The sequence below is a fragment of the Psittacula echo genome (genome assembly GCF_963264785.1).
Source record: "Psittacula echo genome assembly, chromosome: 8".
Classification (NCBI taxonomy): domain Eukaryota; kingdom Metazoa; phylum Chordata; class Aves; order Psittaciformes; family Psittacidae; genus Psittacula; species Psittacula echo.
Window position 1 is genome coordinate 9,195,267 of NC_137744.1, and position 71,760 is coordinate 9,267,026.

Consider the following 71,760-nt stretch of genomic DNA (forward strand, 5'->3'; position numbering starts at 1 on the left):
GCATACATGCACACAGCTTAATACATAAATAAGGATGCAGCAGATCAGAGTCTATATTATTATTATTTATAACTGAAAGAGCACTATAAATGTACTTTACTCTTCACAATTCAGGGAGAACCCAGCAGAGTCTTTTAAGCTGAGCTATCACAGGAGTCAGCAGGTGTTCCAGCAATGAAGGATTTGAAAGCTCAAGCCCCCATAGCTGTAAGTCTTCCTTAGTTTAAGGAATTTATAAAGGTAAATAGAAGCAAGGAATAATAACGGAAGATTCCACTTAATGAGGACAAAGGAAGGGTGGATTACATATGTTCTTAAGGGAACAAAGCTTGTCAGGGAGCTGACACACAAGCCAAAACCTTGATTCTTCTGGGTAGATAACTTTTCACTGCTGAATCCATCTATGGATTGTGCAGATGAGAGGAACAAAACTTGCCTTGCACCAAATCAAGTTAAACCCTTCTGTATCATACCTCTTCAGACTTGATACACCTTGACTTCCTTTCTATGCACCTCACCTGAGCCACAGGCCTGCAAGGCAGCCCCACACTCCTCTATTCAAAGAGTATTTGGATACTCTTTGAACAGAGGGTTACAACTCAGGAGATCCATTTGTGAGCAGGATGGATTTCCAAGCAAAGTTTGCCAGGCTTTCAAGTCCACAGTTCAAAATACACTTCAATGTGAAGACACTTAATCCAATTCTCATCTAGCTGTGGAGAGCTAAATAAAAAGGGAATTTAGCTGTCGAGAGCTAAATTCATGCAAGTTTAAAAGGAAACTAACAAAGACTACAAGTTTTCATAGCTCTCCAGCTTAAGTGTAGTTTTGGAAAGCATATGGAGTTGAGGTAACCAAAATAAAATGATACTTTAATGACACTTTGCCCATTAGGGTATTAAGATCAGTCCATTTGTTTCAGTTGCTTTTAATTATCTCCTGTGGAGTCATTCTGGTTTTATACTGGTGTAAACACATCCCATCCCATGCTGTTTAATTTCTTTAAAGATTTTGTTTCCCTGCTTCCAGTTTTATGAGGACTTTAACTGCCAGGTGTTTAAATCAGCAGCAAAAAAAAACCATAATTTCAGAATGAAATGGAATCAATTCAAACTATATTTTAACTTTATGAGTGTTCATTTTCTTATACTGGCAATTCCCAGACAGCAATCTCAGGCAGGATAGCCTGATACTTTTAACCACAGAAATCCTGTCATTTTGAAACAACCACAGGCTTCTTGTTCTTGCTTAAGATTCAACAGGGGATGCATCATAAAGGGGCCTTTAAGGGAACCAATTCTATTAGTCCTCATAGCTGGCACAATGACAAGCATTGTGAAAGTAATATTGCTGCTATTAAATCAAGAAACTAATTACAATCAGATCATCAAGTTCATTTTCTGCTGGAGACTTGCTCTACTGGCACGGGGGAGAATGATTTCCTCAGGAGTACATACAAGGCTGAGCCAGGTCCATTGCTTTGGTGTATTTCTGATTCTCAAGCTACCTGAAGGAAGCTCAGACGCTTAGGAAGATTCATGGGCACTTGTGATCACTAGATCTGGGCCAGCACCTCTCACAGAAATGAAGGTTGGGAACATGCAGACCTGGCAATCTGGCTCATGCACACCTATGGAGTCAAAAGGAATCTGACTTATCTTTCTCCACAATTCCAAGTGGACACGGAGCCTTCAGATGTCTGCATTGAAACGAAAGACACTATTTTTGCTTTTCCCTTTCTTTTTCATTATCAGGAGCTCCCCATCCCCAACTCCACCAGCAAAGACCACTGTGATATCACATGTAAAGGCTTAAGTTTGCCTATGTTGAAGCTTCTAAAATAGAGGGAGAATAAATCTCTCTAGCTCACATAACGAGACATTAACTGCATTTGACAGTACTTGTGAGACACTTCACACTAAAAATCCTCTTTCGTACACAGGCACTGGAAGTCCCCTGTGCATGTCAGCATTTAGCCTGTCTGTCAAAGTCAATGTCAGCTTCCTACTGTCTATTTTCTCCCTTTGTAGGTGGCTCAGCAACTCAAAAGGTGCATAACTACTTCATAAATACCCATCAGTGAGCTTATTAAACTTGGGGAAGAAGGACAGGACTTTGAAAGTTCTGATCTTGCACTTACTTAAGAATGTCATGATATGATGATTCACTCTAAATGGTAACATTACCAAGTAGACAACTCTGCATTATTAAAGGATAATAAAGAAAAACATCATGATAAGATGATACATCTTGTCACAGCAAGAAGTGCCACCATTAGAATCCAGGAATCTCTGCTGTCATTCTGTCTGACCTTCAAGGAGTCATTTACTCTTCATGCCTTTGATTTCCTACCTATAGTGTGGCAGCACTAACACTTATTTTACGTCTCTTTAGAGAGCAATTGATGTTTTGAATGTTTTTCAAAATTGTATGATGAGTCAGTGCAGAATGTGTTCCCATTTGTATACTTAGCTGTTTTTTAAGGATATTTCAGGCACATGCATGCTGATATGCTTCATATGAACTCTTATCAGCCTGAAATAATTGGAGACCAAAACCAAGTCCACCAAAATGTACCTACATGAGTCCATTCTGTTAATGGGACTTCAGAGGTAACAGTTTCACAGTTGTGTTTTCTTTATAAGCAGCATACACAGAAGGAAAGGACAAATTTCCTTAATAGCTGCAGCATTATTCAACATACAGTTTAGGGGAACGTTCCACAAAGCATCAAGTGGTTTGTGTGATCACCTCTAGCTGCCTGTCCCACAGGAGCTGAGAACAGCAGCCATGCTTCAAGTGAGCTACTGTTAAGAATCTGAGAGCTTCACCAATACTATGCAAATCACTATCTAAGATTATAGAGGCTGTATTTATTGAGAAGATCTCTCTTAGATTAAAGTTATCTCCACATATACAAGTGGCACAAACTGGTTGCCAGACTTCAGATTTGTGTCCACTTTCTGCGTTATCAAACAGTGCCAGAAAATGAAGTCAGAAGCTCTTGCTTCAAAAATACAACCACCTGAAACAACTCACCTCCTCACCAGTGACGAAAGGCTCAGAGCAACATTGATGTTCCTGCTTCCAGGACCACAAGATTCCTCAGAATTAAGCCTGCCTACAGAGGGGATTATGAAGATCTCGAAGCAGTGTCCTCTGAACAAACTAGTTCACCTTCTGCAGTAGAAATGATATTCCACCAATAAAGAATTAGAAAAGCAGAAAGAGCCTTGCTAATATGACTTACAGCATGTGTAGGACACTTCAATACCACAAAACTGATATCACAGAAGCTAGCTAAGGAATGAATAAATACTGTGTGTTTACAACAGATGGATCTATGATGGGTTAAACAGAGCAGCAACATGAAAAGCTGCAATTTCTCAATTAAGGCGTTTTCTGAACTGTCAAAACAACTCATCAGTCTGAAGCAAATTCTGAAAGATTCCCAAAAGAGCCAACCTATTACTGAAGGAAGATGATTAATAAGTCTAATATCGATCTGTTGAAAGTATCTGATGACTTTGCCTTTCCCTTCAAAAGCTCTTCCGACAGCAACTCACTGGGAATTCATCAGGATGGTCCACAGGGTAATCGTTAAGCAAAAATAGTAAAAGGAGAGCAGAAAATGAAGAAAATATTGAACATTTACTCTATGGGTTTCTAAGTTTTCTTTTTTCATGTGAATTAATGTCACGTGCAGGAAAAAAAACCCACCGTGCCTATCTATGGGAATGCATTACTACTCAGAAGCACTGAGGAATAATGCACAAGTACCCAACTTGGAAAGGACTCACAACGGTATCTGCAATCTACATCTGCAGTTTGTACTGAAATACACCCAGACATGTCAAGGTAGATATTTGCTATTTACCACCATGTCAGGACCCACAGTAAGCAAGAATATTTATCCAGCTGAAAGCCCAAAGCAAAATCAGATAGGTAGAGTGTAGTTATGCTAGTCCAGCCTGTGCACTGAGGTCATCACCAGCCTTGGAAATGCAGCTAATCACAAGCCTAAGTGGTGATTTCTGCTTTGCTTCATCCTAAGGACACCCCTTCCTCAGGTTATACCGGGGAGGGTGTACAATGCTCTCCAGCAACCCACAGGAGCAACACAGAGATTGGTATAAAAAGACACTTGTCACACTCCTCACAACCAGGATCTTCACTGGATATTTCTCTCAAGGGTGGTTACCAAGCCTGACCAAGGTGAAAGAGTACCTCCCTGCAGAGATACTACTGAGCCATAGGGCAACACAGTAAGAGATGGTTCACCTTTTTCCCACAAAAGATTTCTAGTCCTCTTTTCTCCACCTTGAAGCCTTGTGAAAATGCAGCTAATTGTGGTTTCCGGCTACTAACCAAAACATAATTAACAACAGCTACCTACAAGTACAGGTCTACATTTTTCCCTGCTGAAAATCAGTGGACCCTGTCAACATTTAATTTGTATGCACAATTCTGTCCTGCCATGGACACCAGCCAGTCTCCAGCAACTAGAAGCAAAGATAAATCCATTTCCTAATTAGAGATGTGAATTAATGGAAACCAAAATGACCATCTTAAATCTGGCAGGCCCTAAACAACTTCCTGAGATGCTGCATGCCCTCAAGTGTTTCCTTTGTAATGTTTCCAAACTATCCTCTCACAGCAATAATTCATGGCTCTGAGGTGCTACTTGGTGGTACTTTCAATGATGTGCTGATAAAGAAAACCTCTATTGTATGAGTTCTTGCATTTGTCCTTCATATTTCCAGAGTTCAAAACAACCCACCTCAAGCCACCTGCCTTTCCATATAGAATATTGCTTATGAGCATCTAATGACGATCTAATGAGTCACATTCATTTTCTCCACCATCAGAATACACTGAATTCCAGTGGCCTCATGCCATAATCCTCCAGCTGGCTCCTGAACCTTGTTGTGTCAGTCCAATTAGTTCTGCTGGCAGCATTCATGAGATTATGATTCTTTGAGAAATGTACCTAGCAAGTATGAGTTCTTATGCAGCCCTCTGGTTAAAAGGGATATTACAACTTTAATAGAAGGAGACATCAAAAAGCTTTTACCCACACAAAGGAATTCAACAATTGTGTTTAAATTTAATGTAGCATATGATAAAGAGATGAGTTGAAGCAAAAGCCTGTTGCTGCTTCTCACATAGTATTATTTATGGCTTTATACAGGACCAACTCCATGACATTAGCAGACAGAAATCTTAATGCCTTCTGACACAACTGGGTTGAACCATCTGTTATCACCCACAAATCCTTTAAAAACAAATACTGGTTCAAATAATTATGCTGTTAAACACATTAATTTCCTAGCCACAAACAAGGGGAACCACCATAATGAAATGATGGTTTAGAGCAGAACGATGAAAAGAATTAGCTGTACCCTGGGCTTCAAATCAAAAGCTTTTAATATTAGGATCACATCCTTCACTGAATAAATGTCAGAGAAATAAACTTGATAGAACAATGCATTTTCCATGCTCTGAAATTATGAATTTTAAAAAGGACCACATGAAACTACAAAATCTTTAACCTCTAGGAAAAAAATTCAAAGACCAACCAGGCCAGTAATAACCTAAAGTCCATAAAAACAAAGGACAGGTATAAATAATGAAGCATCAAGCTGCCAGGGAGGTATTCAGTGGAAGCTGTGAGGATCTCAGTTACTCTGTGTTACTACCTCGATTAGAACTTTAACAAAAAGCTAATGTTTCTCCCAACCCTATTTCACCATCATTTATAACCCAGAACATGAAAACTGTCAGCCTACCTCTGGGATTCTTCCTGATACTGATCTTACCCAGCTTGGGTGCTTGCTAGCTTGTTCACAACATTGCTTTCCTGGGAAGGAACACAACACAGAGCAATCAATGAAAGGTGAGTCTTTGGGCTGGAGAGGTTTAGTACACAATGCAGGGTTTGCTGATTTAAATGGCATCCACTTTCTTAATTTAATTTTCCTCCCTCCATCATGTTGACAGCCTGGGTCTCATTGCTATTCAGCTGACTCCCACTTCCTGCAGCATGGGTAATTGCCCCTTCCATTTGCAGTTGCACAGGTCCCTGATCACCACCATAATTTGTATGGATGGAAAATACAAAAGAAGTGTTCAGCATGTGTAAATGACTTTAATCTCTTGTAGCAAGCTAGATTAAATGAAAAGGACCAGCACCAGGCAGTCTGCTCTGCAGAAAGCAGGGAACAACTGAATCTTTAAACCTGTAGGCAGACCTGTTTGTTCCACTTCGCTTTACACTCTGCACCAGTGCATTTATCTACTCCTTTGCAACACTGTGGATCTATCTCATTATGCTGGCTAGGCTTTCTTTATATTACAGGTTTAGTTGCAGCACAGAGTCCTCTCTTTCAAGAGGGAAGAGATCACTTGAGCTGCTAACACCATGTGCTGTGCTCAGGGACACGAGAGAGGGTCCTGAGGATCCCAGCCAAGCGGAGACCTTGGGAAGTGAGTCCAAATACAGCACAAGCTGCTTATGAGAATAAAGCACCTCTGCAACTGACAGGCAACAGGTTGCATGCCAGGCAACACACTGCACACCCTAGAACTGAAGAATAAGCTTTTCTTGATGAAAAGAACAATTTCACCATAAGAAAAAAGTGGTGTTAGCTAACCTGAACCAGCAGCATCAAACCAATACCACAGTGTACAGAAAAGCTGCTTTTATCACGAGGTAACCTACTGAAGTCGCACCTCAAGCTACAGCTAGATTTTACACCCTGAAAGACAAACCTCTTGTACCTTATTTCCACGTCAAGGCCGCATCCAAGGCAGCAGCTATGCTGCAACGAGCACCCTAAGCCAACGCAGGGCTTTGCATTACCCACACCGGTCCCTGGCCTATCCTGGCTGCATCCGGCCGCGCTTCTAACATGAAAAGTATCAACCACATAAAAACATGACCTGTTTTAACTAAATACCTCCTCAGGCCCTGCCCGCCTCACGGGCACACATGAGGGAGGTGGCGGCACCGCCCTCACCGCGCCGGCCCCACCCGCTGCCCTCCAGGCCCTTCCCTCAGCTCCGCGGCCCGCCGGGGCGGAGCTGCGGGGTGGGAGCCGCCATTGCCGGTGTTTTAAGCGCACGGCGGAAGGTTTCGGGAATTCCGCGGACATTGCGCGGCCTCGGCTCGCAGTGGGGCCGCCTCTGTCAGTGCCGGGGCCCAGGGCTGCCGGTACCCTGTGACCGTGTGGGCCTGGGTAAGGAGCCCCTCCATGGCGGCGGTGTGAGGAGAGGAGGGCGCCTGGAGTCTGTGTGAGGCCGGAGGGAAAGGTGCTGGGTATCAAGGGGAGGAGGAGGGGGGCAGGCACAAATGGGGTCCACGCTGTGTGGCACGTTACCGGCCTGGCCAACAAAGCCCTCCCAGCTGGGCGAGTGGAGGTGCTGGGGCTCGTCCCTGAGGAGGTTTCAGGAAGGTCTGATGTCTGTGCTAGCCGTGTGGTGACAGATAGACTAAGGGTCTGGTTCCTGGCAGGGTTTTCTAAAGAGAATTTGTCAGCTAAAGTAAATGTTTAATAGTTTTGAAGAGTTCATACCTGTGATTAGGCTGCTTCAGCCTGGAGAAGAGAAGGCTCCTTACGGGGAGGTCTTATGAGCAGCTCCAGTGCCTGAAGGGACTACAGGAAACCTGGAGAGGGGCTTTGGACAAGGGCCTGTAGGGACAGGGCAAGGGGAATGGCTTTAACCTGCCAGAGGGGAGATTGAGATGAGCTCTTAGGCAGAAGTTCTTCCCTGTGAGGGTGCTGAGGCGCTGGCACAGGGTGCCCAGAGAAGCTGTGGCTGCCCCATCCCTGGCAGTGTTCAAGGCCAGGTTGGACACAGGGGCTTGGAGCACCCTGCTCTAGTGGAAGGTGTCCCTGCCTGTGGTAGGGGTTGGAACTGGATGAGCTTTAAGGTCCTTTCAACCCAAACCATTCTACGATCTAAAAACCCCAACAAACACCCTTTTACCTCTGATGCATTTGGGTTTTAAGTAGAAAGTGCAGAGAGAAGAGTTTTAATTGCCTGTTACTTGGTGAAAATGCCTTTTTCATGAGTAGTGTGCTGCAGTAACATTTTTCCCCTCAGGTTTACTTCTAGTGTTCTTTCTGGTTTTGGTGCCATATCAGCCTTGGTGGTCAAGGTTTTGTCACCGTGTCTGTAAGGCAAAAAGGTTCTAGGGAAAGCAGTTGAAACAGTTCTCTGGCTTCTATCTTTCAGAAGCTGTCCTGAAGCACTAAGCTTGCTTTCTGCCAGGCTGTTAGGGTAGATATTGCCTCAGCCTCATGAGGAATAAAAGCTGTGTGATAGCAGATGCAACTTTAAAGTTGCCTGTAAATATGTTTTATTTCCTATTTATAAGTGTACTTACGGCTTCTGAGTTATTTATTTGCTGATAATGTAGCCAACACCTATTTTTCACTTGTGAAAATCAGCTAATATCAGTCATATCTGATACTACAAAGCATTTCTAGTTTAGCCAGTCATGTTACTTGCTGGAATTCATCTTCTGACTCCTTCACCATCTGTACGCTGCTTGTGCAGCTACAACTTCTTAGGTCAGCTATGGGATGGAGAACTGATTGACTCTGCGTTTCCTATGGTTTCTTCCAGCAGACCTGGTCTTAATAACTAATTCCAGCCTGGATCAGTGGTGGTGTAATGAGCAAAATAATTACTTAGTATTGATTAATATTTAATGCAAGATCAGAACAACTCTTTAATTCTGAGGATTGTGTCAAACCTAAGAAGAAAACCTCTGGACCTTTACTCGCCTGACTTTATGAGAGTAGGGAAGAAATTAGAGCAGAATTTTTCTGGATAAAGTTATTTAGGTCCTTAAATTCAAAGGAAGAAGGGGTATTTCATCTTTCTAATAAAAGAGGGTAAAATAAGTAAGAGCAAAGCTTGAAAGTCAGTCTGTTACATGATAGGTAACTGTCTGAGGTTTGCTTTGTTGTTGGAGCTTGAATCTGGAGAACTTCATTTCTCTTTTTCACATTGGGAGTGTGACTCATTTGAGAACATCAACTGGCTGGTGCTTGTTATGTTTTCTTTTTTCTAGACTAATTGAAGCAGAACAAGGAAGCTTTGCTCTTTGAGTGGCGAGAGGCTTAATCTAAGAGCAAAAAATACAATTTTTTTTCAATTACTTTTTGCTTTAATGAGTGAATTTATCTGAGTGTTGCTGTAATTCACTACAGATTGGAAAGGAATGCTGTTCAGAATTCATTGCTGGTGTTTAGTGGTAATTGCTACTGGGTGCTTACCCAGCACATCTTACTGAGTGCTACTCCTATGAGCAGTAGAGCTTTGAAGGGTGTTGGTTGGACCCTGTGTGCTGATGAAGTAGAGATTTCACTCACCTGTTGGGGCAGCTAAATTGGGTGTGAGCTGAGCTGTAACAGTCCTCCACATGTCCCCTGTGCTATAAGTAATCCAGTCACACCTGCTATGTGCTTTTGTTTTATTTCCAGCGCTGCACCATGCTGACTGCCCCAGCAGATAGCTCTGGTGACTGCGAAAAGCAGCAGATGGAACGGAGCCAGAGTCATAGCAGCTCTGGTTTGCACTACTTGGAAGATACCTTTGAGTCCTTCAGTGAGGAGGAGGAAGCCCACTGGCAGAGAGAAAGTGACCCACCTGAATCGTGTTCCACAGAGGATTTGGAGGGCTCTGCTGTGTCAGGTATGTTGGAAAGCATGTCACAGTTGGCAGGCCAAAACCATGCAGGTATGCAGAGCTTGCCATGCTTGAGACCTCTCTAAATCTGTGCAGTGGGGATTCAAATCAGCAAAAATGTAAAAATTATAGACAAGTCCAGTAGAGAGATCGCTCATCCATCCAATGTTTGACTTGGGTGGGCTTTTTTTGCTCTGCAATAATAACCAGCACCATTATCATTAGGAATACTTCTGAAATATGGTTTAGGCATGAAATCCCAACAACGTGGGGCAGAATTTGCTGTCAGATGTGCATACATGAATATAAACCCTGTATAGTGTAGCACAGGATATAGATTTAGGTATCAGAGCTTCAAAAATCTGAATAGAAATGATCATTACCTTAGTGTCAATTCCTGTTACATTGATATAATTGAAGGGTCTAAGAGACTTAACAGTTTTGCTTAAAATTTTGGGGGTTTACAAATAGGTTTTAATAAACAAGGTTTAAGAGGGTTTTAATGAACCTTCTTTTCTGGAGCTATAACAGGTTATTTTAAACTATTTCACATCTAACACAGAAATCCTTATTTCTGGCATCAAGGAGTACATGCTGTGTGTGCAGAGAGCTTTTCTAATAAGTGTTATCACTTTTTATCTTTACAAGGTTAATGCTTCATAAAATTATGGAGTCTTCTGAATACTACCAGTTAAATGAGAAACTAGGGAATCATTCCAGGAGAATATTTTTGGAAATGTAATGCTTTTCGCAGTATATCTTGCTGCGAACAGCATATATAAATAATAAAAGCTACAGAAAACCTGTCATGGGCACATTATTTCCTTGTATAAGCCCACTGAATTTGAGATGAAAACCCTGAAAACAGAGTAGAGAAGTCAGGCACTTCCGTAGTGTGCTCAGTAGTTTGAACTGGGACCATGCCATATGCATCTTGCTGACATTATAGTGACTTTTTAGACCTATTGAGTCTTTTCCCAGGTACTCTGTTTCATGTCTTTGCTGTTTCCTCAGTTTCTGTGGAACTGGAGTTGTACTGGAACAAGCTAGAGAACAGGGAGCTGATAGAGATTCTTTATTTTCCCTGTCTCATGTTATTTTTCACCTGAATCCATTCCTCAAAACAGTTGACCTGCACTCCCAAGAGTACTTGTCCTGCCACACAGGAGGAGCCTGTGCAGGGCTGAAAAAAAGTGATGGGCTGAATGCGGGAGGAGGTAGACTGAGGTTAAGTTGGCATTACAGGTAAAGTGGCTGTGTCACAGACTCTAAGCAGTAGCCTCTGTTTTTTTCAGTGTATCCTATATTGTTATTCAGTGGAGCGATAAGAAGTGGGTGATATGAAACACTTCATGTGACAGCAGCTTGCTCAGCACCCCAGAATCACTGATCTTGCCTGTATAGTCCTGTGCCTTGGGGTTCCTTTTCCCTCACCAGGGAAATCTGTCTCATTCAAGTGGAGGATTATTTGCCTCCCACTTTGTTTTTCTGCAGTCCTGTTTTCTCTACAATGTATGTTCAAAGCTCCCTCATTTTCCTTGTAGATGAGCAGTCTGAAGTAGCAGATTCTGCAGCTGCAGAAAGAGATCTTGTGGAACGCTGGATTGGTCTAATAACTAAAAAATCTGACATTAAGCAAGACAGATTGGTCATCAAAACTCATGCTGGTGAGTTCAGTAACTTTAGTAGAGGTTGTAATTCTTGCTCCTTTTGAAAGGGGATGTAAACTTTTAACTAGACTTAATTTTTCTGTGCAAGCTGTTAAAGTTCAGCCAGGAATCAGCCTGGTTTCATTAGTTACGTAATGAAGTATGAAGTTTCTCTTTCATGCTTTCTCAGAAAGCACTTTGTGTCCTGTAACACACACATGGCTTTGCCTCTGAAGTGGTGACATTATTGTAGTGATGCATTGTCACAAGATCTGGATAAATACATTAAAAAGTGTATCCACATTTTAAATTCAACTGTAATCCTCAAAATCTTACTTGGCTATTTAGCTTTTCTCCTTTTCTCTCCAGGTACTTGGACTGTGGGGCTTTTCCCTCCAAAATAGACATGACTTCAGAATTAATTGTGTTATCAGTGATGCTAATTATTGAATTACTTCCTTGCCATGTTTTAGTTCCTTTCCCAAGCTGAGGGAGGCAGCAGGGCACCAATTTTGGCAAGAACAATAGAGCAGCTTTACCCAACACAATGATGTAGTGACTGGAGGAGGAGAGGGGAAGAGAGGAAGGAAGGATTCTGTTTGCATGTACTGGTTATGCAAGGAACTGTGAGAGCAGATGGTGGGATGCAAGTCCTGCTTAAGTCTTTCTAAAAAATGGGTCAGAGATACTATTTTTGATGAGAAAGAAAAAGAAAAAAGCAAATTTAAAAGAGCAAGAAAGCTGTAGTTGAGCAAATATAATTGAAGCAGGAGGGGAATCTTCCTCAGTCTGTATGTACATAAAAAGTGATCGAACTCTGAAGTGTTGCAGGTCACCTGTAGGACTGATGAACTGGGGAGATCCTCCTGCCTAGGTGCCTAATAGTACTGTATTTGTCCACAAGCATCGTCAAACCATCCACATGTATCATAGCAAAACATGACCTAAGATAATTTTTAGGCTATTCTTAATTGTGTGGCTCATTCACAGTAGTGGTGAGTCAGTGTGTGCGCTCCTGACTCATCTTCAGCATTTGTCTTTTCTATTACTGGATTTCCAAGAATGCCATGTAGTCAAGTGAGAAGACAGTTAATACAGAGCAGAGCATCTCTTCTATAGTAGAGTCTTTCTAAATTATTGTTACATCAGAATCTTGAGACTGTTTGATTCATAGGGAAATGGAAAGGACATGGTGAGCTCATTGAATGAGTGATAAATAATGGTATAATGTGGAGGAAGTTTTCCATCTCTGCAGAGCTTTCCTTTGAAAGATAACAGTTGGGAAGATCATCTCTTAATTTCAGATGTTTGTAGTTCTGCATGAGGGGATGTTCTTCCTTTGGTTTATGGGCTTTGATGGGTGAGGAGAGTCAGAGCAGTCAGTCTTGAGTAGCAAGCTCTGTTTCATTAGCTTGTGCTGATGTATAAGGGGCTGTGTTGTCTTCTGTCTGCTTGTCTTGTTGCTTGTCATTGTGGCAGCTAAGCACTTCTTAGGTGCATTGTCATGCTTTTCCCAACTGTTGTCAACATTAAGAGCTGAAAATAAGGTTCATGCTTATGCTTCTGTCATGTGATTGACAAGTTATCCCTAAACTCATCAGCATCAGTCATACTCAGCTAAGTACTACATTGTTTTTGTTGCGGAATATTAATATAGAAACAAAATCGGCACAGCAGCTTCTGGATACTAACATCTACAAATGCCTCCTGCTCTTTAACTTCATTCAGTACTTGGTAACCCCTAAGCTTCTTGTTATGTTATCAAATTGGAGATATTTTTTATTAAATAAAATAGAAGATGGGCTTACCATTATTCCCCTCAGTAAACTCAGCAAAATTAACTCTGTGTGCTGAGCATGCATGGTACTTCTGCATTTGTCTTAGGTAATAAAACAGAACTTCTTTTTATTATCTTACTACTGATAGGATTAAAGGGGGGGATTCCTGTTTTGCATATGGGAATGTCCTGGCAGGATATTCTTACTTGTCAGGGTTTTCTTGGTGGGGTGAAAGAGGAAAACCCTTTCTGCTGGCCTTGAGAGAAGTGAAGTTTTGTCACAGTTGCCTTTCTGTCTTCCTCGGCCCCTCTACCCCAGTGTTGTAGCAACAAGCTGTTATTAGATAAATGCATCGCAAAATGACTGTAAGTCCCTGTTTCCATTTGCATTATTCTAAAGACCATCAGCCACCTTTACTGCAGGAAACTGCATTTCTTTAGGAGTATGTAAAAGTCCAAGTGTGGCTTTTTAATGCTCTGACTTATGCTGTGTTCAGGGGTTTGCTCTCACTTTTGTAATATGTCTGCATTGAACGCTGCTCATTTATTTTTCTGCAGTGTTACCACTGCACTATTGCTAGCAAAAGAGAGAGTGCTTTAGTTGTTAATGTCACTTAGAGGCACAGAAATGCCTGAGCAGCATCAGACAGTTTTGTGGCTGAAATACAGTTCAGTCAATATCACCCATTAAGCCATTATTGTTACGATGATAGTAGTGTCGATGCTGGGAGATCTGTAAGTAAAAAAGGCCAGTGTAGATACAGGCACATAAATACCTGTGGTTTGTGGTGTTAAGGTGAAAGTTGCTGGCATTTGCACAAAGAGGGAAGTATAAGAATTTCTTTTTTTCCATCAGATTTTTTTCCAGCTTGTCCTGAGTATTTCAGAGTTGATCTATTTCATATTCACTTTGTGAACAGATTTCCCTATGTCCAAGTGTTTGGTTATTGATTTGCCAAGTAATAGTAGTAGCACTTTATTGAAAGTGTTCATTAAAAGTTGTAGTAGTCTATTTATGAGCATAGAGAAAGCATCTTATTGCTCTGTTTGGTGAAGGGAGCAGGTATCTAACAGCCTGTGCTGGTGCTTTCCCATTCCTGAGTTTTTCAGTACCAGAGGTTACTGCTTGATAACATGCACTGGTTATTGGATTCCTGCAGACCTAGTTAGGCCCTGAGACTTCAAACTTCAGTTATGATTCTGTAGTAGGATAATGTTAATGTAGGCTACACGGGGGAATTCCAACCAGAAACATCTAAATGGTAACCTCTGCTTGCAAAGAAAGTGAATCCAGTTCATGAATGTCTTTATGGAACTGGGAAAGAGGTTTTTTCCAAAAGATGTGGATTCTGCAGGCTTCTTGCTCTTCTCTTGTCTCACTAATGGTAGTGGAAACTGAGGGTGTCCTTCACCATGCTGGAGGAACTTTATTACAATTATTAATTTAAAGCCAGTAAATAGCCTGGTGTTTTCAACTGTATCAGTGGTGTGTTACCTGCACGAGTCTTTCAAACACTGTGTTTGCTGGAGGTGCTGCCTGCATGTTAATCTGAACTGCTGCCTCAATCGTACATCCTGAAATGCACAGTTAAAATGTTCCTGAAGACTAGTTACCAGTTCCTACCTTTCATAATTACTTCTTTAACTGTCTTACATTTTTTTCTTTTTAAAATAGAGTATTGGTAGCACATAATAATAACAAAGTGCCTGCCTATTTTCCTGTTAAATCAGTTAAACATCAAAGGAAAAGGAAGCTCAGTGAAGCTTTTCTTTACTTTTCACCCTCCACTCATACAGATTTAAAATGTCATACTTAAAGATGTAGTTGCATGCAGAAAGCAAAGTCTATGTAGGTCAGTTATGAACTGCACAGCAGGGTTTAGAACGTAGACATGGAAACAAGCTTATCTCTGTGGGTACACACTGAGTGCTGCTTTAATCACAGCAGCTTCTTGGTCCAGTTTGTTGGGCTTCACTTTCTCATACTCTGTGCTTTGTGACCTTACTGCTGTATGATACATGGCTCTGACTGGATGCCTGTTCTGGTGTCTGGTTTTGCTGCTCTGGTCACCTCTTACTGCCTTATTCCTCTCCAGCAAGGGGAATGTGGGAATGCAGGATGCAGGGCAGCCAAGCAGCAGCAAAATCTACTTCTGGAACAGTAATTGACCCTGACAGGGGTTCTCTGTGGGCAGACGTGCAGTGACATTTAAGTCTGCCACACAAATGGAGATGGAGCGTTCAAGCATGTCTAGTTTGGAGATGGAAAGGAGGGAAGATGTGAAAAGCACAAGAAATAAATCCAAGCACCACAGCAAGTACTGAGATCCTCTTTTCCTTCAGCTGAAGGACAGGTGAACCTTGCACAACCAGGAGAAAATCTGAAAGTATCAACAGTTGTGCACTCAGAGACTTAACTTTTAACTGTGTCCTGACTATTCTCATAATTTTTTTTGTTGTTCCAGTAAAATGACAGTCCTTGATCCTTGATTGTTTTTATTCATTGAGCTTATTTACTGTTAAGCATGAATTAATATTAAACAAGTAACCTTTTGAAATTGGTTGTGCAATCAGGTTTAAAATGCTGTTCTCTTTGCTGCTGTTTCTTCTCAAGTCTGTAGGTGCAAATGGAGCAGGTGAGTGGGTGTATGGCAGCTCCCAATTCGTGCACTATTAGAAACCAATTCTGAATTAAATGGGCTTCTGGATGTCAGGAGGAACTTAAGTGAATGAATTAGGATGGTATTAAACTGTCACAAATGTTCAGCAGAGCCCATATGCAAGATTCCTGCTTTGCTTAGGCTTAACTAGAGATCCCCTTATCCTTTATAGAGATTGACTGCATTTCTGAAGAGATGCTTGGATCCCTTGCATGATTCCACAGCTCTGTCTTGTGTACTTGAGACTAAACTCATTGCAACACATTTAGGCAAAGTTCTGCGTTCATGTTGTTCGGTGTTTTAAGGATTTGTTGTGGTTATGCCAGGGAACCCCACAAGACTGGAATACCAATGCACTGATTGCAGGCAAACACTGTGAAATAGGCAGTGTTTGTCTAGAAAAAGTAAAACTGAATTCAAGCACTGAAATGGAGGGGTTTTTTTAAGTTTTCCAGTGGAAAAATCCTTTTTCCTATTCTTTTCCAGCTGAATGGGCAGTATAATCCATTTCTGAAGACTTTGAGTGAAAACAAACTGACTCTTTTGGTTGTCAGAGTGGAGCCCTGAGATGGGAACAGTGTGTTAGCATTAGCTACATGCAAACGTATTCATGAGACTTTAGTAATGCTTACAGCAGTGTTTTGTCTTCTCATTTCTCCTTTAATTACACACCTTAAAGTGTTTAGTTGGGCCTCAGTAGTTGCATAAAAGCAAAACCTGTGTAATAAAGGTAGAGAGGTACTCTCCTTGTTTATGTAATTGAAAGCAGTGGTATCTTAGGGCAGCGTGGTACTACTCAGCATTGTTACATGATGCTCATGAAACACTCTACTGATTGGCTGTGTTTAAGCCTGTGGAAAATCTCCCACTAAGCATTGAATGAAGCTGTAATTCCATCCTTGCCTGCTCATCTGAAGTATAAGCTCTCTTTTTATTTGTAATTATGTGCCACTGGGAAGGATAAGAGAAAATGAAATATGTTGTTTAAGCAAGGTCATAGAGTTTAGGAAATGATCATTGAAGCTTTAGAGGGAAGTATTTTCTAGTATAATTTTTAAAAAGCCTAACTATAGGTTGCACGATATATTTGAGGTGTTTTCCAGAGTTACTCCAATAGGTGCTGCCCTGATTTTTCAGTGTCTTATGAGTTACTCCTCAGAGTTACTAGGTGAGTAGCTCTCTTTAAATATAAAGTAATTTTGGTTTAGCAAGTTGCAGTTTTATGTAGGAAGAAGCTGAATCTGTATTAGACAGTAATGGAAACTCTGTTTAACATCACAGTACTTAAGTACTTGCTTTACTAATGTATATGTGCTGTATCATTAAGTAGTCTAATTCTTCAGGGTTCTTATCCCCTCCTTTCTTTGGAAGACCACTCATACAGATGTTTATTCCTACAGTTATCATCCAGGTTTGTATTTAAACTTTGCACTGCTGTTATTACGGTTGTTGACTTTAGATTTAGCATTGGGCTTGGGTTTTTATTGGATTGCAGGGATAGAAGACCAGTAATTCTTCTCTTTAATACAGTGATTAACACTTTTGTTTTGTTGATTTATGCCTGAAAGAAATGAGTGAACTCTCAGATGAAGAACTGGATGCTCTCAGGTCCTTTTGCACTAAGAAGATAAGTGGGATGCATCAGCAGCTGATCTCCAAGCAGACAAATGGTGACAAGCCGAGAAAGCTGCAGCTGGGATTGACAGCAAAGAAACTAGACACAAGTGACTTGAGCTGCGTTGTTCCTGATGGGCTGATGAACAGAATCCGCCTGAAAAATATCAGGGAGACTATTAAACAGGTACTGCAAGGAAGAAACAATATGGATTTTTGGGAGAACCACTGCTTGAGAAAGCTGTAAAATAAGGATCAGATCAGGCAGCCCTTATGGCACACTCAGGCCTCAGAGAGATTTTTGCTCTGTATCTCAAGATTTACCTTTCTCATTTACTTGACGCTGCTGCAGAACTGTTGCTGGTAAACAACCCATCATTACAAAACACTGTCTGGTGATAAAGTCCTGATTTGTGGGGTTGAGCCAGGCTGGGTGGGCAGTTACTGCAGTCCACAATAAACCCTGGATCAGCTGAAGAAAACAGCTTGCTTTGATGGTTATGTTTGCAACTGTTATTTATGGAAGCATTCTGCATGTTGTTTGCTTATGACTCCAGTATTAGAAGTATTCCAAAAACAAAGCCTCCCCCTGCTTCTAGCTTAGACATTAGGTCATGTTAAGAATTAAAACATGCCCAATAGGATCTTGGTGACATCAGTTCCTTTATTAAGAAGCATCCGTCATTTTTACACAGTTCAAAGTGCTTTTCTTTTTCACCAGCCCGGTGCTTTTTCCCTCCTGTAAAACAGACATTCTGACATGGCTCTTCCTTTCAGCTCTGCATCTGAGAGCCTTAAGATAAGTCATTTGCTGGCTTTATTGTTATAGCAGAGCAAAAGTGATAACATACTCCCCTGCAAAAGCCTGTGCCAGGTGAGCAGCAGTGATACTTTTAAAGTCAGTTTTTCAGGCTTCCTCTTTGTTAAAATTGCTCTGATGCTTCAGCTATCTGCATTCTTTCACTGTATTAATGGTAATCAACCCACCATCCGAATTTTGTAGAATTTTTATTGCCTCTTATTTGTCTTACAATGTGGTAACACATTTTCTAAGAGCCGTAGCTGACTGCTGTGTCTATTTGCTTCTGGCTTTACCTCAATGTAATAACATTTTTATGCAGAGGAGAAGTCGTCAAGGAAGAAGACGAAGAGGTTTGGGACTTGACATTTTAGGATTGATTCCATTGCTTTTGTAGTAGCTTGTTTGGTTTATGTAACCAGGTGGAATCTGTGTAAATTACATAAGAGAATATTATTGCTATTTCATAAATGCACAAATGCTGGGATTTGTGTAATGCTTAAGACTTTGTGGTGGGTAAACTGACCAAGGAATTAAGTAGTACTGTAGGAGCAGTACTGTATTATTATGAAATAATTTACAACTTCCTACCAAAGTAAATCTTTGTCTTTAGACTGTATCTGTAGTTTTATTGCTGCTTCTTAATGGGGTGATCATATTTTACTGGGGCAGACTTTGCTCATTGCATCGAAGTCTTTTTTTTCAGGTCACAGAAGCTCAGATCCACGATCCCTCGGTGTGTCCTGACTGTCAGGAGAAGGAGGCAGAGCTAGCCAAGATCACCTTCTGCAGAAGAAAGAAGGTTCTTATGGAAAGTGCTTTAATCCAAGAGAAATTGGAAGAACAGATTTACTTCAGAGTAAGCAAATGTTGTTAAAGAAAGGTTGTGGTACATCTTACCCATACAGTAACTAAAGAAATCTGTAAGCCAGGTTTCCCTCTGACTTTGGGCAGTGGGATTAGATTGACCTTGATGCGGTGCAAGTCAAAATAGAATTTGGCTCCGTTTCATTAATAAAATGCTTGGGACTAACATACTGATCAAGTCATTTGAGCTTCCTTATTTATATTAGCCGAAGGTCTTTCCCAGGATGTCCTGTAATTGTTGTGGGTATGTCTGGATTATTTCTCCACAGCTTGTTTTCTGATGGACTGTCCAAGACAAAATATAAGTAACAAAATAATGTGATAGTAGGTGATTGTGCCCCTACTTTCTTACTCATCTTTTGGTGTTGGAAGTCTCAGGATAGGACACTGCAACATTTTATGGTGGGTAAGGCCTCTCGCATAGACTGTTACTGCTTCTTGGAAGAACTGCCTTCTCTGTGTCTACTGTCACAAAGGGTCCAGCTTTCTTGTTAGCAGATAAATCTGGAGCAGATGGTAGGCAATGTAAGCTGCAACTCATAGAATGCCTTGGGTCTTCTGAGTCTTCTCAGGATGATCTTCCTTCAGGAAGAGCTCTTCTCTCCTTTCTTGAAAGGAAATCAGATTGAAAGGAGGTCTTTTCTGAGCAATGAACAAGTAGTGCTTCCTGAAGCCCTGAGATTGATCTCTGTATTTGTGAGCAGGGTGGAAGTTTGGTTTTTTGTTATTTAATAATGCCCACTCCTGACTCCATTCACTCCAAACCCAAATAATCCCTATTTCCTTTTTATTTCAGGATACGCTTACGCTTCTAGGAGAAGCACTTGGAAGCTTACCCAAACCTTCGGCGGATCTCAGGAACCTAAGGCAAAGGCTGAAAGGTCAGGAAATGTTCAGGCCTGAAAGCAGTAAACATAACTCAGGGACATGAAGAACGGGGGTAGTTTTCTGTAGGCAGTCCCATCTGAATGCCAAGGGCTGTGGATATGACATGTTTTGTCAGTGATGAATTGGGTGATGCTTTAATATTCGTGCAGGTGGAACCGGCTGTGCCCAGCATGCTGGTGTCTGGGTTGTGATTCAGCTCTTTATTCATCCAAATGCAAATGTTGCAATATATTGTGATCCAGCTATATACATTTTTCACATGATGGGAGCCAACACTTTCTATTATTAAGCTGACAAGTAGTAAGGATTGTTTTTTGTGGGATTGCTTGTGGGATTTCAGAGCAGCTCACAGCTGCTTCCATCCATAAGAAAAATAAATGATTCCCTTTTCCAGGGTAGGGAGGTGTAATTACTGAATCTCAACTCAATCTTTGCCCACTGTCTCATGGTAGATGGAGAGCAGCAGGTGGAGGAGGGAAAGAAGGTTGCAAAGTGACTACAGAAAGGAATAAAATGAAATGTTCTATTTATAGAACTCAAATAGTGAGACTATAACAGAAATTGATCAGGAGTCTGTGGATGCCAACAGGACAAGAAATGATAATAAATGAATCATGTGACCTATGTAGCATAGGTGTTTAAGAAGAGAAAAAGCAACATAAAATGGGAATGAATAACATAAATTCAAGTGGGATTAAGATGCCAAATAATATTTTTGACTGTTTTTTTTAATACACTTTGAAACTTATTGTAATCCTTTGTCATTTGTTTTCTTGATGGCAAAGTCACTGGCTTCTCAAGAATATAGGTGGATGAGGGATTGGTGTATAGCACACATCCAAATAAAATGGTTTTATGCTGGGGATCTCAGTAGGTTAGACAATGAAGTCAACTTCTCCAGAGCCTCAGGTGTCTCCTGGTCTGTGGGTATGAGTGCAGCCCACCTTTGTGAGCGCTGCTGACAGGAAGAGCTCATTGCATTGTTGTTGCAGTGACCCTGTGACTGTTGGGCTTGTGTGGGTCATGAAGTTACTGTTTCCTCAGTCTCCAGTTTCTTGACTTCTGTGTGTTTAGATCTCTGAAAGCTGTGGGAACCTTGGAGGAATATCCTATTGATGAACTCTTCCTGAATAGAATTAAGTCTTATTGTTGCATTTTATTTTCCCATTTTGGGACAAGTATATAGTGTTGGATTTGGTTTTATATTTTATACCTATGTAGTTATTTTCTTCTATTGTTTAAGAGTGAGGGCTGTTTAGCCTCTTGTTTTCACTTCTCACAGATCAATAGAATACCTGGAAAGAAAGGCTTGGATATAGTTAGCTAAGCTGACATATGTCAGTGAGTATCTGCCTTTTGGTGCTTAAAAACCTGCCTTGAGTGATTTCACTGGGAATTGATCCTGAGTAGGTCAAGCCTCAAGTGAAAATATAACAGCCCTAAGCTGTTCAGGGCTAGCTGTCCTTACAGCTTCGTGGGCAGCTCATTCTGGTTTCTTGCAAGCAGCAAGTTTAGTATTCCAACAAAAATATTCCCCTAAGCTTGGTCTTAACTTTGGAGTTGTCACTGAAGTTTACATAGCTACTGTCTCTTCCCATCACTCTGTAATCCTTAGAAATGTTTAAATCCTTTAAATTTTCTACCTTCCAATCTTACAAACCTGTTCTTTTGAGCTATTCCCTCCCTGTTCCTTGCTTTGGGCTGTACTTCCTGTTTCTCTCTAGTCTTTCAAAGCCTCCAGCAATCAGCTCAACACTGGGCAAAGGATACCTGTTATTCATGAGAAGTCTCATAGAGGCTGTCAGGTACAGAAGTGATGTCAGGAGTCAGATCCTTTGTAACTGTAATTTTGTTGTTATTGGCAGTGAGTGCACCTTTCAGCCCTTACAACAACCACAGAAAGTGACTTCCAGGACTCTAAATACAGATTAATTATTTCCATAAGTAAAAGATAGCACATTGATTTTCTGCTTTCAGTACAGAGATGCTTTCTGGACACACTGAAATACTTCTTCACAACTCTTGTCAAGCTTTTATGTAAATACACTGAACTATGAGCTATTTGGGGTAGGCACCTGACTATTTGTCTGCAAAATAGCATTCCTGCTCGCAGCACAGCAGCTATATGGCTCCTGTTTGCATAAATTTTACAAAGAATTCAGATAGCTCCTTTGAAAAATCAAAATGTGTTTTGCTCATGTCTTTTGCATGTGTTTTCCTATTGCTTACTACAGTTGTCATTTATTTTGCTTATCGAAAATGTCTGTGAGATCTGAGTGTTTGCCTTCTGCTTTCTTGTAGCAGCTATTAGGGATGTATAATGGCATGAGTGATCTTAATCTCTCAATTTATTGTACATTCCTGCAGTGGTTGAGCTTTGAGGTCCCAAAACTCTGCCATGGAGGACGCAGGAGAAGCAAAACCAAACAGTGGATCATGTCTCTTCCTTTTCCCCTCACAGGAGCTACCCCCTCCCAACTTCCTCAGCAGTAGGTTTTTCTTTTGATCCACAGAAACACTCTAAAACTGTGATCAAGAAATATTGATTCATGGGCTCCTTTGTGCTTGCTGGGGCATAAAAGGAGTGAGGTGGATCAGGGCTGATTCATGTGGTAAGCAGCTCTAGGACTGAAACAAATCAATCTGCCCATTAAAAGTACTTTGGAGCTTTGCTTTCTAGCTTAGTGCTGCACATGGTTGCATTATTTAATCTTCTCAATGATTTGTGATGTGGTGGAGTTCATTGCTCTGAACTTTGTATGAATGCAGAAGGGTTTACCGTATATATCTTGGTTTAGGTGTATGCAATATTATCGGTCATAACTGACTCTTTGGATAAATCTATATTCCTCAGATTATCATTCAGATCAGTTTCCTGAGGACAGCAGCAATGTAATTTCCACATTCATCTGCCCTCGCTTTCTCTATAAAAAACCCAGCCTGATTCCAGGCTCAGTCATTCCTCAGCCTTGTTTCTAACCATCTGCTGGGCCACGGGGCTTTGTATTTGTCATTTGTAAGAGTCACTTTAGTGTTCTATCTACTTTTTTAGCATAGCCAGTTTGATCAGCTTCCAAGGAGAGGAGCTGAGCTCGCTTATTTGTACTGGGAGCCTGACAAAACTCCTGAGCTGGTGCACTGAGGACAAGGTTTTGCTGCTGGAAGGGATCATGTTCCCTGGGAAATTGGTAGTGCCCGGATTCTTCTTCAGTGAGAAACCTGAATTGTAGCTTTCAGTTATTGCAAATCCTACACACACACTCCAGCAAGAGCTGGAGTACTTCCAGCTATGTATTTTTAAATCATTTGAAACATACTTGCCTTCTTCCATTTGTGATTTTTATCACCATTCAGTATGATTTTCAGAGAAGGACTTTGTATTGTCTCTGCTCAGTGAGACCTAATGTAAAGGCTACATGCACATTCTCACTGCCTGCAACAGGGTTGATCTTCTGAATGCCACCATACTTAAAATGTGGTTTGATTCTGTAAATACGTACATTAATGTTACAAATACTACAGTTGCATTGCTTTGCAGCTAGCTAACTGCTCCCTTTCCCTCCACAAGGATTCTATGGATCTTTGCACTGACAGCAGCATGATCTGTACAAGGGGAGGCTGGGAAGTGAGGGGGAGCATATACCTTCTGTCAGTAAGGTACTGGGGCCTTTGTCTTTCAAATTACTTATAGAATTTATTAGAGTACCTTAAAAAAGAAACATTTTCCAGCTTCTGGGCATGGATATTCACTGCTTATTTATTCATTTATTTTGTAATAAAATAGTACTGTTTGTTCTCACATAGACTAGTGTGTATGATCCATAAATAGGTTTGTAAAATAGATCTGTAGCGTGTAACAGAATCCTTTAGAATCTTCTGTGAAAATTCATATCTTTAGTTGATAGCACTTTAAGAACATTTACATCCTTCATCTTGACATTTTTAACTAGAACATTTTTTGCCTACAGAAGTAAGTTTACAGCATCACAGTATTATAGCTTGTTAAAAAATACATACAGCATTACTGGCAAGTGCAGGCAAGCTAGCTACTTGAGCAGGGCTTCTTGTAATTGTACATGGTTCCTACTTTTTAAAACAATGAAGTATATTAATATTACATCCATCACTTTGTTAGAAAATGTGACTTAGAGATGCTACTCACAACAGAGCTGCCATTTCCCCATGACATAATATTACAGGCTATGAAAATAAAAACACACCATCGTATGGTTGGTTAAAAAAGAAGTACAAGCCTAGTTTAAAAAGGGTGCTAAGTTGGTAAATTGGGTTCCAGGAATACTGGAGGTCCTTAATCCACTTGTGGTTGGGATGCCACTGCCACCCCATGTCACTGAACCTCACCTGAAAGAAATACTGACTTACCACCTGCAAATGCACATAGGGCTGGGTCCTGCATGCCCTCTGCCTGGAGCTGCTGCTGAAGATGTGGAAGGTTCTTCAGCTGAGAGCTTTCAGGACCAGGCTGCTACTGCTGAGTGTCTGTGAACCTGATTTACTTTAAGACTTCAATTGGATTTCACAGTCTTCAGCCAGATGATTAGATTGGTGCAAAACAACACAACTCCACTGAGCTTTACTGAGCTGCTGTGTTGCTTTGCCATAACCAGACCTGACCTTCTGCCTTCCACAGGCCAGTGGGTTTCTGAAAGAGTGTGAGCAACACATTTAAATGCACTGGTTTAGTAGTACAACAGAGATCAAAAATACGTGATTGCCTTGGGTTTACTTTGCACAAATGAGACTATATAAATATATGTGTATCATAAAGCTGTAGGAAATCTCCAAACTGCCAACAACTCTTACAAATGAGATAAAACAAGGATAGGTTTGCTTAGAAATGTCATAGTTGCCATTCTTTTATTATTTCCATGTTCAGGTAATGCAAGAGCATTTCATGGTGGATCCTTTGGAGTCTTTTTATGAAACAAGTCCAGGCGTGCTTTGAAAAGTGCTCTTTTCTTGGTCTTTCTGATACTCCTCTTGTGCTTTCTGGAGTCTTTTACCTCTCAGTTTCCACTTGTGAAAGCAGTAGGTTACTAGGGATGTTGTTAATAAAGAGAAGATGATAACCAGCACTATTACCAGTGCGATGGTGGATGAGAGGGACCCTTCTAGCTGCGTGGTTTCAGTGTCTCTTGTGGTGTTCAGGTTAGCAAAGCTTTCATAGTCTGTCGAGGCCAGAAGTGCAGGTACATGGACTTCTTTGAACTTGGGCCTCATTGGGATGCAGTGGTTGCTCTCCCTTGGTCAGGATTTCTGAAGAAGCAAGAACTATGGTTCCCTTGTCACCTGTGGCATCCGTGATGCAAGTTTCTCCTCAGGATCCCCAGGCATAGATGGGGCTCAGAGGCTTTGCTGGTTGGTGGAGCCAAGCAGTGCAGCGGATGTCACAGAGTTTGCAGTGCAGGTCATCTATATCTGAAGTTGTGCAAGTCAGATATGTGATGCTGCCTCTGTCATGGGGCAGGGAAGGCTGTTCTCAGCTGGCTGCAGTTTAGGGCTCTTTTTCTTGAAGAGATAACCAGAGAAAATCAATTTTCCAGTAACATTGTGGTGGTAGGGCTTATCCACAGGCGCAAAAGGAAAACAAGGACTGCAACAAGTGTAGTTTATGCCTTAGGGGGTTTCTTTACTGAGAGGTTTCTTCTTCCCTCAAGTACTCCCCATAGAGTGAAATCAAAGGTGTATTTTCTTACTGAGGGGCAGCTTGGTTTTGCTGACATCAGGCATTAACAAAATCAGCTGACACAGTAGCTCTCAGGTTAATACAGGGGAGTTATTTTCCCCTCTTCTTCGATATTTGCTCTCAGACTTGCCTTGTCTGAAGGGGATTTGGATTTGGGGTTTTTGTCCTTGTTACACTGGAGTTCAGGAGATGTCCTCACTGATTGTAGATCTGGAACGTAGAAAAATGACCTGGGTGAGAAATGGCATAGTATTGAAGAGGTGAGCTCTCCTTAAAGGCAGGAAGCTGTAGCCTAGAATTAAAACCCTTACTCTTTCATAATTCTGATAGAATTTCAAGTATACCCAAGTCATTTGGTTCTGATACATGCTGTGTGTAACAAGTCCTAACAAACTTATTTATCTGAGCAGTTCTGAAGTCAAGAACTGCTCTGGAGAAGGCAAGGAGCTGCTCTTCCCTGTTCCAAATCTCATGTTAGAGTTAACTGTGATGAGGAGCAAGGCCGCTCTGCTTTTTGCCTGTTTCTGCTGCCACTCAGGACAGGAGGATTTGGCCCCAGGATATTGTACTTTGAGGAGCTGTAAGCACTTTCAGAGCTATTTATTTCAAATAACAGCTTGCTCTAAACCCCCTCCACCCCACTCCCAAATGCTTTGAGGCCAAAATTAGGCTTCAGAGCTCTTGCAACAGAACTGTTTGCTCAGAGGTGCTCTGACAGGATGCAATTGTAATTCATGCTCTTCATAGAAATCTGTGGTTCATCCCACTCAGGCTTGCAGAGCACTGAGGGTCTCTTTTTCTAATTAACAGCATGCTCTGGTTTGTAATAAAGACTGTTTACTATAGCTTAGCATTCTGTTGGTGTTAAAAGATGTAAATGAGCAGCTCTTGCCAGTTTGGAACAATATGTTCACGTAGGCAAAAATAAACGTTGGTTTTAAAGTTGAAAAGCCAGATTTTGCTGTAGTTTAGGACAAAAGAATCTGTGCTTGCAAAGCTCATTGAAAGTTCACTTCACGTAGGGGAGCAAGTGCAACATACCACATCTTTGATGAATGCCTGCATGGTGCACTACTGGCAAGTCGTATATCAGGAAGTTATGACAATAGAATATTTCAGTGCTACTTGGCTATGTATTTAACATCCTTCTCAAGAGCCTGAAGAAAGAAACTGCACTAAAAGAACTTAAGGAACTGAGAAATGCACTTCTGATTTATGGAGTAGCTAAGTGTCCACCACCCACATGAAAGTCTAGGAAGGTGGAATTGTCTCAGTGCTAATGAAAATCAAATCTTGTCATACTTGCCTGAACCTGTATCTCATCTCATCTGTATCCACTGCTATTAGATTCCTATGGGGAACAGAAAATAGAAAAGATAGAAAAATAATTAGATATCTGGTACTGTTCCAAGAAGGTGAGTGAATGTTATTTGTAACTTCATTTCACCATCATCAGTTCAGGTATGAGTGCTTTAAAAAGCAGAACAGGAATGCTATTAAGAGTTTGCAAAATGCTGCTTGTGCTTCAGCTGCATTTTGGGAGGAGGCTACTTTTATAGGCATTAAAGTGCTGTCAGTGAGTTAAGGGAAGTGATTATTCACCTCTACTGAGCAGTGGTGAGACCATGGTAGTAGTAGAGGTAAATGTCTTGGCTCATATTGCAGGATCCTACTGAGAAAGGGTTGGACTTCTGGTGCTCTGCTTAGACTTTGAGACGGTTCACGTTCTTTGTAGTCCTTGTATGGAGTACACTCTTGTGCACACGCACAGAGCACGCATTTCAACTTGAGTCAAGTTCCATCTGCTGCAGTTTCAATGTCAACGCATTCTCATCAGAAAACTTTCCGTTAAACCCCGCAAAACTTCCCTTCCTGTCCATGTTTTAAGTGAATTCAAGCGGTAGAGAATAAATTATTCTTACAAGCTCGGTTTGGTTTGTGAGTCGTAAGTATTCGGTGTATTTTGTTTGAGCATTGAACATGCAGACTAGTGTCTCAGTGCACGTTTAATCCCCACCACCATTTAATAACATAGAGGAGAAAGGTTCAGGTATTTACAAGAATAATTTGAGGGATTTTTTGGTTTTGGTCTTAAAATAGTGATTTGCTGGAGGAAACTGCTTGAAAGTGTATTAGGATATCTGTAAGCTAAATACATACTAAACCTTCTCATGAAATAGTGATGTTTTACTTTGGTACTTACACAAGCATAGGCTACAAGTCCTTGCCTAGAGATGGACTTTGCTACTGTGGCTTGTGTTTTTGTATCTTTCTGTTTTAGCAAGCAAACGTTCAAAGTACAGCTTCATATAAAATGGGGGGAACCAAATCTGCTCCTTGCTTTCTAATATCGTTAGGAGAGGCATTGTCTTTTGTTCTCCAAGTTGAACCTCTGTACCTCCGAGTACTCCAGCAAAGTAGAGACAAATCTGTTCTTGAGGCTTCGTGTAGCTGTTTGAGAGTGGAAAGGAAGAGCAGCTTGGAAGCTATTTGTATGAGAGGAACAAAGCAAATTACAGTAACAAAATGAGTCTCAAGTGTTAATTAATGTTGTGGGCATCTGTCAAATCTGAAGTACTGAAGAGAGAGAAGAATGTTGATTTCACTAACACTCCTTTTATAAGGGCAAAACTTGCCTCTATTTGCTAGTGATGACCTTACCAGTGTTCTATTAAAAAGAATAATGATGATTTGCATTGAATCCTTAAAAACTAACCAACCAAACAGTCAAAATGCCCAGTGGGAGACCAGCCTTGGAGGAGGTTTTAATGGGCTCTGGTTTGTTGGGATTTTAATTCTTAGGATAACTCTGTTTTCTGATTCTCTGTTTCAGATAAAGGATGCATCGAGTTTGGTGGCTGTCTGAAATCAAAATGATGAAGGCCAGAAATCAGACCTAAGCTACTGCAGTTGTGTTGTTTTAATAGGAAGCTGGTTGTACATAGCTGACCGTTAGGCTAACTCAAACCTCCTTTGACTTCCTGATAATACTAAGACTGTTTGTTAAGACACATAAACCAGCAGCAAGTGAGAAAAATGTATAATACTGTTCTCAAGTGGACACAAAACCATCTTTCTAAAGTAAGGACGACTGACTTCAAACTATAAACCTGCTCCTTGTGAAGTAGCATTAAAAAACCCTCTTTGATTTCAGTAGCAGGAGAATCTTTGGTTCCTATCTTTGTGTGTGTCTCGTGCTCCTCCAGACTGCATTTTCAAGCGCTGAATTACTTCTGGCTTTTATACCATCTTAAATATATATTGGCTTTTTAATAGAGTTTCAGGCTTGCTTGCTTTCTGCTTTCAGCTTGCTTGTAAATGTCCCTGCTGCCTTTCAAATTGTCTCTTCTATTTTTATTGCATTACGGAAGAATGTGCCTCCTGCCTCTAAATTTGCATCTTTTTGATGTAGAAAACATTTGTATGAAATGTATCCATCATGTTGCAAACCTGCTATGTAAATGATGCTTTTCTCCTCCTCCAGAGCTAGTGTAGCAAGACACCTACTAATACCCTTGTGCCCAAAACTGCAGGTGAAAGCCACAGGGGGAGTGAGAGCAAATGAAATCAGGGACAAGGAGGGGAGGGGAAGGAGGAAGGAATGGGAGAAGGAGAGAAGGAAGGAAAGGCTTCAGAAAGCTTGTAGTGAGATGTTTTAGCCTTGCTACTTATTTTTCCGTGCATCTCTGATAAACTCACGTGTAAGAGCAAAGGGCCAGATTTTAGGAATGTCTTAAATATGTACATAAGTCCGCCCTTGCCATTTGGGTTTTGAAAATGGCAAGGGTGAACTTACGTACACCTTATAAGTTGTTGCACAACTTATGTCCGACATCTTTGGATGCTTAAAATACTTTTGGAAATCATAAGGTTTCAGGTCTACAAAGTGCTGATGAGCCTTCAGCTGAGAGCCCGTTGGGATTCCTGCTTCCCAGCAGGTTCTGGGGGTGTGGGCTAAAATGGTAAATGTTGTGTTGTTACAGAACAGCACTTCAGGTATGTTTGTAGTGTCGTGGGGTTTGTAGGTGTTAAACACCATGGGCTTATCTGAGAAGTCCTAAAATCAAACCACCTCTTTATGCCTCTGATTTCTGTATTGTTAATCTCAGAACAGAAAATATGCTCTGTATTAGGTTTTTACACATAGTCATCCTTAGAAACATGTCTTGCATAAACCCCTTGTGGTTTATATCCAGTGATATAAGTGACAACGTAGATAAAGATTTAAGCAAGTTGATTAATCTTTTAATTAAGTGTATAAAGTTCTAGCCCTGGTCTCTCAGAATGCTGAACACTGTTTTTATGCCAGTGTGCAAGAAAACTCTGCTTCTGGCAGTTATTCTACTTGTTCTGTCTTCACTAGACCTGAGGCTTTGTCGTTCTTTATGTCAGAAGAGAAGCGTGAGTTTTAAAATCATTTGCAATAACTCATTACCACATTGGTCAGATCCATAAACCAGCAGAAAGTTCCTATAAAAGGAACAGTGGGATCCTGCTTTTCCTTAGAGCTGCAGTGGGCTTGGCTAACTTGAAGGGACAGCCTGTGTATGACAAAGGTTGTTTCTGAGCAGAACCTGGTACCATCTTACCTCTGCATAGAACAGGAGCTGTTTTGCTCAGCATCTTTGATGCAGATCTAAGTTGCAGTGACTGCTCAGGCTCATGTGGGTATGGACCATAAGTGTAACATGCTGCTTCCCTGGGCATTTAATTGATAGAGAACCCTCACAGAACTAATTCTGGGTTATAAGATTTTTAGTTAAGTAATGCCTGAAGTGTGGAGCAATTGAAGCACCAGGCCTGTTGTGTTGGAGATTTAGACTCTCTCTGAAGTTCATGTTCACCCCACTGATTTTATTGGTGACTTCTCATGATAGCAGAACATGTTAATTTAGTATAACTGTGATTTGATAAACACCAGCAGCTTTTTTAGGTGTGATTACAGTCTTGTAACTGCATGCTTTGGAAAATGCTCTCTTTTGTTTGCACAAAGCCCAAATCCTTCTGGAAGATGATGTCTGTTACCAGGAACAAACTACATGTAAGTCATGTTACCAACTAAGCACTTGATGAATTTCCTCCTTAAAACAGTGTTTCTAAACTGTACTTGTGGTAGATACTTTAGACCTTGTCTGTATGATGGTGAGAGCGAAGTTTATCATTCTGATCAATGAAATCCTTGTATGACATTTTGAGGGTAGCTTTGAAACTACATTAAATGCTCCCTATAGGCGTGCTGACAGGCTGAGCCACACTGCGATAAACGTGTCAGGAAGAGACATTGAGTGTTACTCCTTTCAGTGCTCATACCTAGGGAAGGGTTTGAATCTTTTTCCCTTTTATATTTGGGAAACAGCACTGTATCGAAGTGTCTGTTCCTTCATGCTGATCACTTTGAAATAGGCTTTAGTGCATCTTAAAAGCACTTTAAAAAAAAACTTAAAAGTTGTCTTTCTCACAACAGCACAAACTAGTCCTTGTTTTGGAGAGTGGATTTTCCTGCTAAGCCATTCTTCACTTTTCCTGCTAAAGGCACAGTCTTATATCATCAGCTAAAAGAGGTACCCTGTAGAATGGGGAGTCTTTTTTCCCTTCAGAATTGTCTTTCATGCTTAACTTTTTGCTAATTCAGTTCCTACTCATTTCTTTTGCACAACATTCTCTGCTCTTCCCACACACCTTTCAAATCAGGGGTGATTACAGAGGCAGCCTCTCAATTCTTCCCTTACTCTGTATTTTAAATGTTGCTTCAACTTGCTCAGCGATTTTTGTTCCCCCCTTCCCAATTTGCCTGTTTCTGGGATCAATTTATCCTACTCCTCTGTGGCACTGGGTTCTTTGGAGTCAGAACAAGTACTTACCAGTCCAAGGTACAAGTGGATGTTTAATTGTTCTCTGGAGTTACAGGATATATGAAACCTGAAAGCTGTTCAGAGCTGAATTCAAATGAACAAACCCCAAACCTAAGAACCTTCATAAAATAAGATCTGAAGGCCTTTCCATTCAATTCTCTTCTAGTTTATGGGTGAAGAAGTGTATCTCTGGGCTAACTGATCGTGAAAGGGAGATGAACAAATGAGATCTGTTTCATATCCCCCTCCCTCTTCTCATCTCTCTCCTTTTTTTATTCCTTCCCTGCTGCTAGCAAGGAAAGGAATTACAAATGGGATGTTTGCAGCCTTTCTCTTGGATCTAAAATCTGCCAGGATTGGAGCTCCCGCAGGGATAACATTTTGTCTTTAAATGTGCCAAAGAGCAAAAGACTATTTGAACATTCAGGTCTTCATCCAACTCATTTGAAAAGAAAACTCTTCTCCTTCCAGCCAGTGTGCCTATTTGTGACGAATAGTTACAGCCCAGGACTACAATATATTCCATACTCATATTCACCTTTAAAACTGTGCAAGGAAAATAAGTTGTTAAAGGGTGGGAGGGAGCAGGGGGCTGAGAGGGGGAGTGATGAATGTCACTTTAAATGCAGCTACTTTGTGCTGTTTTTGGAATAAGAGCACGTTTCTTTTCCCGCAGCATGGGCTGGGGACAGGCTGTGTAATTTGAGGGCTGTAGGTAGCGGAAAGCGCCTTGTTCCTCCTCACTGCCCCCCTCTCTGGTCTGAAAGCCCAGGTAGCATGTCCCTGGGGTGGGTAGAGCTCATGTGCACTGTGGCTAAAGGAGTAGGCAAGAGGGGAGAAGGGAATAAAGATTTTAAGGATTCAGTGCGTTCTGGTCAGTGTTGACTTTCCTTTTAGCTCCAAATCACATTTCAGATGGGAAAAGTTATGTGAAATAACTGCGTTTGAGATCAGTTAAAGTGTCAGCAGTGGGTTACATGGCAGGTGCCTGTGCATTGCTTTAGCTGAGGCTGGAAGGGACTGAAGGACATGTCACTATCCCCTTTGGGGGTTGAGGGGCTCAGCCTGCACGCGTAGGTAGTGAGACAAGGCTTGTATGTGTGTGGAGAAGCAGGGGCATGAGGAATGGCAAAGGGTGAGGGGTCCCTGGAGCCCTGGTGGGGATAGCGAAGAAGATGCACGTTGGGTGAGCAGAGGAGGGTGTGTTCGCAGGAGCGCTTTGCACACCTTGGTGCTATAAGAGAGGATGTTACAAGCGTCTCTGTGAAGTGTGGGTGGATGCGTGCATAGAAAGCTGCTGGTACCCAGGGGAGCACGGTCGCACCTCTGACTAGAGCAGGGTAAGTCCCAGTGGGGGCCGCGAGTGGCCCCGGGCAAGGCTGGGGGGCAGCGGGGTGAGCGGTGCAGCCCTGGGTGCTGCTCTGCTCCGTGCTGTGCCGTGCCAGCGCGCGGGTGCCGCGCAGGGCTGTGCCGTGCCAGCCCCGTGTGCCAGGTACCGCACCGCGCCGTGGTGCCCCGGTTGGGAGGCTGCGGAGGCGGGAGCAGGATGCAGCCCAGCAGGAGCAGCCCTTGCTCGGTGAGGCACCCGCCGGACCAGCAGCGCGTCTGCAGCAGGCGCTTCGCCCTGCTTGGGCTTTTTGCTGCTGCGCTCTGCACCCCGCGCCAGAAAAACGAGCTGTGTTGGGAGATCAGCTCCTGGGGTAGCTTCCCACTGAAAGGGGCACACGTGCCCTTCGCCAACGGGGAAGGGAGGGACGCTTTTCCCTGCGTCCATTTGGAAAATCGCGACCGCTGGCCCCCTCGCTCCTCCACTTTGTTTCTGAAGGAGCCTCCTGTTCCGCACAAAGGATTCATCATAGCCATGCAGCACTCACCTCCTCCGGCCACATCTTCCGACACTCGCTGGGCTACTTTCGGAAGGGGAGAGTGGTCAGGGGGTGGCAAGCTGGGAGCCCGTGCTGTAGCCTCACCACGGAGGTAGCTCCAGACCTTGCTATCTGGCCGGTCTTGTCCCCTCCTTGGTCTTCAAACCCGCGGCAGATAGTGCTGAACAAGCGCCTTGTTGGTGCTGCAGATGCAGGGAGGTGGAAGAGCTCCACTCACCCGCCACCTCAGCGGCACTCACTGATCCCAGCCAAATTCTTCAACTTTATTTAGGGGGAAGAAGAGATCACATGGGGAGCCTCACCAAACTGGGAGGAGCTTGTTAGTGCAGAATCAGGTCACTAACACAAAACCCGGGAGTTAGTCACAGACAAAGATTAATAGTGTTAGCATAATCCAGGCATGAAAAACAGGCTGAGACAAAGACAAGGGTTGCTTGTGGGAATTAAATGCTTCTGTTTTCCTCTCTTATCTGTGTCATTAAGCAGGGTAATTTCTTGCTCCTTTTATCAGGTGTGTTTTCCTAATTGAGGAAGAAATAGACTGTAAAAGAAATGCTTTCAGCTTCCAAGTGCTTCTGAGCACATCCTTCCTGGCTTTCAGTGTGGCATTTCTACAGGCTTTTTGGATGTCTTTAAACACTTCTGAAAAGCTGTCTGTGTCTGTCCTGCTGTGTTGTGTCCATTCAGTCCTACAGAAATAGATGCTACAGACCCCTTCCAAAACATACACATGGCCACGTCAGATGATCTAGGTTGGAACAGCCCGTGACTCCAGTCTTGAATTTGCATCTCAGACAAGGCAGGGGCTCATTGTCCCACCAGCTTAGAAATCATTGTGGAATCAAGTTTGTACAGCACCTTGTTCTAATCTTGGTCTTTCATTCATTAGCCGATGGCAAAGCTCCCACCAGGAGCACAGGTAATACAGAAGCTGTCTCTAAGTGCTGAAGAGCTGATTGCTGCCAGGACCGCAGCAGGATCCTTATGGCTTTTCATATCTTTGTTTGTTTAATCAACTGCACGTTCCCAAAAACCTGTGATGGATTTAGATTACTGAGAGGCCAAGCCTACAAAAAGCAGATGCCTAAATACATACACAACTTGTGGAGGAGTGGGCCTGACTTTTATAGGTGTTAAGCAACTGTTCTTCTGCATTTCCATCTGCTTTGAAGTCACATCCCACCTTCTGCCACCTTCCCCATGTCCATGCTCTTAAAAAGAAATCAGCTTTGAAAAGTAGGCTGTTTGGTCCTTTGCTTACAGAGGCATCTTGCCCAAAAGAAGCTCCATCCTAAAACATGACAGATGAAGGGGAAGTCAGTGACCAGGTGGATTCCCACAACAAAGTTAAGAAGCCTGATGTGTCTGGTTAGTACAAAACTACAGGAGAGCTTGTCTGCTGCACACCCAAAACTGACTCGAAGCGGTCATCAAACAAGTTGTACTTGCCTACAGAGTGACTTGTCCTTCCTTCAGCTTGAGCAAAATTAACCAGCTTTGGCAGTTAAAGGCTGAAACAGACAAAATGTTGATTCTTGGCATCTTCTTAATGAAGCGCCTTTGCGTTACAGATGCCATCAGTCAAGGTATCACATCAAGAAAAGCACCTTCATGCTGGCGTAGATCAGAATGTGTGAGTAGCTCTGAGTCCCTTGGTGTGCAGTGCACTTCTCTGCTGCTTGTCTGTGGAGTGTAATTTCATGCTTCTTGCTTTCATTTCTCCAGCCTAGGGTGCCCAGGGGTGACTGGTGCCTCTTCCATGCTCCCTGCTTCCTGGGTGTCTCCTGAAGGAGGCAGAGGAGGGCAGGAGGAGCTGGAGGGGAGATGATTTGCAATTGCAATTGGTTCTTTTGTAGGGCAAATCAATGGAGTGGAAAAACCCCACTGTACATCTTTACTACAATACAGGTATGCTGCAAACATAGCTGGAATCTGTCCCTGTGCTTTGAACTCGAAAATGGTGTATTTCTCAGCTAGCTGTGATGAGAACCTGGCTTTTATTACCTGGAGACTGACCTTAATGTGTAACTTTCATTTCAAGTGTGCAGAGGCCTGGTTTTCAACAGAGATGCCATCTGTTGTTCTGTGAGTTATCTTCTTTGGTTTTATTTCTCTGTGTCACCAGCTAGAAAGGGAAGAGAAGATAGCAAAGCTTAGCAAAGGCTTTTGCAGGTCTAGTTAGCCCTTACTTTATCACCCCCAAGTTCTTTGTTTCTGACTGACTGAAGTTTTCTGTCTTCTGCATTTCATAAAACTTCCTTTTATATTTCTTTTTAGACATAACTTCTTACTGAAGAATCTTATGTCAGCTTCTTAGCGAAGTATGTCAACTGAAAAAGCTATATATAATGTGTGCATCCATACATATTTATATATGTGCATACTTTTGCATATGCATAGACCTGCAATACAAACTTCTACCAGTTTGCAGTAGTGCAAGCGTAGTTCTTCCTCCATTTATATTTAACTCTCCCCAGCATTTTGCCTGTGAACTCATAAGTTAAACCAATAAGGAAACGTCTGAAAATGTTCTAATATATTTTTATGCTAAATTGAATCTTTTTCCCAAATACTTGTGCATAATCCAGCATGACTAATACGCTGTGAGCTCTCACACTATCACATTCGCCACTTCCTGCATCTTTTCTATTTCAAGTCTTGTCACTGGACAGAAACTTTTATCAGGCACCTTGAAGGTTATGGCTGTGTAAGAGAACCATTGACCAGCTACAGGAGCAGTATTTATAAGGTACAGCTCTGTCTTCTCCAGGAAAACTCACACTTCCCAGAAAACCAGTGCTTCGGGAGATACTTGATGTCATGGCTAAGCCCACATCTCCCAGTCAGCACTGGCATACAAATGCCCAACTGCATTGCTTTCCTTAGAACTTAGACCAAAGTATCTTTGTGCTTATGACCTCCTGACAAAGAATGCTATTCCAAGTTCATGGGAGCTATTAGAAAGACCACAGCATGTTCTGACAGTAATTGAAGGGCTTGGAAGAAAAATGAACATTGGGACTCCTTGAGATGTTCTTCAAGCTTTGAAAAATGGCCCAAAGCGCCTCTCCCAGTCTGCAGTGAAATGTTCCTTATTCATCACTGCAGAAACCTCTGATGTCCCAGTCACATTGTTGACATTTCCATTGCTGCTTCTATTTTAAATACGATAATTAGTAATTTTTCATGCTTCCAGATTGTCCTTTCCCTTAGAAATTTAAACTACAACCAGTGACAAATGAAAGCACACCAGCTACCGCTATAGCATAGCAGTGTGATACAGAGATATTACTTTCAGGGCAGTGTTTTCTCCTACCTTCAATGCTTATATTGTTGTCAAGGTGCTTGTCTTATGATGTAGAGGTTGAAACCAGTCCATTATGTGTAATGGGCCACCATCTCGGTGCAGTGAGAAGGGGGATATGGCTTTCCTCATTTAGACCTGAGCAGGCATGCATTCAGAAAGCAGAGTTCCTCAGCAAGGCCAAGCCATCAAATTCCCCTTCATTTGATAAAGTTACAGATGTTGACTGCGGGGAAAGAGCACATTTGTAGCCAAACATAATGAAATGAAATCCTATTATGCAGAAAGTTTCAGTCCTTGTGTTGGTGGTGTTGTTCTCTTCAATCCTAACCAGAAGGTTTGATCTTATTAGGAGAGATAAAATTGACTTAATAAACCCCTCAGTTAACTGTCCATTCCTCGATGAGTGCACAGTGTGAGAATGGCTTTCCCTGATACATCTGTCAGTATCACTGACTTTAACAGAATGCAGATCGATCATAAAACATGGAATGAGTTGTGAGACTTCAGAGGCAAGACTGGTGGGAAATCTGAGTGTTCCACATGCACTGTGCATGGGGATCTGTGAGATGGCTCCTGAAGAACGCTGCCAGCCCCTGAGTTCTTTATTCCAGAACGAAGGCAGGCACGAGCAGGGGTGGTTGGAATGCACAAAAGAAATGAAACTGAGGAGTTGTTAGGAATTCTGAATCAATCTCTGCTATTTTTTGAGAGTAAAGAGGAATTTAGTGCAGTTAAAAGGCATCCCAGCTAATACTGATGGAAGGAACTGCTGCTGCACACAGCACAGTGTTATCCTGCAGGATTCATTTCTGCAAGTGTGCAGGTTGAAAGCCTTGAGGGATTTCTGTAAAGGTGTCAGTGTTCATGTGGGAATTGCCCATCATTATGAGCCTGCAGTTGTGCAACACATGCTGCTTACACGTGCAAAGAGGAAATTCCCTTTGGGGCACATTTCCTGTATTCCTTTTTCTAAGTGGAAAATCGTTTAAAAACATCTTTATTCAAAAGCATCTGGTCCTGACCAGTGTCAGAGTCCTGGGCTACACAGACAGCATGTTTGATCTTGAAGAGTAACTTTTGTTTTCTTCCCATGAAACAGTTCTGGTTTCATGTCTGCTGGGTGAGGAATAAATCCTAGTTCAGAACAGTAATAGGAATCTAGATTTTTCCACTGAGGTCAACTCCTTCTGTGTCTATCTACAGAACTGCCTGGTCCTAGCACGAGTGGCTAGAGGGCTGATGTATTTCTTTTATCAGATCGAAAGACTCGTCGGACCACCTTGAATCAAACAATGAACATTCCGGAAATGTAAATTCCAGTAAGAGCATTCTAAAGCACGCAGCACAGGTACATCTGATTTTATGCTGCTGCACTGCAAAGGTCAGGGCTATTAAAGAAGCTGACATGTTCTTTACAATGACCTCAAGTAAGCCCAGAATAGATTTGTGCCAGCACCAGTCTTGTCATTCCTTGGATTTTCTTTTGTTGCCTCTCCTGCCTCATGTTGAGCACTGGTTAAATTTAAACACCATCGTGCCTCTGACAGTCTCTCCCATTCATGAAGTAGATGGGAGACCTTGGAATCGTCTTCCATTACCTAAAGGGGCTGATGAGATCTGGAGAGGGGCTTCTGACGAGGGCCTGTAGGGACAGGGCAAGGGGAATGGCTTTAACCTGCCAGAGGGGAGACTGAGATGAGCCCTTAGGCAGAAGCTCTTCCCTGTGAGGGTGCTGAGGCGCTGGCCCAGGGTGCCCAGAGAAGCTGTGGCTGCCCCATCCCTGGCAGTGTTCAAGGCCAGGTTGGACACGGGCTTGGAGCAACCTGCTCTAGTGGAAGGTGTCCCTGCCCGTGGCAGGGGGTTGGAACTGGATGAGCTTTGAGGTCCCTTCCAACCCAAAGCAGTCTGGGATTCTACGATATGTACCCTTGTGAGGGCACTTTCCTGCGCTACATGTACCCTCCTGTGCTTTGTGTTTGGGCTCCTGTGCTCCCACCTCTGATTTTCATCTAAAATGGAAATAGAGCAGTTTCCATAGCGTAAGGCAGCCCTTTTCCACAGCTGGCAGACCCAAGGTGAACAGGACCTCTCATTTTCTTTCAATAGGGAAACAGCATCAGCTGCCTCCCTTCCCTTGGAGATTCCTGGAAGCCCAGCCAGGAGGCACTGGAGCTGGGCTCTTCTGTGAAAGCTGAGTTCTGGGATGTGACTATTGGAAAAGGGAAGGAGCTGGGTCCAGGAGCTGACAGGGGAGTGACTGCAGAGACTAGAATGCTAATGCGGACACTGGTGGTGCCTGGTGAGGAAAATGGGGGAATAGGATGAAGAATCAGATGTGAAGACAGGACAGGAACAGAGACGGTTTGGCAGTGATGGAAAAGAGGGAGACCTGAATGAAATAAGAAACAGGCTCTGAACGTAGTGCAGGAAGAAAGGAGGTGGTCTCAACAGGGTCACTGATGTACAAGAGTATGTCTGACACTGGTTGTAGTGAAAGGAGAGTGGTGAGTCCCCTTATCCTGATAACTGTGGGTGCTTCTCTTTCTCTTCCCCCTTTCTTTCTGGTCCTGGATATTTTGGGTCTGTGGACCTGGGTGCATTTCACTGCTGCTTCTGTCTGATAACCACATCGGTAGCTCTCACTGTTAACTCAGCTAAACACAGCCTTGGAAAACATGATTCAATTTCTGTCTTTCCTACTGAGATTCTAAGGCCAAGTTGCTGCAAAGGAAACCTTTTTGAAGTGTTCATTAACTGAATGTTCCTTATTTTCCCCATACTCAGTTTGAAGCAATATCTGATCTGCAGCAGCACCATATACTTAGAGCTGCAGCTGGACCTGAGTTCTCAGTGTTTAAAGCACCATATGATGCCAAGCACTCTACAGAAGCATACTCTCATTTTCTAAATGGGAGATTCCAAATTAAGGAATACTTTTATAACACACAAACTTTCTAATAATTTTTTCATCAGCTTAGAGAAAATGGAAATGTTGGGACAATAAGTTCCTAAAAATGTATTAGTAATGTGAACCTTAGGAAAGCCATGGATACATTAATCATATGTGCTTAGAGTAGGGTCTGAGTTTGGTGAAGTCAAGTGGGTTAAACTAACCAGAGAGGAAGTGATGTGTAATAAAGCCCTCAACAAGGGTTCAGTTGTTTCTGAGGAGCCCCCTATGGAGGCAAGCCATCAGTATTGGGCTGCACACTAAACAACAAGGAGAAAACAAAGGCTGAGTAGCTGCTCATTAATTGAGAACCATCCAGCCTATCCACTGAGTAGGGGTCCTGCAGGAGCAATAGCACGTGACTGTGTGAGTGAAGTCAGTAGCACACAGCATAACAGAGATTCACATTGAGATTGCGTAGGGGATCTGACTTCTGGGGTCTGGATGCTTGACTTAGCATTGTCCACAATGTTCTTTTAGCTTGGAATATTGTGTGTAATATATAGAAATGTTTTTAAATAAACCTGGTTTGTGTCCAAGTCCTGTCGTTTTCACACTGCTGCTGTCACCGCTTCTGAAGGAGAAGCAGCTGGTGTGCTAAAAGAAGTTATGGACTTTGAAATCCCGCAGGGTTAGGAACTGAGTGGTTGGAGGCAGATATTTACACAAATGTCATCTTTTTGGGCCTGCTAGATTCCTCCCACTGTTTTCCCCACTGGATTTTATGGAGCAAAGTGTAAACATTAGCTCTGAGGTGTTTTGTGGCTCTGGTCTGCGTGTGATCCTGACAGTAACTTGGTGGGGCTCCATGGTTGTAGTTTCTCAGTGCCTTCTCTTCCTGGTTTTCTCACTTCCTAACTAGGAAGTTGGAGTTCTTTGTAGTCACCATCGGCAGTGCAGTGTGGGACCTGGGAGTCAAACTGAGCCCAAGTGTTGCCAGCAAGGAGACATGCCATGATCAGAACTGGGTTAACTGCTCTGTTCGTCATCTTTGGGCCAGAGCAGAAACCAGCTCCCACCCTCTGATAGCTGTGTAGGCCCATGCTATGTAAAGACAAATCACCAACACTGGGTTTAATCGTTAAAGTGAGCAGGTGTGTGTTTGACTGCAGGGGGCAGGTCTGGTAAATAGGAACTTGTGGAGTTTGCTCATTTACTTAGAAACAAATGAAATATGAAGACATCTCTGTAAGTAAGAAAATTGTCATCTAAAAGTAGTTCTGTTTTGTTTATTCATAGTTCCATAAGTGTAAATGAAAACTGATTAGTTTCTCTTAATCTCATCATCTTGGCACAAAAGAAAGGGCTCCTTGTTTAACTCCTTGAGAAAGAACATGAGATGTTTGAATCCTTTGAGTATGTGCGTGTCTCAGTCTGTATTCACCTCATCCTTGGTGGGGGCAAAATAACTTCCCAACTGTGTAGTGGTGTTAACTCGTGAACAGCTCTGTTGGCTCCTTTCTGTATCAATCCCTATATCTATCTGTGTCACAGACCCCAGCATTTCTCCCCCTTGCAGTTTTATTCTGCACTCTTTGTTCCTCCTGCTCCACACACCCGCTGCTCCTGTGTTGGCTGGGTGCCTGAACTCTCCATTCAAAACCTGCCCATGTCTTTTGTGTAGCTACCACGTGTGACTAACTCGAAGTGGTATTTATGTACCATGTCACTCCATGGTGTGCTTTCTTAGTCTTTGAATTTTGCTGGTATGAACTCTTAAGGCAGTTGTGTTTGTGCTGGAAAAACCAGTGTTTTCACTGGTGCAGCTACAATCAGAGCGGTGCAGTAGAGTTCTGATAACTGTGTCATTCAAGAACAGGAGATATGCGATGCCAAAGCCCATGTGTCAGCGAGTCTCATCTTCCTGTGGTGCGTGTTTTCCTCCAGCAGAGAGTTTTATTATATTTGTACAAAGTACAGCGTTCCTGGTGCATTTCATTTGCCTTGGAGCTCTTTGCCAGCAAGGGAGGCTCTAATCCTATCTCAGCAAAGTGGTGCTGGGATAGGGCTGACCTTAGGAGGATTCCCTAGTGCATGCATTTTAAACCTGGAAAATGAATCTATGCTGGAGAGTTTTGCTGACTTTAATATCACCAAGCTGCATGGTTCCACTAAAGGTGGAATTGGTACCAGCTAAAGGAGCCTTGGGAGAGTCGGAAAATCAGGTTAAGATCACCACAGGACACAGCTGGCTGGTAGATCTGTCACCTGCCTGAAAGGGTGTAGGTATAACTACCAGAGAGCTGTTAATACGTAATATACGACATAATTATTATCAGCAGAAGTAATAGTAATAAGGGTATGTATATTATATATATAAATATAATATATGAATGTAATAGCTAAGACTGGAGTAAAGCCTTTCCAAAGGCTTTATCTGTTACGTGCCAGGAGTACATCCCTGGAGCAGACAATCCTGTAAACCTGGTTTTTTGAAACAGTGACACTGAGAAATTCCATATGAAACCAGAGTGTGCTGGGATGCAGATCCAGTACTTCAAGGGAAGCTGTTTTCCCAACCTTCTGTTGCAATGGCTTTAAGTTTCATTAGAAGCTGTCTCAGGCTTCATCATGACAGAGCTGCTTAAGCCGGTATTTCCCATGCACAGTTCATGCCTCAGCATCTGCTGAGCACCGTATATAAATGATCCATTTAAATCCACATCAGTGGTCCAGGAGTACACCTCTGTGAGCAGACATGGGCAGGCTTTCAGAGCAGAGCTGGTTCTCTTCCTCCTCACTATCAAAAGCCTTTAAGCGGTTGAAACTCCTGCTTCCTACTGCCCCCCTCAAATTGAATCACTTGACACAGTAATTGGCACAGACTCATTGCCTGGAGCCTTAATGCTTTTAATGATGTCCAGACAAATTCACTATTAAACAAGTTCCAAAGCAGCTCAGTGGGAAGTGACTTGGGGAAGCAGAGGATCGAAGCACAAAGCTGAGAAATGACTCCTGAAGTGCTAATAACTTCTGATAACTTCTTAAAGGGAGAGCATTCAACTATGGAAAGAGCAGCTCTGATTCTTTAAAGAGAAGCATGGTTGGGCTCTACAGCTGTTTGCGTTTTGACTGGAGAAAGCCTGGAACTAGCTTGGATGGTTGGAGGAAGTTCTAGACTGAGAATGAAAGAGAAGAACCAGGTAGGATGGATCTGTCTTCTGGGCACGGCTCAGGTGTGTGTGGCTTGCCAAGAGACAGCAAATGTGTTGGTGCTTTCTTCTGCTCCCACTTGCCCTCAAGACGCTGCACCATGGGAATGAGCTGGAACCTGCCTTTTCCTGGGTAAGGCCATCCCCAGTAACATGCTTACCTGGCTGTGAGGGAGGACTCAGTGTGACCTGAAGAACCTGAATCCTGAGCATATCCAAGATGAGAATCCAGCTGCTCCCTTCCTGCTGGACACACTTAGAAGGGACCATCCTTTTGCTTCTATGCTCAGTAAATTTGATCCAATGCTTGAGGCACAACAAACACAAACCCTTCCTTTTCCCTCCTCTCCTTTTCAGAGCTATCTCAGACACTGGTGTGGCTCTTCCTCTCCTGCCTTCATCCCTCTTCATCTCTTTCTTGTCTTTGCTCCCTCTAGTGTTGCCATGTCGGTGCTGTCTTTCTCTCCCGCTCTAGGCAGGGAGATGGTTAAAGTATTCACTTTTATTTCTCTGCATTTCACATAAGGTGGGAGTGACATCAGCCTACCTGTCAGAGCCTTCTAAGAGAAAACAACCTTCCTTCTCCTCCTTACCTCATCCCAGCAGCGCTACCCCCTGCCTGTCACAGACCTTGAGGCCACCTTAAATATACCTGCATCTTTTTGATGCTCTCCAAGTCTTTATTTCATTCTTAGTTCGTGGTTTGGGGATTTGTTTTAAAACCATTAAAACTTCCTTCTAATTCAGGGAGTTGGGGTAATACAGGATATCACACTTGGCATTAGAGCCACAAGATTCTGGTGGCGCTGCAAGAACATCCATTGCACCTAGACACTGTGCTAGTTCACTCTTGGCTCTCAGGTTTACTCTGGCTACAAAAGCTTCCTCAGCCATGGGATGTGCTGTCTGGCTTATTAGCTGCAAATCAGAAAACCATAAGGGACTGGAGAGCTGTGTGTGTCTGAATCACTGGTGCAGAGAGAATGTTTAATTAGAAATGGGGACTCTTGCACCACATAACAAAAGTCTTGCCAGAGTTTTTGCTGAAACTTAACTGTTTATTGTGCTCCAAACCAATGTGTTACCTCCATAGACTGTTTGCATGAGAGTATCAGCGTAATTGTACGTGGGTATTTCAAAGATGAGAAAATACTCTGAAGCCTCCCTTTTAAACTGGGAATCCAGATCTAAACTGTAGGCACCAGTCTGTCATGTTTGGGCATTACTTGTTTGTGTTTAACAAATCAGTTTGGAAGGTTTCAAAGAGCCCTCTTCAAAACCACACAGTTTCCTATCACCCCTGAAGGTGAACTGGCACTTCTCATGTTAGGAAAGATGACTACAGCTAAATAAGAGCAAACACTGGGCTTCCTGCTTTAGTTTGAGGAATCACAGCATCACAGACTGGTTTGGGTTGGAAGTGACCTTAAGGCTCATCCGGTCCCAACCCCTTGACAGCTGAACATGGAGCCCATGGTGAGTGTGTTCACTCTCTAACTGCCACCCTCCTCCACTCACCCTTCCAACAAGCAGCTTCCTGAAATGTGGAGCAGGGACGTTTGTGTTATTGTTACCCTGCACTAGGCTGCAGCACAGCTTGTCGCTTTGTCTTACATGTGATGATGGCTGGAATCAGACCCAACCTAGTGGAAAATGATGTGGTTATCAGAGGATCTAACTTATCAGGTTTTCTTGCAGTGTGTCTTTGTGCGATCAGTCAGCTGCAAAGCTGGGTGTTGGGTGCCTGTTGCATCACAGGGGAATAGAACAAGTGATATAATACTCCATCTAGACCAATATGTTTATGCTTCAGGAATACCTGGACCTGTTGCTTCCAGCTCAATGGAGTGATGTTTCTTGGTGGTGGTAGACACTTCCTCACACACATTAAACAAGTAGAAAACCGACGCTTTCTTGAGAAGCCCAAAATATTACTGGATAGCATATGGTACCCAAGATACGAGTAAACTTGCAACATCCACTTCTGTCTGTCTTCCTGTGGTATGCTGAAGGTGTTGCTTGGGGATTTTTAGTGTAGAAATGGAGTTGGTGCATGGCAAAGCAAGTGTTTTATACCCTGTCATCTGTGAAGAAGAAAGCAGATACTCTGTTAACTCCTTAGAGACTGTATTGCGTGAGCATCCTGTGAGTAAGAGGATAGGATAGGGTGATCTATAGAGAGTCTTGATTCCTAATCACCCCTGGCAGATAATGCAGCTCCCTCCTGGTGACCTTGGGGCTTGGGGGTGTCTGCACCTTGCTGCAGGCTGGAAGGTGCTAGAAACCTTCTCCCATCAGAGCATACTAGAGCAGCAGCACTGGTCCAGAGCCCTTCCTACGTCCGTGCCTGGGGAGCTGAGGAAGGAGAGCAGCTGAGAACAAGCTGCTGTGAATGTCTTCAGTGTTAGTGAATGTGTGATGAGCTTTAAGGTCCCTTCCAACCCAAGCCAGTCTGGGATTCTATATCTGAGATCATTAGTGGCATTCAGGTTCTGAAGCATGTGTAATTTGTGTGACATTTGCCTTTTCAATGAAACTCTTTTACCCATAGAGTGTGGATGTATGATATTTTGGGAGCCTGTTCTGGGAAAGCAGACACTCCAGGCTGCACTGAGGACAGTGTCTATTCAGGCCTGATGGTGCAGCATGTGAAGGTTTGGGCTTGAAGTGAAACAACCCAGGGCTTTGCCGATAATAGCTGATGACCTCTGTGCTTCCCAAGAGCTGGCTTACGAAGAGAAGCACATGGTGAAATGGCACCTGCTGAAGCCTGAAGCATGGAATGACAGTCATAATCCAGGCATGTCACCTTCTCTGATCAGCAGCAATACACATTTTGCTCTCATTGCTGCACCCTTGAAGAACTCAGCTAAATACAGGGTGCTGTAAGGGTTCAGAGGGGCCATTTTCAACAGCGTTAATGCCGCCAGCAAACTGACATTATTGAGATATGATTGCAGAATCCTGGCAGCAGGAATGAAAGGCAGCAGAAGAGCTGCTCCTTTTGTTCCACCCAAATGATACCAATCACTGGCCACGGTAATGATACCTTCATTAAAATGTGCCAGTCAAAAATCACTGTCTTTCTTTCAGCATTCGCATTCCTAGATCTCTTTTCTCAGCGTGACCATAGGGGCTTGTGATTGCATGAAGTTAGAATTAATGATTTTAACAAGTATCAAGGCAGGGATATTGGGAATATGAGCTACAGAGCTTCTGGCTGGCTAATAAGACCCATCTGTTATAAACCTGGTACAGTGTAGCATGAGTACTAAACAACACAAGCTTGACCACTTGCATAAAGAAGATCTTAATGGGGTCAGCCCTGCTCCAACAACTGGCTGTGGGCATTGCAGCTTGGGCACAGCACAAGCTGCGTCAGGACATGCTCATCCATCTTAGAAGGGGATAGTGTGGGGCAAGGAGTTGAAATTAGTGTTGTGATGCATCTCAAGTTGGGCTCATAGTTGGTATTCGCTGTCTTTGTGACGCTGCCTGTGAGGAAAGGTGTATCCTGGCTCCCTTATTGCAGCTAAAGGATGCTAGGAGCACATGGAAAGAATAAGCCTGAATCAGTATAACTGGAACTCTTAACTGGAAGCTGTGAGTGAGTTAGCACAATGGCAACCAGTGGATCCATCAGCTACTTAGTCCCATCTAGTAAAAAGGCTGCTTACTGTGTCTCTTTGCTCACTGATTCCTTGAACAGTATTGTCATTGCTCATGGAGGTGAATGTTGTGGAGCTCTGGGAATGTTTAGGATCATATCCAGAATAAGCAGGTTTCTGATGCACAGCTTGCACTCTGGAAAACCTCTAGGAGATTGCAGGAATGTGTAGAAGCAGTACCTAAACCAACATCTACATTTCCCACTTGCTTCTGATGAATGGAAATAACATAGAAGAAAGAGGATGGGAAGCTGTATGAGGTTACTTGTATTCAAGTTCCAAGAATGGAATCTGCAGAGCTTGTTTTCCATCCCCAGGATAGCTTAGTACAATATTCTCATTGCTGTACAGAGTTCTGTTGTTGCTGATGCCAGTTAATCCTGGAGTCTGTTCTTGGAGTCCTGCTTGCTGTAGTTGGTTGGAATTCTGCATGTGGATAGTTCACAGGACAGAGACTTCTGCTCTCCGGGGCCTTGAAGTCTGATCACATATGAAAAGCATTTTTCTTCAGTCAGGTACTAGCAGGTTATTTGCTCAGTGGGAAGAGGCAGAAGTTTAAGCTTGTGAAAGGTGTTCCAAAGGTCCTAAGGAAAGTGACTAATTGCAGTGAGTCTCATTGCAAACTGGCCATTAGCAGGATTACTGCTTTAAATCCACAGAGCAAATAAGGGCAACTGACAGCACCAGTTTCAGAGGAAGGAGAATCACTCCCTGAGCTGCTTTAGATGTTAGCAGCAGCAAGCCACAAACACTGCAGACACATTGAGAGGTTAGTTGAAAGCCTTTTGGTTAATCTTCAAGCACTTTGTTGTAGGGAAAACCAGCATGGTATCAAAACGGGCCTTTTATACTGAGCGTGTTTACTCCAGCAGCACAAACCAGGAACCCAGCTTGGCAGTATGAGATGTGCAGAACATTGTCATGTTTGATCTGTTCACTTTTATCTGAGACACTAACATGGTATTCTCTGGTTCTTCCCGCCTCTGCAAAGCCATTTTGCAGTCACTGTTTCAAAAAGGGTTTCTGGTTGTGCAGAGAAGCCCCACTGCTGCACCGATGGGTGCAGATCTCCAGTTGTTCTACAGGACTAGACCTTCTCCTCTCTGTCAACAGAGAAGGGCAGAAAGCTCACTGAGGAAGGCAGATACGTGCAACCTGGAAAGATCTCCTGCGTCTTTCCTTTGTTGTGTAGTCTGAAGCACATTTGTTCTCTTTAATGTAGGCACCACTGAGGTCTGTAAGAGGTAGTTTGAATTCAGCTTAATGGCAGTAAAACTTAGCAGAGACTGGGCACTTCCAGGAGATAGGATCTTTGGTGAGCCAGGTAGGAAAGGATGCTCAGATGTCTTTAGGGCAGGAGAGGCAAGAGGTTGAATGGAACTTGGAGCAACCTGCTCTAGTGGAATGTGTCCCTGCCCATGGCAGGAGGTTGGAACTGGATGAGCTTCCAACCCAAACCAGTCCATGCTGTGATGCTGTGAACAGGTGCCTTCCTCTGCAGCTGCAGGAGCAGTAGAGGAAGAGTGCTTGGCCTGATGAGAGATCCTACCGGCAATGCTGCCAGTGGTGGCACACCCCAGCCGCCCAGTGGGAGAGCTGCTGATTATATTTCTCTGGTGGCATGAGGACCATTCACCACATCCTCTCAGCCTTATAAACAGCAGCTACAGAAAGAATGTGAAATGGTAGCAGATGCTGAAAGGTCAAATTTGATTGTTGGTCACTGTTCCTGACACCTTCCACACTCAGAAACACACTGTAGCATCAGACTCTTAACTGCTGCTCCTTAACATTATCTGCTTTCCTCTTCCTCTTAACTTTGCTGGTTCCTGCTTTGTGGGAAAGGCTCCAGTATCAGCACCAATATCCTGCCTGTTCACAGCTGGTTGCCAAGAGGAGACACCTGCACTGTGGGCCCTGCTCTGCTCAGATAATACTAATTACGGCTCCGAGGGAAGCAGCCACCTGCCCCCCTTTGGCTCGGTGCTCTTTGTGTTCTGAATGGCACGGAACGCAATTCTTTCTCCACAGGCACGCAGTTTACCCTGCTGAGAGTAATTCATCACCGTTTTCCAGGTTTCCAGATACTCCGTTAGTATTCCTGAGGCTGGGAACTTCACCCTTACAACACAGGGTGAGCCTCAGGGCTTGTGACTACTGCCTGCTGCTTTGTTCCTAGCTTGACTTGCCTGCGTTTACAGAGGCTGAATGTATTGATGTGTGTATAAAAAGTGGTTTGAGATCATTAGATGAAAGGTAGCCAAATATATATTCGATCAGAGATTTATTGGTTTCCCCTGTGCTTTTGAAGACTTTCATTAGCTTTATCCAGAGTCAGGGAGCTAAATATTTTCCCAAGTCCTTCTCCTGTCCTCCTGTTAACAACCCTTTCCTGTTGCAGCCAGAACTTCCACAGTGCTGACCACAGGGCAAGGGGATGGGAGGGGAAAAATGGAGATTGAAGGGATCTAGCACACTGAGCAAGAAAATGAACACAGGTCTGTAAAAGGACTGGGTTCATTAGGATTGCCCAAGCACCCCTTCCCTTTATTGACTCCCTCGCTTCAGCTTTCTCCATGTATTTTCTCATTTCTGTACAACTGCAATTCTCTCACCTTAGTACCTTACAGCCATCCTGTATTTACTCTCCAAGGGCAGGTTCTTTTCATCTCATTTGGGAAGGGTTTAATATCTCTCTAGCAGGATACATTTACTAGTCTACCTGATGTGTTTGTGGGACTGTATTTGTCTTCACTATCTGGAACCAGGCACCTTTACCCTTCCCCAGCAAGGACACTGAGCCACCCAGGGGCTTATTCCTGTGAGTGCAAAGCAAGTAAGTGCTTAACCCAGGTTATTTTCCTCTCAGGTGCAAGAAAAAAAGTTGTTTTCCTTTCTCATTCCTGCATAGTCAGATTGCTCCTTAGGCAGAAGGAAAGCACCAAGTGACTCACTGATGTGCAAGGCACAGCCAGAGACTTCCAAATCACAGTGAGGGGTTTGAGGGAAAGCTGTGTGCTTTGGAACTGTATTAATACACTTGAAATGATCTGGAAATCTGCTGCCTGCTCTGTTTTCCCACATGCTGCTGGGAATCAGAAGCTGTTAATGTCTCCAGGCCAGGGGCATCCTCTAGGAACTCAGTCACTGGTCTCTATTCAGCTCCCAGAGGAGGAGCAGATTCATCACAACTGTTCTCTTTGCATCCAAGAAAGGGCCATAATCCTAAAGCAATGTGTCTCCCTGCTCTTTTTGCAGTTCCCTTTCAGGACTGACTGACATCCTCATGGAACTGCCTTTGGGATCTCATTTCCAGGTCCTTGCTTTCTCATCTGCTAAGGAAGTTGCTTTGGTTATGACCAAATTTCTTCAAACAATGGGTAGAAGCAGAGCTCTCCTGGCTCCCTTGATCTCTTCAAGGGGCATTTGCTCTGGAGTCACCTTTCTTCCTTCATTTCCTTCCCTACCCTATACCTGGTATTTTCTCTCTTTCATTCTATCCTCTTATTATTCCATGGTCTCAGTGTTGGATTTGGTTGACAGATTTCTGCTAAAGCTGTTTTCCACTAGAAACCGTTCACCAAAACCCTTCACAGGAACATCCGCTGACACAAGACTTTCAACGAACACTCAGACACTCAAGACCTCCTTGTGCTGTAGAAGTGAGTCTTTCGCACTGGCACTGGTAGACTGTTTCTTCCCTTATTTGTGTCAGTGCAGTGGTAAAGCTGGGAAGAAACGCTTCACCTAGGAAAGGCAGGCAGCTCGGTGAGGCTGCTTCCAGCTCACCCTTCCTGCATGTGTTTATTTCATGAGGAATTTCAAAGCTTCAGTTTTCTGTTCCAGTTTGGGACACAATAAAGTTTGTGGGGTGAAAACCCTGAAGTTCCATCAGGTCTTGGTCCTACATTGAAGTTATATCACATTGAAGTGAACAAAAAGAGAAATGTAGAAGAGAATGGCTAAAGCTCTTCATGATCTTTCACTGTTGTATCCCTGTCCTCCCATACACTCGTATCCATCATCTTCCCTTGCTATACTCTAATTATAGCTTCCTTGAGGCAGACACCTGCCAGTGTTTCTGACAGTGAAGTGCCAAGCACATCTATGGTGCATTACAAATAATCACAGAGAATGCATATCTTGTGAAATGTTGGAGCTTTTCCTGTTGAAAACCACAATAAATTCTCTCTGCCATATGAGGTTAAATTTCAGCGTGTGCCCGCCTTCCTTCGGATTAACATCCTCTTCCTCTGGCATTCCTGCTTCTTGCAAAGGAGAGGCAAGAGCCCTTCTCCCCTCTTCTCCCACATTTAAGGGTTCTGTTTCAACCCCTGACAGCTTCAATGCCAGCCCCAGTCCTGTCAAGCAATTTGGATGTCTAAGGTGGGTAAGAATAAGGGACAGTCACAAAATCTTCTTCAGCTTTCCATGGACTCTCTGTGTTCACTGAACTTTAACTCTTCACTACCTAAAATGACACGAAATACCTAGAGTATGAGAGGCACCGTGTTTAGGACTACATGCTTCTCCCTGTCTTCCCTGGAACCTGGAAAAGCAAACAGGGATGTACTCCTCAGGAGACACGGGGCTCTCATCACCAGACGTGTCATTATAAGCGTGCTGAGGGCTCTCTCTGGAGCTGGCCTGCAGCACAGAGTCCAACACCCCAACTGCCAGATAAGCCACTGAGTGACTGAATTTACAGTGGGAGATGGAAAAACAACGGTTCTTTGTGCCTTAATATAGAAGCAAAGGAGACGAACAGCAAGATTCAGTGTCTGAAGGAGCTGGCGAAGCCTTTCTGAAGTGTCTGTGTGAAATGATGACTTGTGTTTGCAGAGGTCCCCAGTGCTTTTGCCTGCTTCTGCTCCCCAGGTTGCTGGTTCTGCCTTTACTCTGTCAGCCAAAGTGCCTGCAGAAATGTGCACTCCCATCTGCCTGTGAGTGACACTGGCTGTTTGCAGCAGTGTCCAGGGTGGTCTGTGCCTGTTGTGTTGCCAAATACTCATCATGCAAGCTCAACAGCTGAGATTTAAACTGCTTCATGTCACTACTCTCTTCAATCTGAGTGCAGATGTTGCTGTTTACCATAATGAGGTTTACCTTTTCCCCTCCTCACTCCCATCTCATGCCTCATATAAAGATGACACTGAAATGACAATTCCTGGGGAAACAAAGGGAAGGAAAGACTGAATGATCTCAAATGAAGTGAGGAGCTCACCAGTGACAAAAGCTTCTTTCAATACCAGAACTTCCACATCTGTGTGTGCATGTGTGTGGGTGAATAAGAAAGGAAAGATCTTCAGGTTTGAAGTCTCGGATCCTTTGCAACAAGATAATGATTTCAGGCTGAAAGCAGCATTCAACTGATCTTTTAATAGAATTCTTGGTCAGAAAAGATCTATTCAGAGAGGAGATCAGACATAGCCAGTAGCAGCCTGACCCTGTCTTACATTAGACCTAAGGTAATTCATGACACAGTTCTTTGTCAGGAAACAGAATGTTTCTTTCTGGTTACAAACCTAAATAGAGTTGCTCCAAATTTTCTTCATCAAAAGGGAATGAGCATTATTGGCTTTTTTCATGTGATTCTGAAGTTTGCTTTGCTTGAATTGCCTTTCCTCATCTGTCAGGGGTCCTTCTTGAACTGAGATGGCTTATTCCTCTCTCCACAGTAGGATTTGGGAATAAGTAGTTTTTCTTTAAGATCCTTAAGGATTCAGAAATTTTGTGTAATATCATTTGTTACAAGCTAAATGATACCCAAACATGCGGAAGGAGCTTTAAGCAGATAGTGATATCCTTCATGTCATCACAAATGATGTGGATATTTCCAAACCTGTAAAATTGGACTCTCCAGCTCGGAGGGACTCAGGATAGTGACTTCAGGAATATCAAAGGAAGAAAAAAAAATCCATATGGAAATCAATTTTTATTGCTTGCCTTTATAAAAGTAATTTCTTAGTTCCATGATGTATTACCACTGAGTCCTTGCCTCACTGTTAGGATACTTGGCTCTTAGCTGCCTGTAAATCCAGCCTCTGAACCATTCCTGCTGCTGATCTGCAGCGTGGTGTAACTCTCAGTATCCAGAGAGGCTGGTCTGAATTCAGGGACATGCAGCAATCATTTTGCTCTTCTCTGTGATACCCAGTATCCATAAGTCAGAAAAAATTCCATGTCCCGAGCATTGAATGGAGAGATAAAGAGACATAACTGTTAAGTCAGACCGCAAAACCAAAGGATGTGGTGAAGGACAATGATGATCACATAGGAGACACCCAGCATCCCAGCAGAACAGCCTGCTCCTGAAGGTAACACATGGTTGGGGCTTAGATGATGCTTGTCTTAATAAGCAGGTTATTAAAACTGGTTTTGACTATGAAGCGTTTGTCACTGCTCTGCTGCTGGAGACAGGCTGCTTGAGGCAAGCATCTGGGCAAGACATTGGAGGTGAGCTGTGAGCTCATCTACTGAATCACTTCCTATAACTCTTCCTTCTGTTCCTTCACTTTCCCTGAGATGAAGAAGATGTTTTCCAGGTAGAAGCACTTCATAAGAAAAGTGTGTTGACCCATGGGACCCAAGTCTATGAAAGATGAATGTGATGCTGTGAGCTCCTGAAAGTGACCAAAGGAGGGAGAAAAGGCTTGGACAAAGCATCTCTAACAACCTGCTTTGTCATCTGTCTTAACAATGTTTTAACCTCAGCCTCCCTGAAATCCTTTGGTCTTGCTGGGCTACCTCATTGCCAGCATTGTCATGGAAGGTTAATGGAGTTGTTGAATAACATTATCAGAGTCGTGCTTTTTATGATTTATGTCATGACAGTGTTCAAAATGTTGTGGTCTGCCAAAAGGCAGGAGAAATCCACTGATGATCTGCCCCAGCAGATGGAAACATGAGAGAGATTAACACCATCAATGTTAATAAATGGTGATTTGTAAATGGTGATGCCATTTTGAACAAGAGAAGAGAGAAGCAATGGAGCAGGTTGCTGCTGTGTGTAGCTGTGGCGGATGGAGGTATCCAGGTGCACCAGCATTAAGGTCTTGCTCTAGGAGATAGTACTCAAAGTGTATCTTCAGTTTGTAAATGGTGCCTTGAGTTTGTATGGCTCCTGTGTGCCTCCAGGATTTGAGATGACAGCTGGGAAAGGAATTTGATGCCAAAATTACATTTTGGTTTCTTTTCCTCCTTTTCTAATCATCTTCCTCACTTCATTACTAAGAGCCGAACCTTTGCCTGTGCTAGAATTGAACTACATGCTGTCACCTTTAATCTGCTTGATGTTGAGTGAATTGAGCTGAAGCTCCCAAGCACAAACCAGGTTACTGCTCGAGAGGAAACAGATCTACTTAGCACAGTAGATATAGGAAACCTCTTGATGTGTATCTGCCATCTGAGGTGAGCCCTCCAATGGAATACGTCTCCTACTCTTCAAGAATGAGCTTGAAGATGTATTGCTGGATGGGGAGTGCTAGGAATAAGTTTCTGTATCAGTAGAGATCAACAACTTATAAATAGATATTCCGCAGTCATCACAGTGAGCTGTGCAATTCCAAAGGTCATAGATTAGAATATGAGATTGATTAAAATTTATCTTATATTTCAACACAATGTGTTGATTGTGTATGAACAACAGCGCAGCCAGCAAGGTCTCCATTTCCCACGTGGTTTCCATATCTTAAACAACATCTCACCATCATCTTTTTCCATTAAGCTCTCAATAATTAGCTCCCACCTCACTGGGACTATCTGCTCTGCTTGTTTTCAAACAAGCCAGCAATAAACAAGCCCTTCCTGCTGATCACAGCATGGCTCTGTGCTAATATGCTACTAAAACCATCCAGGCAGGATAAAGGCTAGTAAAAGGATTTGACAGAGTTGTAGGATCTGTGTGGGTCTGGTTTGCAGGCTTACTCTGTGCCTTCTCATGCCTTGTTTGCCTAAAGCCTCAAGCCAAGGTGTGTTCCTAAGCAAAGGAATGTGTAAGTGGGAGAGAAAGGTAATTCTGTGCCTGTGTGTATGTCAGGACAGAGCAGATCTTCCCTGTTGAGTGTAATGTGGTTTCAAAGGCAGTTGAAGCTGGAAGATGCAAGTTAAGACCTTGAGCTACAAAAATAGTTGTAGAAGCAAATGCGTAATGTGACATTACACAAAGGGATTAGTGGGAGTGAGAGCAGTGTTAAACTTTGCTCTGTAATAGGCACTGTGGGAGACGGTCGCACTCAAAAGAGCCAGCCTCACATGTAATCACTGCATCTCCACCTAAATGATGGACCCCATGCTCGTAGCTGAACAGAACAGCTCACCTCACCTCTGAGCACAGGGAAATTATACTCATCAGGGTGGAAGTTAGAGCGCAGAATGGGGATGGGTAGCTTTGAAAAATGCCCCTGAAGCTTGAAGACAGTCAGAAAAGCTGCTGTGACCTACTGATAATATCAGCTTAGAGGAACTGCCAGCAATTCCGTTCCTTATGTAAAGAGGAAAACATGGGTATGTGGGCAGTGATCTCCAGAGGTAAGAAAGGAAGAACTCTGAGGCTGTGGAGAGGCAGCCAAGTGGGAAATGGTCTGTGAGCCCCGAAGGCAGGGCACGGCAGTGTGATCCTCAGCTGCCTCCTCCAACAGGAGTGTGTCTCACCCGCCTGGCAACACTTGCAGGGAAATTAACACTCCACAGTTCCACGGACAGATGGGACTTCATGATGTAAGTGCGCGGCGGCCATGGGTCTCATCTGAGCTGATGGAGGAGCTGTGTTAAAGACCAGAAGCGTAGAAGCTCCAACTTGGTAGGTCAATTCAGAGGGTCCAGTTAACCCGGTATCGCATGAGTTTACAAAGGACAGGGAAGCAGGAACATCTTCATATTCCTCCCAACCTCTTAGCTCTCCTTTTGAGCTGAAAGTAGAGGTTTGACTCCTGTGTGTGACCCCTCTTCCTCCTTTCTTGTCCACTAAGGATCTCATCTGCGGCTTGTTTGGGGAGCAGAAGGTGCAGACAGAACCTGTGTCCCCCAAAGCAGCTATATCTGTATGAACACAGCAGGCTTCAGCAAGTTAAATCTGTTTCTAATTCTGTATTTGAAAATGAGCTTAAATGCCAGTGGTGATGTAATGTTCACTTACATTTAGATTCTGTTTCTATTTATTTTTACTGCTATTAACTGCATCTCGATTCTAACAGGGGTTTTTTTTCATCCATCCAGGCTCTCTTAATATGAAGAGCTCATTTTTTACTTAAAGCCTGCCAAATTTAATGCCTTATTGATTCAATAAACGAAGAAGAATGACAGGTAGAAGGGGAAATAGACATCTCCTCCCCAAGGGAAGGCTTATAAATTTGATATGAACTGTTTCTCTAGGAAATGTTTCCTCTGATTGCCACTAAAGTGGCTCTGGAAGGAAGTTAGAGGGTATCATTCACCTCATGTTTGTCCTGGATACGCATAGCTGGAGAGATGCTTTGGTTTTAAGATACCTCTTGTGCCATATTCCATAAACATGAACTGCCTATATGTGAGAGATGGCTTAAAAATAACTGCCTGTCTCTGCTCTGCAGCCTGTCTCCCTGCAGTGCTTTGCTCTCGGTGCTGCTGTGTGCTCTGATGCTCCCGAGGGCTATCCTGGAGGTGGGACCTACCAAAGAACACTGCCCTTCGCTGGGCCCTCATTTGCAAATAGACACACTTCAAATGCAGGACTTCTCATCCCTTTCGTATCCCCAGAGCATGAGGCAAAGACAGGACATGGATCTGCAGATGGCATCGGGATAATCCAGACGCTTCTGAGCATTCGGGTCCTTTATTCTCCCAATAGATTCTCCCAGAAAGATCAAGGAGCTTTATCTTTAGAAGGAACAGAAGGAATAACAGCTAGGGTCATCAGCAAGATTTCTCCCTGTACTTACTCCCATAAATACCCACGGGGGTGGCAGAGTTCCCTGAGGGGATGCTGTTGATAACTGCTGGAATAATTAGTTTTCTATTAGGATACACACGACATTTCGTCTCGCTCCAAACTATTGTTTCAGGCTCTCCGCAGACAGACACAAACACTGGAGTCGCCTACTCACGCTTCTCTTCAAACAGAGAGGTTTACAAAAGTCCCCTTCTTTTTCTTAATTTAAGATCCTGAGATAATTACATGACTTCAGGAGGTGAGAGACTCATTGTGCTGTGACTCAATGCAGGCAGCATGCGAGCGAGAGGCTATTGTGCACAGAAAGTTACATTAAACTCATATTACAAAGGCTGCAAAGTGAAGATCAGCACCACCAGAAAACAGCAGAATGGAGGCTGTTTGTGGGTTTAATTAGCCCCTTTGCCTGCTTACAATGTGCTACACTCCTTAATTACATGATCACATCTTCTTCCAGAGGGCTGCTGTCTGCAGCTTAGAGAGTGATGCCACCTTCCTGCACCATTAATTTACTTTCTTAATAGAGCACCCAAACCAAACGTGGCAATTGCTTTCCACCCAGTTTTCTTGTGATGGTGCAGGGAATAGCAGACTGCATAACACATAGGGTGCAACCCATCCTACAGATTTCCACATGTCCAGCAGCAGAGGTACGACCTTGTCTTATTTACTAGCAGGTTGCATCATGTAGGTGAGCTCACAGTCGCTGGTCTCCTCAGTCACCCCTCTGCTCATCATAAGGGAATGTGCTGTGCAGTTACTTCTGTGCTGGGCATCTCTCCGATGCAACGAGCTGTCTTTACAAATGGTGTAAGCTGCAGGAGCTCCAACAAACTTTGGAAATCTATGTACTGAGATGAAATCTGGTCCTTTAAATAGATCCAGGCAGATTCACAGGCAGGAATGCATCAAACCCTCAAAGATTTGTTGTTGTTGTTACAGCTTTTATTTCCTCACAGTAATTTGCTTGCAGCTTCAGTATTTCTCAAGTTAGCTGCCTCTTCATTTTCCACTTCCCTCTCTTGCTCCCCTCCCCATCAGGACTAACAAGAGCAAGAGGCTTTTAAAAATACCCTCTGTAAAATCCTCCTTGTCAGACATCACTCCATATCCACTCACTGTACATGCTGCTCTGATGAGTATGTGAACAGGACAGCCCCAGACATGACCTACACAATGTGAGAGGTGAGCGGGAGCCTTGTTCGCTACATGCTGCTCTGAAACTGCTCGCATCCTTCCTTTGCCACTGAGTAGGTCCACTAAGTCCTTCAGAGTAGCTGCAGTTCTGTGGTGCTTCTTGTGTCATAGGTACTAGTCCTGAGTCAATCTGGAAACCAGCCACTGCTCAGGACAGCAATGGCATCCTGATCTCAGCCTTCCTTGGTGATGGCGTCAGTACTTGGTTGAAGGGTAGGAATAGAAGTCAAAGCAACTTTGCTTTCAGGGATTGTCATCTTTTCCTCTACTCCAACATCAGCTTGAGAAAACCAATCATCCTTAGATCCTGACAGACAGTCTGGCAGAAGCAGCTTTGCCTTTCATTTGACACCCATCTCTGCAGACAAAAAGAAAATGAATCGTCTCTGCTGTGCAAAGAGCCAAACGCAAATAGAACAACATGTGTGTGTGCAAGGGAAGGCCATGTGTGGATTAACAAAGCCAGGAGGGCATTTGATTCATGGAAGAGTCACTGGGACTCATTCTCTTCCCTGCTCTACGCTCTGTAGATAGAAATGGGCCCTTTGCTTTAGCCTAATAATGAGTCCAGAATGCAGTATAACGAGTGCTACCACTGTCACACAACAGAACTTAAAGTTAGCTTTTAACAGAAAGGGACAGACTTCCAGCCTCTTTGTCTGCAGCTTTGATTAAACTCTTGCTGAAGTTTCCCTTTGTTGATACATTCCCTTTCAGGCAAAGGTGAAGAGAAGGGATGAAAACCAGCTGATGTCTGAGAGCATGTAGGCTCCCGTCTCTATCCCTAATAACACCCATGGATATAAGCCACTTGTTGCCTTTTCCTGCTCAGTGTCTTGGCTGGTTGGGTCATGTGGCTTATGAAATGTCTGGCTTAGTGAGGGCACTGGCTGAGATGATTGACAGCTTTTCCATGTCGGAAGACCAAACTGGCTCAATCCACGGCGGGGAGCTTTAAAGCCTTTTAAAAAGAGCAAAATCTCCACTGCTCACAGGAGCCCATTAGTGATTTTCTGCTTTTGAATCTAAGTTTGGGATGTACCATTAGGATCCCAGATAACCTTATCAGAGATGTCAGAAGGAGTTGGCACTGTTTGGTTCTCATCTGACCACAGAAGCAAAAAAGGGGAAGCAAAGATGCAGATAGAGGGGGAAATACTGGCACAGGGAAGGTTCTCCTGGCCTCTAAAGCAGCCTTAACAAGCATTAATAGATAGCAGATGGCAGTTTGTTATTAGCAGAATATCAGTGTTTATCAGGCACTACATGATCGGTGAAATGCCTGGTTGCAGGGCTGATAACGAGTCCATCCCAGAGGAGTGTTTCAAATTGGCTGCAGATTGTGATGAGCTTTCCCCCCTCTTTCCCCCTCCCGTCCTGATCTGCCACTCTCACTACACCCACAGTTGTTTTCTGTCAGGATTCAAGAGTGAAACGAAGCCATTTCTGATCATTCCCCATGAGGAGTGGCTCCTGGATCTCATTAGTACTGTCACATCTCATCAGGACAGTGACACAGCCGTCTGCAGCCGCTGTCTGCTCGGGGACGTGGCAGCAGGAGGATGTGCCATCCCTGTCCAGTGTCCTCAGCTACCCCAAGCCATGACACAAAAGAGGTGTTAAACTTTTCCTATACATACTTCCTGTGGGACTTACATGGCTTTACTGTAAAAATGTAGGAAGAGGAAAGGTGGCTTTTGACTTTATCTGCCGTTAAAGGTTTGGTTTGCTTTCATGAGGGAAGGTTGTGGCATGACTAGCACAGTGTTGTATCCTGGTACAGAAAGGAAAACACTGCACAAAGTTGGGTCTGAAGCCAATCTGTTGAGCAGCCCAAATCCAGCTGTGCTCCCATGGAAGCCTCCTTGGCCAACCTTGCTTTTCAGGGTTGCGCCCCTCCTCCTACAAAAGCCAAACCCAGGCCGAAACAGCTCCCAGGTATTGTTATTGCACAAGATGATACAGGCTAGAAGACAGCAAAGAGTGAGGCCAGCGTGAGAGACTTTACAGGTCTGAGGGATGTAAGCGTATATTGATGGCCTGGGTGAGCGGGCTTGGGATGATGCACTTGGGAAAGGGAAGTATGGCTTTAGCTGTGAAGTGTGCTATAAGGGACCTCAGGGAAGAGCTGATAAATGGAAGAAATGCCATCTCTTATCAAAGCATACAGGATGACCGATTGCCACTTGATCAAGACGCTGCACAGGGGTTCCCTTGATGTCCCTCTTCTTGTCACTTCATCACTGGAAGGAATGTGCTGAGGTTCAGGAAGATGCTCTTTCTACCCACAGTGCAAGCAGCTGTTAGCTAAGAAATGAAATGCTCAGAGAGGTGCTCTAAAATATGGTGTGATTCCAATGAACATTAGATCTCTTTCAGAGGACAGCATCCTTCCACAGAGACACCACATCTCTGCCCTGTGAACAGACAGCAGAGTATCAATGCTTCCTTAAAAAAAGAAAGGTTTTGATTGTGAGAGGAGTAAACATGAATCCCCTTCTTTCATTTTACAGAAAGAGGCTGACTAGGAAACTAATTAAGTGGTTGGTTAACTTTATGCATATAAGTAGCTTCATTTAATTCTAAGTCAAGTTACTGCAGCTTCCTATTGAAAGCATCAGCAGAAAGGCGGGCAAGTAAATCTCCATAAAAATGCTGTTAATCTTGAGAAGACCTTGAATGGCTCCTGCATTCCCTAATGGAGCCTTTCATGCTCTTTTCTTTTCACCGTCTCATTCCTATGAGGAGCACTTCTTGTGTGCCAGTAAAAGTACAGTAATTCAGGAAGAACCGTGAGCCTTCCTTGAAATAACAATGGGTAACTCCCATTGAATAGAAACGGATACAGAAGAAGGATGCATATTATGAACTAAAGTAACGTTAGACGGTGCTTTTCATGATTACATGTCCCTGATGTGACTTTTTGCACAGGAAGACACAAATTTACGTGTATTCATCATGAAAGGTAAAGAAGATTTTCATGTATTTAGGCTTGGGTTCACATCAGAGACAACAGGTAAATCTAGCTGGTATTTTGGGTGTGAGCTTGCATCAGTGCTTGAATCCTAAGTCCCCTTGTATCTCAGTGCTTCCACTCAAACTTACACTGAAGCACAGCTTTTGGTAAAGCTTGAGGTGCCTGCTACTTAGATTTAATCCAGGCTTTGTGTCTTTAAAACCCTCCAGCTATTGGTTTGATGACAGTGCAGAAGTGGGCTTCATGTACAACACATGAAATGCCATCTACCCATTGCTTTTTAACCCTGTGGTGTGCCATGATGTGGGTTGGTAAAAGTTAGAGAAGAGGGTCATCCGGTAGTTTTAGGTGTGGGTGTACCATTACCTCCATACCTTTCCCTGTTCCTGAACCCTCCATACACCTGTGTGTGTTTAATTCCTCTTATTTCTTTGAGTATCCTTCCTGTTCCTGGTGTGACTGCCTCTGTAGCTGTTTGTGGACTAGACTGAAGGAATCAGCCAGCCTTCTCCTCCCTGTCCCGTCCCTGTCCTGGTTTTGTTACAGGCAAATGACATGAGATGCAGCTCTGAGCAACTGGAGAGTTGTTTATCCCCTGAGAAAGCCCCTTCCTGCCAGGCTCAGTTTTTGTTCTAGCGAGAGACTTATGCTCACATACTGAACTCTAGAAGCTGCAGGATCCATGGCTGTCAGGTGTCGATACTTTATCCAGGAGCCAAGATTAGGATATAAAAGTTCAGCCATGAGTTTGGCTGGGTTTTTGCTTGCCTTCTCAACAGGCAAGAAGACATGATGTGACAAGCAGACATTGGGTGATGTGGCTTAGTGCGAGGTGTCCCTGCCCATGGCTGGGGATTGGAACTGGATGATCTTAAGGTCCTTTCCAACCCAAACTATTCTATGATTCCAAGGGAACTGTACAGGATGATGGCCAGAGAAAGAGGATCACTGCCACACCATTGCAGGTACTGCATTATTTATGATGAGCTTAGAGAAACAGACTGGGTTGTACCAGTCCATACCAGACCATTGAGTGTGGACTGTGAGGAGCAGTGTTGGTGGTAGACATGGTTAAAATCTCTATTCACAGAATCATAGAACAGTTTGGGTTGGATGAACCTTGAAAGCTCATCTTGTCCAACCCCCTGCAATGAGCAGGGAGACCTTCCACTAGACCAGGTTGCTCAGAAGCACATCCAGCCTGGCCTTGAATGTCTCCGGGAATGCTGCATCCACCTCTCTGGGCAACCTGGGCCAGTGCTTTACCACCCTCACTGGAAAACATTTCTTCCTCACATCCAGCTGTACTGGGAGCAACTGGTGTCCCTCAGATAATGCTGCCATCAAGAGAGTGATCACTTGTTTAAAAGCTGAGGTGGCACATCTTGCAAGGGTGTTTGCAGTCCGGGGCCTTGGCTGTATTCCAGGGTGAGTTACTACATTGCACCATCCTAGGACTCAGATCCATTTGGAGTAGTTGATTCTCCTGTTGCTCCCTCTTCCAAGCTGTTACATGCACTGTTAAACATCTGGCACATTCCACCCCAGAGGTGAGACCTTCATAAGTTGTAAGCATACTTTGTCCCCAGTATTTGCTAGCACAGAAATCTCAGCAAACACAACTGCTCCTTCAGCACATCCTGATTGTTCTGGGGATATGTGGTGGGAGGGCACTGGTATTAATTGCATGTCATTGTTCCTGAATTCAAATGTTCCTATTTACTAACCTCCTCCCTCATTACAGACCCATTACAGTCCTGAGCCACTGGAGAGTTTGAAGCTCATCTATTTGTCAAATATGTTTTGTGAGCTAATTCTTCTGTCACCCTTGTTGGGTCTCTGTATCCACTGGTAACAGCCCAGGAATTGCCATTTTTCTCCATCAGTGCATCATCTCACCTGCCTGTGCTGTCAAAGATGATATGAATCAATACACAACTTGAGGCATCATGTGCCTGTGCTAGAAATACCAAGTCTGATGTCACTGTTATGTTAATAAATTAACCAACATTAATGATTTATAATTGTTATAAATAGATGCTCATTAGGAAATGGGGGTTGCTTTGTTTTCTCCTGTGTGTTTTCGGTTAACAGCTGCTCAGCTGCTGAACAGCCAGGCTGTTTTCAAGCTGACAACTGTGTAGGACCCAGAACAATTCATTTTCTTAGATAAAGGCAATAAGTTCTTTTCCCTGGAAATGATATGAGATTTTTCAATGCTGATGGGGCATGAAAGGTCAAAACTCATTAAAACTTCAGCAAAGCAGAAATCGACATGAAGAGATTTATTTGGTGCTTCATTTTTATAGGCCTTGATTTATCCAAGTGCCTAAATGTATGTTTAATTTTCCATATCTTTAATTTCAGCCACTTAGGGTATTATTGAGTCAAAAATTGATGAGATTTCAGGGAGTCTGGTCTTGGAGTGCCTGTGGAATAAACCTGAAAACCAGCATGCTTCCCAAGCCTGCAGTGAGGCTGTGAACCTCTGCTGCTATCTCCTTCTCTCCACTAAGCAGTAAATGATGGTAAGGACCCATTCTTTGATGGCCGTGTAGAAATTAAACTGTGCTTTAAAATGGCACATGCAAAAGTCATTCCAGGCTGCTTATCTGGAGTGCTTGCAGGAGTGAGGGGCTGCAACATCTGGAAAACAGATGTGTCTGTTCAGACCTGGCTGAGTCTGATGCTGTCCATGGTTACTTCTGGATAAAGAGAGGAACCAACCTTTTATGCTATCATGTTTAATGTCTTTCTATCTGGAACCTCTGCAGGCCCCTTACTGTTTCCTTTCTTTGCCCTGCTAAATAGCAGCTGTAAAATGGAACAACCAACTTATCTGAAGACTTCTAGGTGCTTTCAAATGGTCTCTGTCAATGTCAGCTGAGGTTTTATTCCCATAACCCCACAGCTGTGCCTGGCAGCTTGTAACTCACAGATCTATGTCTGTAGGAAGGAGTGGGTTCCTTCTGTCTTAATCTGCAGCCTCTTACCTTTATGACTGCTTCATATCATCAGTCTTTATTTCCATCACAAGTTAAAGATGGCTTCCCCCAGCGGTTGTTTCCAGATGAATGGATCCGAGGAAGAGGATTTACAGGGGTTCTGGGTACTCAGGACACAGGAGCACTGGTACTCCTGAAAGATGCCTTGTGTATGATGGATGGGGCATATTATCTGAATGCTAATAAATACTGAGCCACAAATTGCCTCCATTTTTCTTCATTCCTCTGCCGACTGTGGTCGTTGAGCGACTTTAAATCCAGCCTCAGACATGTTATAGAACTAATTAGTCTGATTTCTTTCTTTGTTCTCTCTTTTCAGTAGGGCAATATGGATGTGCTGCCTCTGGGTGCATTTATGTTACAGCCTCATTGCCTTGCCTCCACTGAGAGCACATAGTACACTTTGGTGTGAGGTGGATGGGGTACAAAGCTGGTGTAAATCTCATCTGCACAGGACTCTTGAGCATCATGTAAATCCATCAGTAGGTTTGGATTTCTTACTAAGCTTTGTAGGACCTTACTATAGGGATGATGTCCTTTGAATGTACATTTGATCACATTCTGTAATGTCCTCTATCAGATAAATACTTGCTACAGCATCATTTAGATTAGACATTATGCAGAAGTTCTTTCCTGTGACGGTGCTGAGACGCTGGCACAGGGTGCCCAGAGAAGCTGTGGCTGCGCCATCCCTGGCATTGTTCAAGGTCAGGTTGGACGGGGATTGGAGCCATCACTTGGTCTTATGAAATGTATAAGGGAAAACATTTCACGTTCTTCACAGCTCAGACAACCAAACAGCTCTATATAGTACTAAACAGGTACTGAACTAATCATCTGATGGGGCCTTGGTGCCTGGCAGAGTGATCCCTGACTCCAGATGCAGGCTTGCATGGCTTGTGTTTGCTGCCTGTGTTTCTGTGTTATTACTGCCATCTGTGTTTATTTGCTCGGAGCAAGCCTGGACTCACCTGGTGGCGTGGATTTCTGCGGGATCAAGCTCAGCTCCGAGCATCTGGCTTTGCTTTTTTCCTTTGCTTTGTTCATCATTTCCAGAGGAGGCTGATAAAAAGCAATTCAGAGGTGCCCGGTGGGTGCAGCGATACAATATGCCAGCTCTGTCTGCAAGTGGTGATGAGACGACCTCAGCAGTCCTGAGGTTTGATCATACTCATCCAAATACACAGAGCAGACAATCCTGTTAAATAATTGAAGTGGGTTTAAGTTCAGGCCTCTCACATTTAGTGCTTTTCAACTCTCCTGCCACTTATTTCATTGCTCTTTGCAGAGGAATTGTGCTTTTCTGGCTGTAGCCTTTGCTGTGCTCTGTGCCGCTGGCTCTGGCCTCCCTGCAGCAGCCAGGAATGTCATCATTTGTTTCCATGGAGACCAGAATAAAGCAATAAATAAATGTGCCTGGGAATAGCAAGCTTTCACTGGGATAGAAGCAGGGCGAGAATTGTGGCCTGATGGTGTAGTTATACCAGGAGGATGGGAGAGACCCCGGTGCCCTCCTCGTGTCTCCCAAAGCTATGTGATGTGCATGGTGCTGGCTTTGGGTGGCCTCAGCATCCCCAGGTGGGTGAAGGAGTGAGCCCCAGCCATGGGTTGTCGTTCAGCACAGCTGCCTATTGAGAAATCAGTGTGTTGGGTGCATTTTATTGCCAGGACAAGGGGAATGGCTTTAACCTGCCAGAGGGGAGACTGAGATGAGCTCTTAGGCAGAAGCTCTTCCCTGTGAGGGTGCTGAGGCGCTGGCCCAGGGTGCCCAGGGAAGCTGTGGCTGCCCCATCCCTGGCAGTGTTCAAGGCCAGGTTGGACACAGGGGCTTGGAGCAAGCTGCTCTAGTGGAAGGTGCCCCTGTTTGTGGCAGGGGCTGGAACTGGATGAGCTTTAAGGTCCCTTCCAACCCAGACCACTGAGTCTATGACTCTATGATCTTCCATCCTTGCTGCAGTGCCTTGACACAGTCGGATAACATTTATTTCAGGGTGTGCTTAGTTTCCCTCAGTGATGCTGAAGAGCATGAGGTGGGTGATGTACATCAGAGCTTTCAAATGGGAGTGGAAACTTTAAACTGTGTGAGATGTGAACTGTAACCTGTTTGTGCTCCTTTCTGCTTTGTCACATGTATTAATTACTGCAAACATCATGCTGATCTGTAAGCAGGCAGTCTTTTCCAGGCCTTGTTCTTAGTCATTGCTTGAATCACTCCCTCTTTATCTTGTTTAATTCTGCTGGGACACCCAGGCAATTTTCCAAAGCTGTGAGCACAGGCTTGTGTAGAAATCATTGCCTGGCGTTGATGCTTCAGCTGAAGATTCTCTCTTGTGATTTACCAATAAACCAGCAAGACACTTTGCTGCTGGCAGCCTTATCGTGCTGAAAATTGTTTTGCAGGTGAGATGGTGAATTATGGTCTTTCTGTATTCAGAGCTGTTTGATGGAGCTGGTTTTGGTGTCTTAGGCAGTCAAACTGCAAGTCCCTTGGGCTTCCCCTCCCTCGTGTTAAAAACGCAGTGATTTTGTGTTCTGTGGCTTGCTGAAGTGGCTGCATTTCAGTAGAATATCTATATGCAGTGTAGATGGGGGAAGAGAGGCTGGCATAGCAGCAGATACCTGCTTCCTTCTCTTCTTGCTCCAAAGGCAACATGAGAGCCACTGGTGGGCCGGGTATTGTGCTGCACTCATGATTTTATATGTTCCAGCCTAGTCCTCCTGAGATCTTTGTTGCTAGTGGGATACAAGTGTTATGGCTGAAGGGACACTGAGGGGAACCATTCCTTCTGTAAGCCTCCTGGTGCTCTGAAGTCTGTCCTGTGGTTCTGCATTGTGCCTTGTGGGTCCCCCATTTACAGTTGTCTGAACAGGTCTGTGTTAGTGGTTTACTGCCAGTGAATACGTCTTTCTCTCTCCTACCCCCTCTGATTCCTGCCTTTAATGTTTGCTAGCTTTACCTTTAGGATTCCTCTTAACAGTAAGTCCTGAAACAGGCTTCTGATAAAACATCACTTATGAATGCCATTAAAAAATGCCAGGATTGTCCTTGAAAGATCATCTATCCTTTTCCTGCTCCGATGGGAATGAATATCTAATTATAAAGAAGTTGGAAAACTAAAGGAACCTTTGTGTCCTGTCTAGAATCCTGTTTGACAGTCCCATTATCCTCAAGAAGAAAGGACCATCCTGGTGCAGTCCCACAGGAGAAGGATTAACAGCCCTGGAAGCGGTGAGAGAAGATTCACGCTGATGTGAGGCAGACAGATGCGTGTGTAGTTCAAGTTCATCTTGACAAAGTCATGCTGAAAATGCCAATCTGACAACGTCAATGCTGGCAGGAAAAGGAATGTATGAGGGAGCTGGGTAAGTAGCGCCTTGTTCCAGCTCATGATGGGCTACAGCAGGGAGCCTGCACCCCTGAGTAGTCTCCCATGCACCCAGGGTGCCTCTCTTCTGCATACACATCAAGGCGACAAAGCACACCAACCCAGAGGTGATCATTTGTCTTGGGGTCAATGGTGAAAGAGATGTGAGCTGAGATGGTTCTGCCTCAAGCAGCAAGGTGTACCTGCAGGGAAGGCAAAGATGCAGCTGTATGTGACTTTGTTTCGAGCTCACTAGCATGGGTGCTGGTTGGGGGGTGGCTGCAGCAGCATGGAGTGGAGCTGCACAGTTTGCTGATGAAGGGAGGTCGATAGAGCAGGAGAAAGCTGGTGCTGGGATATGCTTTGGTCTCAGCTGTTCACTGAAACTGGGCTCCTCGGAACATCCATCTCTCAGGAATCTGGTCATAGTTTGATCTTTGTGGTCACAAAAGGGGTGTAAACATTTGTCCTTCTCCACTCACGTGTCAGAGCGATGTCTCGCACTTACCTCCATGGAGGGCTCTTGTAAGCGAGTGCCTGACACAGGGGTGTCACGTTCTGACAGCATTCACCGGCTTCTTTGGTGTTGTAAGGTTTGGATGTAGCCTCTGTGGAAATTCCTCTGAGGCTCAGTGTCTGTCAGTTCAGAATCCTTAGCAGGGTTTCAGGAGGGATTATGTCCTGTGGGACAGTGTCAGTATTTCATCTGACGAAGAGGGAAGGGAAGAGTAAGGAAGGGAAGGCACACTGCAAGGCTCTGCCTCAGAAGGCAGGATGTAGCGTAATAAACAGGATTCATTGTCCAGTTTCTCAGAAGATTCTCTTCATTCAGGTACTGATCTTTGCTAATCTCTCATGTGGCTGCTTAACACCACTCTGTCTGTATTGATTTTCTTCTGCAGATCACTTCAGCTCCTGCACACTTTGAACTTACCTCGCGTGCTTGACATGCTTTGTTGCCCCTGGATATACTGCAGGACACAGCAAGCTGGTGAGTCTCTGAAGCCAGTTTGTTTGCATTTGAGTTTCCAGGGTCTGCTCTTATCATGAGATTGACAGGCAAGGGCAGATTTAGCTGAGGTATTTTGTACCCTTCTTGCTGTTTTCTTCCCTGGTGCCATAATAAAGCATCTGTGAATAGGGACTGAAGCTGGACTGGCTTATGGTTGGCAGCCAACATAAATGAGTCCGTACAGAAAGAATCTGAATTGTCTGGTGTGGGTCAGCTCCAGTCTCAAGTATAAACCAAAGCTCATGTGGAACAGAGCAGACTGCATTCCTCAGTTTCTGTGGCAAGCTTTGCTGATGCATTGAGATGAATTGATTTTTAATACCATCAACAGAGCTGCTGGAAATCACACGGATCTGCACCACTGCCTTATACTTCATATGGGAGGTTTTTGGCTTTGATTTGGGGTTATTTGTTACTGCAATAGTGTACAAAACTAGGCAGAAACTAAGAATTGGTGATCTTGGTAACAAGGGGCCTGTGTCAGGACAGAGGGAACATGCTGCCAGCATGAGGAGACATCACTGGGGGAAGGCAGCCTCTTCCTGCCTGGGGCTGTCTGCACTGGATGGCTGATAGGATGCCTTCGAGTCTCCATCACTCCAAATTACAGAAAACCTGGGAGTCAGTGCCTGTATCCAGTTCTGTTGCCTCAATGCCAAAGTCAGAGAGAATAACAATGGTGAAGGAAGTTGAAGGATTGACCGGGAGAGTTACAATTGCTCAGGAGGTTAAAATTGCTCATCATGCATCATGTGCCTTGAGGGCAAGCCGGGAGGATATAGCAAGGAAATTGGAAGGATATGAAGACAAGGAAGAGACGGATTGGTGGTGGGAGCTGTGGAGGAGCCTCGAGGGTCAGGAAATAAAGTAAACAGCAGGAAAGTCACCAAAGTACTGTTCTCTCCAGCAGCTGGCTTGTCTGAGGTGGCCAAGTATGGAACTGTGAGGTGTTTACAGCCAGCCTCTGTGGGATTGACGTGTTGTCAGAGGTGTCTTAAATGGGGACGGCAAGGTGCACCAGGTGGTATGTTTTGCAGCAGGCAGATGAAAGATCTTCCCACTTAGTAGACAGAGGAGTCACAGGCGGTCACAGTATGTCAAAATAGTAAATATTTCAGGATTTCATGACTAGATGGGGCTCAAGACCAAAACCAATCCAGAAGAATATTAGCCTGTAACTTGAACGCCAGCACTGCAGAGCCAGCTGACTCCTACCCCAGCGTCTGGTGCATCAGGGTGTTTGGTGCCGTGTGTACCAGTGTATCAGACACCCCAGGGGCACATTGCTGATAACAATTCATCACCTCTGAGTCTCAGAACAGGAGGGTGAGATCATGCTTAGGTGGAAGCTGAAGCGATCGAGGCGAGTCTGTCAGTGGTTCAGTAGTTTCTGAGATGGTTTGCACACTCCAAGAGTGATCTCTCCAAGGTCCCTGCTTTAAAAGTCAGTATCTTGGGATTAACATTCTCAATGAGCAGCTGGATTCACATCTGGACTTTATGTTCACCCCAGGGTTTCATTAATGGGTCAGCATTTGCAGCCTCACCATGCCAAGCAGTTGAGTGTTCTCTGGCAGGCTGCAGATGTGTGTGTCTGTATAAACAGCAGATAGTTGATGCTATCCACATTTCCAGCTGAAGACCTAAGCCTGCCTTGGAGCTGCAGGATTTTCTTTGTTCCCAGTTCTCCAAATGGCCACATTCATTCTGTTCACAGCAATCTCACTACAAACTGGTTTTTGGGAGAGAAGGCGACATGTGCCAGTTTCAGGACAAATGTCCTTAAAAGTATATTCACACCATAGAAAAGCAGGTGAGTATGTAAAGTTTGCAATAGGGCTTGCTTTTTGCACAGCTCTACGGTTGTTCTGTATGCTCCGGACACCTCAGTGCTGTCTATGTAAGCGGTGAGTGAAGAACTGAGATACTTTAGAGGTATTTGTGTTCAGAAGCTCTGGGATCTTTCTTGCATTTGAAACGTACCCTACAGTGTCTGCTGGATCAGCAGCGGGGCTGAGCCCAGAGGCTTTCAGCACCTTGCTATGGTGCTGACATAAATCCCCAGGCTGGGGGTGTTACTGTGCTGGGGACGAATGTGTTCTCAGGACTATCTAAATCTGACAGCTCAATGCCTTGATGCTGCTCTGCTGGCAGGAACCCGCAGTGGAAGGGAGCTTGTCAGAGTTATTTGCATGCCTCTCAAACGCCTTGTCCCACTAAAACTGTTACAGGATCTCCCCGAGTGAAGCTGCGCTTCTCATCGCTGCCTGTCAGCTTTTAAAGACGTTTAAAACATCAATTACGCAACAACTGTAGTTTGCTACAAGGGGAATAAAAGCACACACTGAGGTCAATGTGCTGCTCGTGGTTAGGGCTAAGCAAATGGGATGGGGCTCCCTCAGAAAGGAAAGGAGGTAAGAGGAAAATGGATGCAATGTGTCCCTGCCCATGGCAGCAGGGTTGGAACTGGATGATCTTTAAGGTCCCTTCCAACCCAAACCAGCCTGTGAATCTGTTACTGGAAGGGGAGGAGTAAGTTTAAATGGTTCGTTACTCTTTAATCTACACACAATTTCCTTTTTCCTTATTGGTGCCAGGATCAGGGTGAAGAGTTCAAGACATTAATTTAAGGAGACTGGATCAATAAGTGCTTAAACAAGGAATTCTGTTCTTGTTTCCAAGCACAGATTGAGTTTTGAACACTTGTGGAAGGTCTGGCAATTCAGCTGGGCTCAGCAATGCTGGTACTGTGCTTCTGGGTGCTTTTGGGGTTTTTATCCCTGTTCATTTGGCTTCTTCTTGTTTAATGAAACTGAAGAGGGAAATAGCAGTCACAGAAGAAACTCTACTCTTGAGCAAGCTGCCTAAGGATACAGAGTAGGAAAACAATGGGCAGCAGGGGATTCAGAGTTGGTATTGAGATTGCTGTAGTACTTTAAACTCAACCAGTCCATCAGTGCTTGGTATCTATTCAGTCCACCTGAAATGGCAAGTTACAATGCACATCAAAAAGCCTCTGTCATTGCTCCTTCCTCCTCCTTAACTGTCAGACTCTGCAAAGTGCTGAAGCAGCTGTCCCAGGGCTATGGATACAGTCAATTACAGGGTTGTAATTAGGAGTCTTAGCTGCTGGTCATCCTTTTGGTCTCTCTTACCTTGCTTTGTCAGACTAAGAGCCCTCCTGAGGTGCTCTGCAGAAAATCCAGGACAAGTTTTTCCACTCTGAATCCAGAAAACTGAATATCTGAGTCTCATATTTGGTACTGAAATCCTCAAAGTGACATCAAACCCACATAAAGATGCACCACACTGCGGCCATTCAAGACCTGAAGCACAGCAAAGGATCTGATCCAGGAAGGATCCTGTCATCTTAAAGAGATTTCAGCTCGACATTGCCTATTTTACATTTGCATTCAGTATGTAATGAAACCCAAATCTCTGCTAGTGAGACAAGTAACTGCTCCTTCAGCATCCTCAGGCCTTTTGCATCTCACATACTCATGAAAGTAGGTCTTCCTACTGCCTTTCAAGAAAAGAGCATGTTTCTTATCAAGAATGGAATGCTAACATGTCATTTACAGGAATCTTCCAGCAAGGTAAGAAAACACTGTTTGCATCTTAATTTTTTGGTGTCTTTTCTTCTTTTTGGGAGCTTGGAAACTTACGACTTTACTTTCCAACTTCAGGCAATGTTCCCTGTGTGCACATTTTATGAATCACTGTATTCTGTGGACTGTGTGAAGGCGACACAATGTGCTTCCAGACTTCTCTTCCCTAAACTCTGTCTCCATTTTAAGGTAC

The 71,760-nt window shown here is 43.7% G+C and overlaps 1 protein-coding gene across 2 annotated transcripts; it reads left to right on the forward strand.

The window, feature by feature from the left end:
- The first annotated feature begins 7,099 nt into the window (after positions 1–7,099).
- Positions 7,100–28,619, forward strand: LOC308224640 (uncharacterized protein C8orf48). Of its 2 annotated transcripts, XM_080624787.1 has the most exons (7): positions 7,100–7,291; positions 9,495–9,705; positions 11,244–11,366; positions 17,354–17,586; positions 18,905–19,057; positions 19,862–19,946; positions 28,494–28,619. In XM_080624787.1, exons 2-7 carry the CDS (start codon positions 9,504–9,506, stop codon positions 28,535–28,537), a joined length of 840 nt encoding a protein of 279 aa, XP_080480913.1. In that variant the 5' UTR covers positions 7,100–7,291; positions 9,495–9,503; the 3' UTR covers positions 28,538–28,619. The 2 variants fall into 2 exon arrangements, with proteins under 2 accessions (XP_080480913.1, XP_080480914.1); XM_080624788.1 differs by lacking the exon at positions 11,244–11,366.
- Positions 28,620–71,760: the final 43,141 nt, after the last annotated feature.

Bases quoted from the DNA above. Each gene is read 5' to 3' on its own strand.
- LOC308224640 (XM_080624787.1), top strand. From the start codon at position 9,504: ATGCTGACTGCCCCAGCAGATAGCTCTGGTGACTGCGAAAAGCAGCAG. The intron at 9,706-11,243 runs GTATGTTGGAAA...TTTTCCTTGTAG, and splicing joins GGAGGGCTCTGCTGTGTCAG to ATGAGCAGTCTGAAGTAGCA. The intron at 17,587-18,904 runs GTACTGCAAGGA...CTTTTTTTTCAG, and splicing joins TCAGGGAGACTATTAAACAG to GTCACAGAAGCTCAGATCCA.